The sequence below is a fragment of the Pogona vitticeps genome, chromosome 4, assembly GCF_051106095.1.
Source record: "Pogona vitticeps strain Pit_001003342236 chromosome 4, PviZW2.1, whole genome shotgun sequence".
In the NCBI taxonomy this organism is placed as follows: domain Eukaryota; kingdom Metazoa; phylum Chordata; class Lepidosauria; order Squamata; family Agamidae; genus Pogona; species Pogona vitticeps.
Genome location: NC_135786.1, coordinates 129,045,945 through 129,118,033, shown reverse-complemented (window position 1 = coordinate 129,118,033; position 72,089 = coordinate 129,045,945). Strand labels below are relative to the sequence as shown.

Sequence of the window (72,089 nt, the reverse complement as noted above, 5' to 3'; positions counted from 1 at the left end):
TCTGATAGGAGAACAGATGCAAAGCACCAACTGACATGGTCATGTTCAGGGTTAGCATGCATAAAATGTAATTTCTAGCACCGAAACCCCTTCTGTGTCTCTTAATAAGAAATTGCAAAGCAGAAATTATGATTTGAGAGAGCATTTTTTCCCCATGGTGATACAATGGGAAGGAAAAGAGCAACCCTTTTTTTTTTTTTTTTTTTTTTGCTGTGCCCCTGGTTTCTTCTAGGAACAGACTTTACAAAAACGCAAATTTCCTTATGAGTGACTTTTCAGTAAAATTTCTTCTCCCCCTCTCCTAAAATATTTTTTTTCTAAAACAAGAAAACCTAAACAAATGAAAACTGCCACTCAATCAGATGGGAAAAGCTATTTTAAATTAAAACACACCTGATGCTTAGCCATATTGTGGGTCTTTATGGTATACACAGCATACTCTGCACCATGAATTGCTTTCCCTCTATACCAGTGTGATTCATCTCCATCTACTCTACCCTGAATCTCCAGGGTGACTGAGCAGCTTTCTCCTTTTTCTACTAGATTGGGGTGGGCAACTTCCAGAGGCTTAAGGACCGAACATGTTCACTCTGAAATTTAGAGGGCTGCTCCTGTTTCCACCCATTCAGTTTTGTTGTTATTATTTTTAAACAGCCTTTCAAAAACAAGCCCTTGGCATACACTCTAGCATCCACTTCAGAAACAATCATCCTCATCCTTTTGGGAACTGCAGAGCTGAAAGGGACCCTATGGATCATACGGTCCAGCCCCTGTCAAGATGACAAAGTGGGGAATTGAACTCTCAACTTCTGGTTCTGCAGACAGATGCCTAAACCACTGAGTTATCTAGCAGTTCCTATTGTTGGTTTGGGGACAAGGAAGTAGGGTCCTCAAATCATGGCAAAGTTGCCTCACCTGCTTCCTATACAGCACAAGGGGACTTTCTGGGTTGAGGAAATTGAGATAAGGTAGATAACCTGCTGTATAGGTTATCTTGTCTATTGCTAGCCCTTTCCTTGTTCTGTAATAGCACAATGCTTTCAACTATTATAATTTTACTAGCTGCTGGTGAAATAGGTCGACAAAAATGCTGCTGCTTGGGAAAAGGACACCAGCATACTGCATATCATAGTATCCTATGTTTCATCGTGTTCAGAACCAGCTCATGTCCTTGAAGTCAGTACCTTGAGTTGCAAGAGCTAGAAATGTAGAAGGTACTGCTCTTTAGATTAGGCAAAGGGAGAAGGCCAAATTCCTTGGATTTATAAATGCATGGGAAGCTTGTTTTGGACTGCATGTGGCTCTGGACTGCAACTTTCACAATTCCCCACCATTGCTTTGCTGGCTAGGGCTGTAGACTCAAGAGTTGAAAGTCCCCAAATACCTTGAAGACCACCACTGCCCACCTTTTAAAATTTATTTCAGAGTTTATCAGTCAAGAAATGTCATCCATCACCAGTTGCAAACAGCAGTGCTGCATTCTCCTATCCCCTTTTAAAGATGAGGAGGCCTCTGAGGCTCAAGAACATGCAGTCTGTGGTACCTCATTAGGCTCAGAACCTAAGGCTGTACCAGTAAAAAGAAGCAGCTGCTGTGTTTTGTTTTTCTTCCATGGGACAAGCTCTGCTTCACTGCTCCTTTGTGCCTGCCATAGCATATGGGGCTGCCTCAAGATTGAAAGCTGATTGTCATTCCCTCCAGTTCTGCAGGTGGGCTGTTGGCTTTCTCTTTTATCCTTTCCTTCAGGTGCCTGCATGCTTATCTGTTCCAACATTTGGTGTTTTTCACATTATTTTGTTAATTACTCTAGTATGTTTACAACTATAGCCAGTTAATCTATGTTGTGTGCCATTTTGATCAGTGAATGGGAAATTATATTGTGACTGATACACAGCTGCTCAGGGCTGAGGAAATCCAACCTGCTCCACCTCTGTAGGGCTTGATCTGGGTGAAAATATAGTAAATTGGTCAGAAGTGCTGTTAGCATCTTTCCACTCTGAGCTTATAGCCGAATTTATGTATATTTGTATATACCCTAAAATCCTAGAGGTACTGACACTATTCAACAGGTACTTTTGAAACAGGTGTAGGTATACACAGGCTCTTCCTTGGAGGGCCTGTGCCCACATATGATCATGTAGAACTGTTGATTGTAGCCATAGGTTTGAATGCCACCATTTTTATGATTGGGTTTATAGCCCACCCAATAAGGAGATTCCAACAATTCACATGTTAACTGGAAATTCATGGCTGTCACATGTTGCTTCACAAGATGTTTCCTCCAAGAAACTTGGGCAATGCATAAGCCTTGGGATGTCTGCTTGTAGTAGGCTGCCACATGTTTGAACTATTACTTTATTTTACCTCGAATTCAAGGATGGTAGGAAGGAGACTTAAAATATACCAATTCCAGTGAGTATGACAGCATCTCACGGCCCTCCCAACTCTGAAATCATAAACTTGTGCCATTGTTTCTGAGAAATAATGAGTATTAGAAATCCATAGCCTTCTCATCACCTTAGAGGTCTTTGGAGAAAGCTGTGGCAGTTACTTTCCTTTATATGTGCAGCACACGCATTCCTTAAAGCGCTTCCCTCACATCTTGCTGCAGTTTCATAAAGATGGAAGAGCTAGGTCAGAATTTGGCCTCTGCAAGCCTTTTCTGATTTACTGTGAAAATTGACTAGTCTTTTTGAGAAGCAGGATTCAGAAGAGGAATGCCAAGGTCCAGAGTTTTAGGTTCATGACAGAGTCCTTGAAGTTCTTCTTGGGAACATATGAACCCTGGAGAGCAATAAACACTGAACTGGGGGGGGGCATCAAGCTGACTATCAAACAGGGGCTCTTTTCATTTAATGGACAAGTGCCTTTGCATTTTTTGCTGGCCATACCCACCATCATCCCCATGTAAAAAGAAATCTGCTGTATGTATGCACCTAATCCCCCCCTCCCAAGATTTGGCAGGCTGCTCCCACAATCCATAAAGGACAGAGTCAGGGCTGGAATGGGATGCAGTAGTTGGGCCAAGAGGCATGAGCCTAATTTCTGCCCTCTAAGCAACAGCAATCTGGTGGAGGGGGGTACCGAAAAAAAAAGACTGTTGTAGAAGCAGAGTGCTAAACTGAGAGCTGAATGGGCATTGTGGCTCTAGCCAGAATGCCTTCACGAATGTACTACAGTACTTGTGATCCCTTGTGCAATGGGGTCAGGGTGGAACAAATGGACTGCTACCTAACCTTACTGTGATGGCTTCTTCCCATGCCCATCTTGGGGAATCAAAAGGGGTAACACATAATAGTGTTCACCTCAACATAGGGCAGAAGACTTCTGTTTAGTTGTGCATGACAGACAGAGCTCAATTTGCAACCTCTAAGATTTTTCTGCAAGAAACAATGCTCTTGCACACATCATTCACAACTAATGAGAGACTTTGCACAACCTCTGTTCTGTAGAGCTCCCTGATTCTTCCACATCCTTTCCCTTCCCAAGGTGAGGATTGTTGGGGGCTAAGCAAGGGGCAGGATTGGCAGGAAAAGGGGGAGGAAGGGAACTGATAAAAAAAAATTGACTGGGCTTTCCGAGTACTCAGTGAACATGCAAAAGGTGTTTTGTGCACACCTCTTGAAAACCCTTTACATACACTTCTGCAATGATAACTCCAACATTGGACTTTGTCTCTATGGAGTTCTTTCCAAATGCCCTTATGAGTACAAGCACAACAGACTTGTTTAACCCCTCCCTCAAAAAAAGGGAAAAAAGAAAGAAAGAAAAAAGACATATTAAACTTTTCCATGAAGCAGATCTGGAGAACAAGAGGTAGACAGGAGAGGATGAAAGGGTGTGTTTGTGGGATTAAAGCAATGGCAGGGCATAAGGACAACATCCTTATGTGGCTGAAGCACAGACAAGACATGGGACTATGCTGGGCTGGACAGAGGGTGCTTACCTAGCACTTTCTCTCTGTGTGTGTGTGTGTGTGTGTGTGTGTGTGTGTGCGCGTGCGTGCGTGCGTGTGCGTGTGCAAGTGCATGCACATGGGCAAAGGTATGAATCGCTATTTAGTGGGAATAAGAGCCTTGTTAATCATTGCTCATTACCATCAGGGCAGCCGGATAAGGGGCTCATTAAGGCCTTTCTGGAAGGAACATTCACAGAGCACCTCCATAACACAGCCTGACATCTACCCAAATGAGGATGGGCCAAAGGGGGGGGGGGAAGCTGGTCAGCTCCTGCCAACACTGCCTTTTCCAACTGATTAAAATCAATTCTAAGTGGATTCCCTTGTGGCCTTTGGCGTCCGTCAGTCAGCCGGATGGCTTGTCACTCTCTGTTTCTTCTTTTTTGCTAGTGATGGGGTCTTCAACTCATTGGCCTGGGGAGGGTTTGAACTATTCTGTGAAGTGGGAGTGATGCTGCTTTCTTTCCGAGCACAGCTGGCTCCTCATGTCCGTCAACACCAGCCAAGTTGTGACAGGAAGAGGGGCTTGGCAATATTACATTAAGTCGGTTTCCTATATGTCTGCCCATGCTCTTTACCTACAACTGTTTTGGGCCTGTCTATATGGGAGTCTCTTGGGATAGGCCCACAAATCTTTGCAAAGTGGTACAAAGATTAGAAGCACTCCCAGGGAAGCAATGGGGGGGGGGGAGAGGAGAAAGCAGGTATAAGGGGTGAAAATTGGCTAGGAGGGCTCCGCAGATCTGGGGTCTGGGTAGGTAGAATCTAAGGCCTATCCCATTAGATTAAACCCTACACTATTAAATGGTCCATGTTATAGGTTGTTGTTATATCTGAGCCTCATGGCGCAGTGGTTAAACTGCTGTACTGCAGCCAAAACTGTGCTCACGACCTGGAGTTCAATCCCAGGTAGCCGGCTCAAGGTTAACTCAGCCTTCTATCCTTCTGAGGTCGGTAAAATGTGTAGCCTGCATAATTAACTTGTAAACCACCCAGAGAGTGCTTGAAGCACTATGGGGCGGTATATAAGCAGCACGCTTTGCTTTGCTTTTTGCTTTGCTTTATTTTAAAGATGATGATCCAGAGTTCATTTTGTGCATGGGCTTATTAAGGCTCAGATCTGGCATCCATTTCCAAAGCTGCAGCTCAGTCATGGACCATGCATGGTCAAGATTGGCAAAAGGCCCCTGGGCACGTACAGAGTGCATTCCCCTCATTGCTAGATGGACAGAGGTCAGTGTCCTAATGAACATCTGATAAGCAGCAGATACATCTTGTTCTGAATTCTAGAGCAAGAATACAGAATAGAGCTGCTGTATATAATTGCCACTTTCTGTTCAGCAGAAATACAGGAGAATACAAGTGTCCATACACATTAGGGATAAGAGCATGGGGTGGGGTTGCGGTTGGGGCCAGCATCCAGAGCAGAGGGTGGTTGTTGGGCCCGCACGTTGGTTGATTCCAGAGTGGCTGTGGTGTTTGGTCATACTGGGCATAATCTGCATGTGTGAAAAGCTGCATATCAGTCTGGGATGATTCAGTGCTGCCCTGATATTTTTTGCCCAAGCAGATTTGGCCTGGAGCTTCCTCCCCTTAGTATTGGACTCTGGGCACTGTTACTATGGATCAATGTGTTTTCCCCTCCCTATTTCCTTTTGCTTCATGTGGATTAGCAGCTATTGCTTGTGTGTGAGCTGAAGTAAATTCTTTAGTCCTCCAAATACGAATGGCCCAGGAAAGTGTTAGCTGGGATTTTCAAGGAGCCTCTTCTTCAGCTTGCCATTTGAGACATTAACCTGAATCTTATCTCTAAGCTCTAGGTCTTTCACAGCTCTGGATTCACAGGCATCTGCTTCCTACCTTAGCTGTCATATAAAGTTATATATTTCTGCTGCCAAAACAGGTATCTCCCAAAACCTGTTTTTTTCCTCTTGCTTCACAGCAGTATCTGAATGTTTTGGAGGTATCAGCAGGGGTTTTATTTACAGGATCTGCAAAAAAGCTGTGCACATTCCCACTGCCTTATCTTCAATTCGATGGAGCATAACAGCAATTCTAAAGTCTTCATGCAGAGAACAGGTTCGGATGGCTATTAGGTAAATCCAAAGCAAGAGCCAGAAAGCTTTTTTCTCATCAAAGGCTGCATTTCCTCACAGCAGTTCTTGCTTTCATATGTCGCTCGCAGACTTGTCCCTCTCTACTGATGGAGATGCAAAGGCCAGAGATTAGAAGAAAGGCTGGATTAATCATTATATTAAGTACACTTCATAACTGGAACCCAGCAAATAGAATATTTAGCATAGTGGAATCACCTGAGAGTTTTCCAGTTGAAAACGTATCCCAAGTCTTGCTTAGCAACACTGGGCTATCAGATTTGTTAAGGATACAAATCAACACCTGGTTCATCCTCACTTGCTAAATCAGCAATCATACAGATTCCTCTCCTGGCAGCAAGAGGGCAAGAATTATTTATTTATTTTAATGTTGGTCAAATGATGATACAGTTGCAAGATTTTTTTTTCCTGTGCAGTTGTGCAAAACTTAAAAGAACAGTAATGGTAACTTTGAATACATGGACATTGAAAAAGTAGAAGCATTAGATGGATTGCTTACATCTTTGTGTTCCACCGGACTGCCCTTTTGTATATATTAGATTGTGTATGCTTATTTACAGAAAAAGGAAAGCTACTAGATATGTTTTTTTGCAAATTGTGTGAAAATTCTACAAAAAAAAGCTGTAGGAGTACTGCTCTGGAGATGCTGTGCTTGGAGAATCCTCAACAAGCTGCTCCTTGGTGGATATTGCTTTCTTCTGCCATAAACAAGACATTGGGCAAAATCCTGTCATTTAACTACACAGGTGTAACTCAGTGTTATACTTGTGGTGGCTATGGTAGGACCAAAGCAGAAGTGCTAAACAATTTCACTGCTTCATTCTGCAATCAGTTGTGTCAGGTATACAGCACCAATTGTGCGATCTAACTGTGCAGTTCCTTGTTTCTTGATGTTACAGCCAATACATTCACCCAGTTGTAACTTTATGTGATGCTCTTATGAACAGGCTCTTGCTCACTAGCAAGAGTTTTTCATGTCCCTATGCATAGCTTTAATACAGGGGACTTACATCTCCTCCGTTAAAGACAGTAGCTAAAAAACAATGGCTGCATCTCCAGATGCAAGGATGCATAGATCTCAATAAACCATCATGACATGGAGTTGCATGTTTTGAACTGAAAAATGGCTTGGGAAGAATGTAAGAAAAGACAAAAGGGGAATGTCTGTGAATGTATTGGTAATACTGTGCATGTTTGCTGGTTAGACTTGGGATATTATTCAGTATCACTAGTGGGCTCCGGTTTTAACAGGAAACATCTGTCTGACCATAGGTCTATTTGTGGCTACTGGCCATGCTAAGAGAATGGAGTCCTGTATTCAGAGGAAGGGTTTCCTTTGAATCTTATCTTAGAGGAAGTTCAGCTACTGGTGAGTGCTTAGTTAGTGATTGATCTGGCTGCAGTTTATTACACAGCCAGAATTGCACAGGTGGCAATCCTGGCCCTGAGGAATAGCCAGAACTCAAGACAAAGGAGGGGAAAGGAAGTGGACAGGACAGACCAGCTGGTCCAGGGCAAACTGAGCCCGGCAACCAAATGACATGTCAGCCTTATCTCCTCTCCCTGGTCTCTGTAGCTGTCCCGAGCTAACTCCGTTCCCATTTCATGCAGCCTTGCTCTGCTCAAAGACACAAAGAGGAGGGCAGAAAAGAAAACAGCTTTGCACCAGCTTATCATGCCTTCACTCCCTACCTCCCCTTTCTGTTTCTCGAGCCTGGATGTTATAAAGAGGCACCCGCCCCCCTCCCTGGTGTGCCTTTGCTCTGTGTAAGGTGGCCATTCTCTTCGCTTTCACAAAGGCAGGAATGCACAGCGCAGCCAGTTCCAGCAGGACTTGGCACTGCTGGCTCACGGACGATATCTCACTGTACACATGGGCTGCTTTCATTGTTGACAACTCTGCAAAGGAATGGGATGGACATCATCAGCATGCTGCTGTAGCAAGTCTACCTCTCCCTGCCTTCAGCTGAACAACGATTCCCCCACCCCTTGATATATCCTCTCCTGCACTCCTCTGCATTTGTCTTTTTTTGCCTCTGTAAAGGGACTTGGAAGAATTAGTCGCTTATGGAATCAAGATTAATTACCACCTAGTTTTTTTTTTCCATTCCCTGCTTCCCTTCATAAACTTGCTGCGTTTGGAAGATCTGGCACCACCACGTTCTCTTTCATTCCTCATGGTGCTGGCACCCTAATGTGCAAATGTGATGGCAGACGTACGCGGAACTGTTTGAGTGATGATGGAAGAGAAATGAGAATTCCTCTGCTATAACAGCACACTCCCCCTGCCCCTCAGCCCAACATCAAGTGATGATCGCATATGCCATGTGTGATAATTGCAGATGCAAAAGCAGAGAGACCTGTAAGCCACGTTACAAAACAAAGTGGTAAACCAAAGTAACAGAGGTGCACAGCTGGAAAGAATAACAAGCCCAAGAACCATTGCTTCCTGAGCCAAACATAACTGTCTGCTCTGTGCAGACATGCACATCCATGTCCAGAGCTATACTGCAGAAAGAACAAACTCTAAGGTATGCAAGAGTATTCAAAAGTAACAGTACCATTGCTTTGTGTCCTAAGGGTTACACCTGAGCTGGGGGAACACCTCAGATGTAATTACATGTTTTATGACTGTAAGCTACAATTGGAAGGAGGGCATATCTGGAAACGTTGGAAGGCAGAGGGGAGTAGAAAGTAATTAGAATAGTATGGTCACTCAGGGCTGAATTCTGCAGCAACCAACACTCCTGACGTTACACTGGCAGAGCTAGTGTATACACTGATATACATTATTTTATTGAAGTCAGTGAAAAGTGCTAGATAATTGCTTCCTACTCTTTCCCCTCTTTGCCCCCATCATTGGAATGGCTATGTATTTAGCTAGTCATGGCACTCCTCTGGAGTGAAAAAAAGAGTCTGCTATTATTATTTTTTTTGCCATCCTGTTTGCAACAGTCATAGTTTGAGCCACTTGTGCTTGCCTGTGTGGAGCATGGTTTTCTTTGTATTGCTAGTTGGGAGGTTGGGGTGGAGCTTCCTAGGCAACGTTTCTGTTTTTAGTCCTGAGAAGAGGTACCTCCTGGAAGAGGTTTGAGACAACATATAATCTGGTCTTCTTGTACAAGCTCTGAGTCTACAAAATTTCTGTTTGTGCTGCTGTTAAGTGTACAAGGTGTCCATGTCACATACCCTCCCATCTGAAATTATGTTCTTCCCATCAGACGTATGTGTGTATACTCTGATTGGACACACTTATCCTGAGTCCTGCAGCAGAAGCAAATGAGTACAGTGGTGCCTCGCAAGACAATTGCCTCGTGGCATGAAAAATCCGCAAGACGATTGGTTTTTGCGATTGCTATGGTGCTTCGCAAGACAGTTTCTTCTATGACCATGCTTTGCAAGACATTTTCCCCCCGAGACCGATGCCTCGCAAGACAAGTAAATTCCATTCGTCTTGCAAGGTTCCCATAGGGAACCTCACAAGATTATTTTTTGCGAGACAGCGATTCTCGTGGAACAAATTGCAATCATCTTGCGAGGCACCACTGTAGTTTTTAACTCACACGACCTAAGTCAGGGTTACATTGGAATCAGCATCTGAGGGAGGGTCAGGTGTGGCAAGTCTCATCTTCCCCATTAGGCAAGCATCATCTCCTCATTTCTGCCCTGTTTTGAGCCCTCTGTTGGTGGATTTAGAACTGTGGGGTCCCTGTGTGGAATCCTGCCAGCCTATCTGTAATGATATATTGGTGGATTTTCCATAACCATATAGTCTACTGTTTTCAAATGCCCCCCCCAAAGCTGGCATATCTGGGGTGAATGGGTTGTGTTGTTGAAGAGCAACAGGAAAATGACAGCCACTCTAAAATGAGAGAGAAAGCATGACGTCTATGTGGGAAAACATACATAATAGGGATGTGAAAGAAAACCCCTGGCATACAACCACATGCAAACAATTCATTCCCACACCATGATGACACTGTGAGCAGAAAAGAGATTCAGAATCAGTTTCTTACTTGGCACCTGTTAATTTCACATAAAGAAGGACATTATTTGAGCATTTAATAAACCAGATATGCACAGATAATAGAGGCAGTTCAACAGATTATGTCTCTGTGCACGTGTGCAGCCATGGGCACATGCACAAACTCTTTAAGTGTGGGGAATCTTCCTCCTCCCCCCCCCACCAGCCTGACAGTGTTAAGATAATACCAAAATGGGCATTCCAACAATGGGTGGTACCAAAGGCCAAAAGGTTATGACTTGTGCATGTCCACTCAGAAGAAAATCTTATTTCTACCAAGGGAGCTTGTCCCCAAATACGTATACTTAGGGTTGTAGCCTACAATTACTCTTCCTCCACAAATCAAAATCCAAAACCAGCAATCAATCTGGACGTCTTCCATATAGAAATTGTCTATATATTGACATCAGCCACCCATAAGAAAGGCAGCCCCCTCCCCCTGTGGCACAAATAGCATCTTAGAAACTGTTCTAACAAACTAACCTTCATGTTCCGCACTCTTGCCCCTGGGATCAACCCACCATTCAGGCCATCAGCAGAGAAAGGTTTAACCATGACCGGTTGGGAGGAGCTTATGCATCTCAGCAGCAAAAGATCAGCAGGGAGCCCAGGAAGGCAGTGGAGGAGAATGTAGAGCCTTGAATAGCTCAGAGCTGTATGACAAGAGGGTGAGGAAGAGCCAGAAAGACCCCTGAGGAGAAAAGAGGACTGCCAGTACAGAGGACCAGGGCACAGTGGAGGAGTGTTTTCTCTGCCAGGCTTTGGGGAAAGAGATCAAGTCCTGATTCAGTGCACCAGAGCAAAGCCACACAGGGAGACCAAGAGTGGGGCTGTCAGTAAGGGAGGATGGGCCAGTGGCTACCTGAGAGTTTGGATGGCGGCTCAGGGAGACCTGACAAGCCCATAGGCTTAAGGTAATCTGCTTCCTGTGTACATGTCCTAGAGAGATAGATATCATCTGAATCTCATCCCTCCCAGATGAAGTCCAGTGCAAAAGTGCATGCTTCTCACCCTGAAATAATCCACAGACACAAACACCCTGTCGGAGTTACATATATATCATGTCCTTTGAGAGTAGAATGAGGGACCCTAAGCTGAGCTTCATGCAGAGAAGCTGTTGCAGGCAGTTGGCAACAAGCAAGTGCATCGGGGCATAACCTCTTGTGGAGCGGGGCACCTAGTTGTCTTTTCATCTGACAAAAGGGCTCCAGTCTATAAAAGATCAAGACACGATAAGGCATTGAGTGTTTAAGGTGTTACAAGAGTCAACAGGTAACTGCAATAAATTTGCTGGCTGAGAAATACAGGCTGGCTGGAATGCCAGGCTTACCTCTCTCTGCAGATTTGTTTGAGAGCACAGAGGTCATTGGGGGCAAGCGTCTTTCTAGTCCACAAGGTATTTCCCCATTTATTTCAGTGAAGGGGGCGGTTCTTCTTTGTACCTCAGAGATGAGCAACATTCTTTCTCCTGCAAGTTACTAGGGGTATCTTTGCACAAGCCCCGGCCTCTCAAAGCTCTCAGTCTGGGGAACCTAAGCAAATGCTCCAGGGTCTTGAGAACCTAGTGTGGATACGGCCACAGTTTTAGGTACATCAGGCAAAATCCAAATAAAAATAAAAATATTTCACCATATTCTGTGGGGTATGTGGAATGTAAAGAGTTTCTTACTTTAAGTCCCTTGGGGACACAGTCTTATTGTTTTCATTTGGTGAGGAACATGATGTCTGTCTGTACCTGTGCAAGTTTCTTCATGAGGTTGATAGACCTCCACTCTATTTGGCTAAACTTTCATAGTTCCCATTTTAGAGGAGATAGTTGTGTTAGTCTGTGCAGGCAAAACCTGAAGGAACCCCTCCCCCAATCTTTTGTAGGTACAGTTACTAGAGTAATGGAGGAAAAAAGATGTGTAGAATCATGCTCATAATCTCGCTGAGGTTGTAAGGCTGAAAACAGAGAGGGGTTTCTATGCTGCTACTTACTGCTTGCACTTTAGATTTTGTCTTTTATTTATTAATTCATTTATTTAATTTCTATACCATCACACTAAAAATAGGTTAAACATGCATACAAAATATAATTTTGGGCCTCACTTAGGAGACATTAACCATTTGTATCTGGCCTTATACACAAAGTGATCTGAATATACAAGCTGCTGTCTTGTGATACCAAATGCACCTTCCTCCCATCCAAATTTCATTGCTGTAACATCCACAAGAGATCCACAAGAGGTAGAAGTATAAGACACAACATGAGCCAGCAGTCCAGCCATGTCATAGTCCTCCTCCATAATTTCATAAAGCCATCCTCTGTAACTATAGAAGTAACTTTAGTGTCAAAGTTCCATTGCAAAAGGAGGAAGGTTGTCCCAAATTAAATTACAGTTTTAATGCAATGTAGTTATATCATGGTTGTTGGAGAAAAGGAACTAATTACAAACAATTATTCATTTATACTTAGTTACTTCTAAGCTGTGGATCACACATACTATTTATAACTGAACATTTAAGTCTTCTGTCATTTTTAAAAACTAAATCCCCACATTTTTTATTCCAACTTACAAGCATAATGTTTACCTTTATATACATGTGCTCCTTATTGTTCTGTCAGGTTTATCTTATTTTGCATCCACATGACCACACGGTGGGTGTTTAAAGTAATCTAATTTTAGTTCACATCTTGGACACCAACTGCTGGTCATGCAGAGATAAGTAAACATAACCAGGGGGACAAGTTCCAGCAACCAGCAAAAAGTTCCGTGATGCTCATATATCCTCCAAAAATGAAGCTGCACAGCTTTGAGATATGTTCAACTAAGCTCTGAGCATCAGATTTTCAGCTGCTCAAAGGTGCAGTGAGAAATTAAAGACAAAGATAAGTTCTGAGGACAGGAAACTGGAATGATGAACAGTTGAAAAGTAGGTATATAGTAGCTTGGTGAGTTAGGCATCTGGCTGCAGAGCCAAACGTTTATTTATTATATATACTGTGTTTCTCCTGAAGGAGCCAAAGTGGGAGTTTGATTCCTCATTGTGAATCTGAGGAAAAGAGCCAGCCTCTGCAGGCTTGGGTAAGCTATAAAGCCCCAGAGCAGCCCCAGAAGAAGGAAATTGTAAACCAGTTCTGAGTACTCTGTACCTACAAAACCTGGAAAAGGATCACTGTAAGTCAGAATTGACGTTACAGTGTTGGAATAATAAAAAAATAGAATTGACGTTACAGTGTTGGAATAATAAAAAAATAATAAAAAAATCTTGCATGGAAGGAGGAAGCTTTCACTAACAATACTGTCTTTTCCCACTAACTAATTAGCAGAGTTTCTTTTTCCAGGCTTGAGGCTTGCCCTTTCCTTCTTCCTGCTTGTTCCTGCTTCCAGCTGAGTGTTTTTACTCTCTCTTCCTACTGACTTTAGAGCACTGGTTCTTAACCTTGGGTTACTCAGATGTTTTTGGACTGCAACTCCCAGAAGCCTTCACCACCAGCTGTGCTGACTGGGGTTTCTGGGAGTTGCAGTTCAAAAGCATCTGAGTAACAAAGGTTAAGAACCACTGCTTTAGAGGAAAGCAGACATGACTTCTCTCTACTCCTGTCTTTTCACCATGTGCCCACAATGGTGAAATATGCCTCCCACAACGGTTGAGGCTGGAATTCTTTTTCCTTATTCTTCCTTACTCTTCTGATTGTAACTGAAGAATTAACTGAGAGTAAAGACTTTTTTTTCTGTCTTAAGTTAGTTGTAATGTAATTTAATATGAACAAAGGGGGCTGGGATGGAAGCTGAGTGTTTAACTATATAGTACTCTCTCCACATTTCCCTGTGCTGTAGCAGGTTGTTTATTTTGTACTTTATAGTCTACAAACAAAGGGAATCAATTAAATTCCAAAATAATGCAACAAATGGAACATAATTATCATTATTGGTAGTTGGGAAGGGGGCTACGGTTGCAAACTGCGAGGAGACCTAGATAACATTACAACAAACTATGAATTTCTAAAACAGTGATTCTGCTAATGATGGACTATAACTCCCAGAATTCATTACTTATTGGCCCTACTGGCTGAGGTTTTTGCAACCTGAAGTCTCTCAATTTCTGGGGATCCAGGGATGTTTTGACCTCAGTGTGCATTTGGGAGAAATCTGCTGAACTGTAGAAATTAAAGTCAATGCAGGCAAAAAGGCAATTTGAATGAGTTCACTGGTTGCTAATATTTGTCAGACGTGGCAAAAGTAAATCTGGAACTAATTAACAAGGATACCTCCCTTCCTTTGTGGGGGCTGGTCTTTCTGATGTTCAGCAATTCCCAAAGGTAAACAGTTTGCTTGGTTCTGGCTTCTCAATCTCAGTACAGTATATCCCTTAAGGGCTGAGCCCTTAGATTTATTTCTCTAAAACATGTTAATGTACTGATACCCACAACCCACCCCCACCTTGCCAACACTAGTGTTTTCCTGTTAGTTTCTATTGGGCTGATTTACATTTTTGTAAGCTAATTAGCTTACATCTTCTATCCTGGCTGTTTAAATTCCTCCTGAGAGACAAATCATTTTGGTGTTAGCGAAACATTTTGGTAAAGCCAAGGTAGAGGGAGGCTGGTGGGGAAGCAGGCAGGGGATGTTCCAGACATTGAGGAAGAGGGAGGAACAGATTCCAGCTTACCATTTTTCTTTTGTGGAAGTGGGGCTTTGAAAGGCAACAGACTTATCCTGATTTCCAGACATAGGTTTTTGTCACCACACAGGATGACAAAAAGACTTTGAAGCAAATGCAGGCTACAGAAAGGAAATAAATAAGAAGCAATTCTCATGTTCCCTTCAGAAAACAATTGCACTGTCAGGCGATGCCAAGCAGCAGCAGAAGGATAACGGGGAATCTGAGAGACGGTGCTAGTGCTCAGAAATCATCGTAAAAAGAAATAGATTTACAAACCTCAGACAGCAAGCAGAGTACTTTGTTGTATTTTCTTTCTCACCGGGCCTTAAATGCACGAGACCCTTTGGCCAATTTCCCATAATGTGTAAAGCCACCCTTAGACTGACACATAGGCACAAGAGGTATTGACATGATATAGCTATACATGCACGTGGAGGCACACATAAAGTACTAATTCCCACTTCTCAGTTCTTTAGTTGTTTTTCTCAGTGTTCCTGGATTATGTTTGTTAGTTACATGTATTGAGCCCCCCCTTTCCACCACAGTTCAAGGTGGTATGTGTACATGTCTTCCCCTCCCACTCCCTGTATTCTGCCAACAATTCTAGACCAGGCTGAAAGACAGTAACTGGGCCAGGATTACCTGCTGAGTTTTACTGATGACTACAACCAGACTCTCTCACGTCCAAGGGCAAAAGTTTAGCTGCTATATTCACATAATTCTGGTTTCCTTTCCTCTGTAGATTAACATGTTGAAAGTGAGGGGGAAAAACATAGTACCACCAACAAAAGAGTTTTGTGGCACCTAAAAACCTAAGGAGATTGTTTCCATATGAACCTTCATGTGTTACAGTCCTTCTCAGATATATGGAATACAATATTTAGCCTCAGGTAAACAAGGGACGTGGTGGCACTGCGGGCTAAACCACAGAAGCCTTTGTGTGTGCTGCAGGGTCAGAAGACCAGCAGTCGTAAGATCGACTCCATGCGACAGAGTGAGCTCCCATCACTTTGTCCCAGCTCCTCGCCAACCTAGCAGTTCAAAAGCATGTAAAGCAAGTAAATAAATAGGTACCACCTCGGTGGGAAGGTAAATAGCATTCCGTGTATAGCCGCGCTGGCCACGTGACAACAGAAACTGTCTTTGGACAAATGCTGGCTCTACAGCTTGGAAACGGGGATGATCACCATCCCCTAGAATCGAACATGACTGACTAAAAAATGTCAATGGGAAACTTTACCTAAACAAGCATATTGTTCACGGTTGTGGGATCAAAGAGTGGCATGGAATATGAAAACGAAATATAAGTTGCATTAACTTATAATAGATCTTGGTCAATAGACCAGACAAGACATCTGTTTCTCAAGAAATGCAGGGGGTAATACCAGGTAGCTTGTGAGGGATATTTGATAGATCAGGGTGGAGCCTGGTGGTATAAGAAAGTTGTGTGGTATAGCAAAAAGTGGCATTTTTTTTTCCAAAGGGCTTATTCTGCCTAGTGCTGCAGGGTAGAGTCTGGTGGGACTGAATGTGAGGAATGAATATTTTTTAACACTTAAATATAAGCAATAACAAATAGGAAGCAAAACCAAACAAAATTCAGAGCAAAGCAATAAAATTGCTGCTTAGTTTCCTAGCCATCAATGCAAATCAGTAGACATGAAAGTAACATATATTCTGTTCCAAAACAACAGAACATAAAAATTCAATAGGTGTAACAAATTTCTTCCTAAGCATAAATTCGCATATGTATTTTTCATATATATCTTTATAAATAAGACATTGAACAACATGATGAGCAATATCTTCTATTATGGCTCTACAAAACATAGAGTAGCGATGCTTTGACAGTAATTTCATATAATATCCCTCTAAGAAAGCAGAGGGAATAACACTGAATCTTAATTTTATAAAAGCATTTAAACCTGAAATAATAAAAGCAACATAATTGCCTTTCTGATTATCCAAGTGAATACACAGATACAATCAAGTATCTACAAGTATGAATAATTAGCAAATGAGTTTGAACCCCCCCCCCAATATGAGATGCTTTGACTGAAATTTAGACATTAAGTTATCTTGATTAGATGGCAATCAAATAAAACCAATACTTTACATTATATATATAATTTTAGGGATATGTGAATGAGCATAACTGAAGCTCATAAACTGATGTTTGATGTGGACATTCTTTGCAACCAGCCCCTCTTGGAATACCTGGGGTGTGTGTATGTGTGTGCCATTCTCAATAAAATATGATGAATTGTAGAAACCAGTCTTAAGGTTTTTACAGCAAATGTAGACTATGGATTGCCCAGGCTTTGAATTTTACAGCATATTCTGTTATGGTCGTGGCCTAATGATTAACTAAGTCCCATAGGACTGCACCATACACCATAGGAGGCCCAGCCCAAAACAAAACAAAACTTATGCTGGTTCACACATCCTTAGAACCAAATAACATGTTTTGTGAACTTGGGAGAGTTAGGAATTATATGAATATGGCATGCATTAAAAAGGAATTCTCAGACACTTTGTTGCTGATTAGGAGGTAGAAGCAACTAGCAAATGGCTGTCTGGCTGAGCATCAAAATCTGTCTTGTAACATCTGTGAATAAAAATGCTAGCAATAGTTACTGTTGTAGAAGTATTATAACATACTAAAAATTATTCAGAAAAGTCACTGGTTTATATGATATGAACAAATATGGCAAGCCTAGTCCAACAACACACCCGTGCACACATACTTCAGTATGAAGACACATCTAGAGAAATATATATATATTTATATATAGTAGAGTGCAATCAAGATGCGCAGTGCTGAAGATCAAATAGTATACACTCGCTCAATGCATCATGCAAAAAAGGCTACACAAAAGGACACAGTGTTACACAACTAAACCACAAACAGTAATAATACAAATTACTTTGAGTAGTGATGAAATGAGCAGGATGTAGACTTGAGCGATGATGGCAGAAAACTCGGAGTGGAGCTGACTGACCATGGGCTGGGGCCCATTGGAAGGCCTGTTCTGTGGCAATGGCAGTGGCAAAGGAGTCATTCCTCTCTGTCACTATGGCAGCTGGACAGAGTCGTCCAGTGGAGCTCTTTCAAGTGGTCAAGGACCTATTAAACCGTGGGTCAAAAGGAAGAGAATGCAGACCACACTGTAGCCCACTGTGAAGAATCTACAAGACACTTTGCAGACAAAATTGCTCAGATCCTCTCTGACTTGGGTGTTGTAGTTGATACAGGCCCTATGAATGTAATTATGACCTCTGCTTGCCCTGTGTTAATAGCTGAGTTTCAGTTTCTGCAGCCTGATGATGTGGACAGGACCCTTGGGGAGGTGATGGCTACCACTTGTCTACTGGACTCCTGTCCTTATTTGGCTTATAAAAGCTGCCAAAAAGGGACTGGTAAAGTGGTAGGAAGAGTGGTGAATGCCTCCTTGCAACAGGCTGGGATCCTAGCATGCTTAAAGGAGGCAATAGTAAGAACATTGTTGAAAAAGCCCTCCTTGGATCCCACAACACTAAATAATTACTGACCAGTCTCTAATATCCCATTCATGGGCAAGGTGCTGGCATGGGTTGTGGCTTCTTGGCTTTAGGGGTTTCTGGATGGGCTGTATTGCCTAGATGAGTAATTCCCAACCTGAGGCACATATACCTCCAAGGGCATGAACCATTAAATTTAGGGGTATGTGAAAAGATATTGAATAATGGCAGAAAAAGGCACATGCATCAACAGTGTAAGACAAGATACAAGTCAAAAGTTGTGAAATTATCTGAACATTATGACAAGTGGCGGAGTGGGTTTTCTTCAGTAATTGACCTCAAGAAAATCCCCATTGCCTCACTGTACTTCTGGTGAATCATGGGGAGTCTCTCCCTAAACGATGTGTTGTGAACATGCTACTATGGTGTGCAAGCTGGGTACCACACCCCTCATAGGCTCAGCTTTCACCCTCCTCCACTTCACGAACATTTGAGTGCTGTTTAATATTTAATTACAAACATTTTGCTAATATGAAGGGTGCAATTTATGGAAATGGGCTGCCAAAGTGTACACCAGTGAAAAAAGGTTCGGAACCACTGATTTAGATCCATTTCAATCTGGCTTCAGGCCTGGTTATGAGATAGAGACTGCTTTGTTGCCTTGGTGCATGACCCATTCCGGGAACTGGACAGGGGGAGTATGTCCCTGTTGGTTCTGCTGGACCTCTCAGCAGCTTTCAGTACTATCATCCATGGTATCCCTCTGTGATGGGACTTGGATGCACTATTTTATGGTGGCTGCAGTCTTTCTTGGAGGAGAGAACAGAGAAGGTGCTGTTGAGGGACTCCCATTCAACACCCTGGCTGCTGACCTGCAGGATTACTCAGGGTTCTGCTTTGTCCTCTAAGCTTTATTTATTTATTTATTTATTTATTTATTTATTTATTTATTTATTTATTTATTTATTTATTTATTTATTTATTGGACTTATATACCGCCCCATAGCGCTACAAGCACTCTCCGGGCAGTTTATAATTTAATTATACAGGCTGCATGAAACCGCTGAGAGAGGTTGTGTGGATTTTTGGAATTCAGTATCCCCAGTATAAAAATGACACCCAACTCTGTCTCCCCTTGATATTTAAATTCAGGGAACATGTTTCAACTCTAGATCAGTGAGTTTCTTGTGTCAGTAATGGACTGGATGAGGGTAAATAAACTGAAACTTAATACAGACAAGACAATCCTGATCAATTCAAAGGCTAAAATTATATCAAGGAATATGGACGCAGTTTGTGCTGGATGGGACTGCATTTTCTCTACAAACACAGGTGTGCTTCTTGGGTGTACTCCTGGATTAGTCTCTGAGTCTGGATGCCTAGGTTTAGGCAGTGATCTGGAGTGCCTTTGCACAATTAAAACTCGTGTGCCAGCTGTGCCCATTTCTGGAGAGGTCTGATCTGGCCACAATGACACATAAATTAGTTACATCCCAGCTAGATTACTGTAGCATGCTCTACATGGGGATCTTCTGGAATGTGTCTGGAAACTTCAAAAATGTGGGAGCCAGATTGCTAACTGGGGCTGGTCACAGGGATCAAATATTGCCCCCCCCCCCCATTACGACAGCTCTACTGGCTGCTGATTCATTTCTGGGCACAATTCAAAGTGCTGGTTAACCTATAAAGCCCTCACTAGCTTGGATCCAAGCTTGCTCAGGTGTTAAGATAATCAGGAGAGGCTTTTCTCTCACTCCCACCACCTTCACAGGTGCATTTGGTAGTGACACGGGAGATAGCCTTCTCTGTTGTTGCTCCTAGACTTTGGAATTCCCTTCCATATAAGGCCAGACTGACCCTGTCTTTGCTGGCCTTCCACAGGCAGGCAAAGACCTTTGTCTTCACACAAGCTTTCCCTTAATGACTGCCTGCCTGAGTGGAATTTTTAAATGGATTGTTGTGCCTTACTGCTTTAAATGTGTTTTCAGTGTTGCCTTTGTTTACCATCTTTTAATGTGGTATTTGTTGGTCCTTTTTAGTATTTGTATTCTTACTCTTTTTAGCTTTAAATATTGTCTTAATGAAGGAAGTCGCCTTGGGTACTTCTTGAGGAGAAAGGCAGGGTATCTATCCGTCCGTCCGTCTGTCCGTCCGTCCGTCCATCCGTCTGTCCGTCCATCCATCCATCCATCCATGGGCATAAGTATGTACTTGCACAACAGGAATCCAGGTAATACCCTGTTTTATCTTTCTGAGGTCCATGACTGCTGAAAGAGAGAGGAAGCACTGTGTACATCATTGGCTCAAATAAACCCACAAATACACCCCCGTCGCACAGAAATTCTGTCAGTGAAAGGGAAGATAAGGCTCTGCTGAGTGCAGAAACAGCTGCCCTGAGCTTCCCACTGTTCAACTTCATTGTGACCTAGCTTCTAATAATTGCATCTAATAAGGGGAAATTCAGCCTCAGTTGGGCAAAAATGGTTGCTGGGAGAAAGCCCATCATCCCCCAAGGGTCTGCAGAGATATTAATGCAATTGGCTTTGGTTTTTGTCTCTATATGGTTCCTATCCACCTCTGTTTGACTTGTTGGCTCTATGGAGGATGGTCCTCATGGAGACCCATAGAAGTAGGCATGTACACCAGATTTCCCCACAATAGCATAATGGAGGAAGCTGTCCCATTCATTTGTACAGGGACGGAAAAGTGACAGGGCTCATTTACATACAGTGTGTGGTTTGGATTGATGTAGGTTGGAACTATGATTCCTTTCCCCCATAGATACAAAATGATTCATTCTCAGCTTCCATACTTTTTAAAATATTTCCTTGAATGTCATCCAAGTTGAGTTTCCACCTGTAACACAGGCAAAACTGGGTAGTATGGTAGGGTAATTGTTATGCAAAAGACTCATGGGGACAGGCTTTTCTAGCTGACACCGAACATTGTTTGTCTTGTGGCCCTTCTTGCATTTTCAGATTTGTGCTTGGGTATGACGTCAGTGTAGTGGATAAACTGATGGACTAGGGCTTAGAGGAGACCTGAGTTCAAATCTCCATTTAGCCATGGAAACTCAAGGGGAATGGTGGAATGGGTAAAATCACACTTTAAATATTTCACTTACCTTAAAAGCTCCATTAGGGCCGCATCAGAATCTAAGGTTAGTGCAACTCCTGCTCGTGGTTCTCAAATATTCAGAATCCATTGGTTCTCGTAGAATCTAGAGCAGAAGGAGACATTTAGGTCACTCTTATTTTTTTCTTCATGTTCTGCTCTAATCAGAAAGTAGTTTTGCTGGTGGATCCTGGGGCAGGTGGCAGGGCAGAACCCCAATCCTTGTTCCACCAGGGGACCTGCACACCCTGCCACTACGAACACCGCCCACCAACTCACATCTTTTTTTGCGTCTTTCTTGACTAACGTGGATCAGCCAGAAGGTCTCAAGTCCCCAGATCTGGCCCTTAGCACAAATCACCATGATGCAATTTGCCGTGTCTTACCCTTTGGGCTATGAAATTCTATTTGCAGTGGCGGGGAAGCAGCAGTGAATGCATGAAATTCCCTATGGACCTTGTTTTTGAAATGCAGCGCCACCGTTTTTCCCCTTCAGTGGGAGCTAACATTTTCCTCTTTTAAATGTCAAGACTAGTTCTGTTGCTGACTTGAGCTGACATAATGCTGTCAGATAATTGTGACTACGGATGAAAGCATATGCCTTGCATCACTACGGCAATGGGTTCCAGTCTTGCTACAGTTTGCTCTCTCGGCTTCAGCACGCATACGCCTCCCTTGCTTTGATAAAGTACAAACGAACGAGGGCTGAGTCAGAATCATCTTTCAAATGGAAAATGCCTCATTAAGAGGAAGCCGACTGGCTCCATGAAGCTGCGGAGCAAGGCCCACCAGAGCCCCTTTGATAGCAGCAGATCTGCACCTGCTCCCAGCTGGCAGCATCTGGGATAGGATGCATCCAGTACAGTCACCGCGAAAGAACGAGATTACACAGGAACATGGATGAAAGTGAACCATATGCTCAGAAACGAAAAAGTGATTAGTTTTTCACATGGGCAAGGAAGGGAGCTCACTGTACGGTTTAAGGGGCTGATGGGGGGAAAGGGGAGAGTTTTAGCTCAGCTGGAGGCTGCATCTCCTGTATGTTCAAGTCCCAGTTTTAATGCCTGGTGTCTCCAGTCAGGGGTTCAAGAAACAGGGTGGGGAAACACCTTTTCTTGCATCCTGAGTGGAGCTCCAGTCAGCCAGCACTGGAGTCAATGAAAATAAAAGCAGTTCCCCTGTCCATACCTTTATGTACATCTGCGCACATGCTTAACAACAACAACAACGACGACGACAATGATGATGATGGGCTCCCTTTGTCCTGCCTTGCGCTCCTGAATTTTCCTTTAACTTGGAGAATTTCTAAAGTAATTCTGGAATTGAAGTGTACCATTTGGAAAAAAAAAACTTTAAATTAATCTGCAGCTCCAGTTCCTGACATCCACCAAAAGCATGCCTTCCTAATTAGACATGAGTAGCTCCATCAGGGGACGAGCAGAATTAAATCCCCTCTCTCCAGCCCACTTCCTCATCATGTCCCTGGTGGGGCATCTTCTACAGTTTGAGGAGTGATGTGGGGGGCGGTCAGGGGGATTAAACTGGTAAACAGTAGCAGTTTCCTGGTGTGCCTGAAAAGCACGGGCACTTTGAGGGGTGTTGCTGCTGCCTGCATGTGGCAGTGTGGGCATCTTTAGCCTCTGTCATGTCACCAGACTCTAAGTGCCAGGCTTAGAATTCTTTATGCCACCAATTGCTTCTGCTGCTGACTCAGCAGAGATGGAGGCTACCTAAACTTGGTCAGGTGGACTAGACAGATGGACGCTGGGTGGTCTTACCAGACTGTCATTTCTGCTCTGCTTTGGACACTACTACTAGAACATCCCCTCCCCCCAAACAGAAACCTCCTCTTCACTGTCATGCTGCAAGTAGGTTAACACTCAGATTCAGGAAACATACTGCTGTTATGCAGGTATTATACAGCTGTTAGCCTAAACATGCGAACAGCAAATCATGTTAGCTCCACTTTGTTCCTCTGTCTCCTTCCTTTTGTCAAAAGGGCAACACTCTCTATGACGGTTCCCCAGGTCAGTTCCAAAAACAGGAAGGGTCCCAAAGTGTATGGAAAGCATCCACGGACATAAGAAATAAGATTCATCTTTCAAAATAAATCTCCTTCTACAGAATGAGAGAAGCAGAAGCAGTGGCAAGTAAGGGGGCATTCAGATTGGCATGTTTCATTTGTTTTTGGTGTGGTTTCAGTTTGAATCAAATTACGGAGAATGTGTGTGTTTTGAATAAGAATGATCCATCCTGTCCCTTTTAAGAGCTGTCCTGATCCTTTCTGGCACATCACTTGGGCTACAGCTTATTTGGTGCAATTTGGAGCGCTCTTGATTATCCGGTTCTGTAGCTCATGGTCCTTCCACTCCCAAATAGAGTTGTGGACAGTGCTCTCTGTGGTGCATACAACACGTTATATGACATTCTCTGTTTTTGTCTTTGCTAACTTAAAAGCACATTCTCTTACTGATGCAGCACAATCCTAAATACACTGGAGGTGCCCTTTGGTACTTGTATCTGATGGTGTTGACTCGTCCAGAGGAAAAATTTGCAAAAGGGGGGAGGTTGCTATGGCTGGTGCACAACAAAAGGTAGGGAAGGGGCAGGAAAGATGTGTGAATCAGTTAATCGAAAAGGGGAAAAATTGGAGGCATCCAAAGACCTGTCTGGGCTCTTCTTATGGGAGAAGAAATGTCTCGAGTGCAAATGGAAGGAGCACGAGATAAAATAGGTTGCACTAAGGATGAAAGCCTTTATGCATGAACTCCAGCTCCTCCCCTCTGTATGTGCCCTGTAGCAAGGCTAACATGCCCCCACTTTGTATGTGCCCAGGTTACTGGTATTTATAATGACTAAATATAGCAACTGTGAAATTGTGCCCCCAAAGCAGAAACTGAGAGAGAAAGAGAGAAAGAGAGAGGGGGAGGGGAAGACTTTCAAATCAGATCATTTCTGGTATGAACGTAGGATAGTGCAAGAGCAAAAGAAAGCAGAAATGTGGCTTGACTGCACTGCTCTTGAAACATTGGGCCAGTCAATTAAGTCATTGTTTCTCCTATTGAAATGGGTAGCTTTTTATGTAGTGCCCTAATACATATTGTTGCTGACTTCCAAGACTGAACACGTGGCTTAAAATTATTTCTCTCTTGGATATTTCACTTTTTTGGGGACAGAAGAGGGAGAAGACAAAAGAGAGACATGGCTCCAGTCATTCTAAATTGAATCTTCTGAATTGCAGCCTCCTGCCAAAAATAAACAAATAAATAAGGCAAGAATGAATCTCACATCATTGCAGGGACAAACATGATTGTAAACAAGGCAGTGTGGTGTGGATATGGTGGGTGGGGCAGACAGGCAAATGGTCTATATTTCAAATAGCAAATAGAATGCACAGACATTCAAAGAATAAAGATGAGATTATATTATAATTCTTGTTAACTGCTGAGTGTAAATGTAACTGTGTTTTAGATACAAAAGAATGCATTGAATCACTGTCTCATATACTCTCTCCATCTCTCTTTCATTCTCCAAAAATCTACCCACAAAGAACAACAAACTGCAGCTCGCCTATATGTTTCTACAAATCCCTCCTCTAGTCACTGTGTGATTGGAGTGTTTTTTTCGTGGAGCCAGGAAAGACCTATCAGAAAGACCATAGGATGGATAGCTTGGCTAGGATGTGTCTCAGTTAAAGACTGGAGAGCTACAATGTCAATCAATTTTCCTCCCCCTTTTCCTCCCACCCTCCCATCAAACCTAGCTATTCAAAGGGCGGACTGAAATTCAAAAAAGGACAGAAGCATGAAATATGGCTAAATGCACAGCTTTTCATTTTTGAGCCATTTTTGCATTTTGTGTTCAGCATGTGGCAAATGATGAATGGAGCAAAAGGGGCTCATTCATGCCATTTTCCAAATTATCCCAAAAGCCAGTCTTCAGATCCAAGGAGCTGATCAAGGGAGAGAGAAAGAGGGGAACTTTCTGGGGAGGGGAAACCAGGTAGGCTTTGTGATAACAAGGAGAAAGCTTTGATGAGCATTAACGTGGCAGGATGGCACTTAAAGGATTGTTGGCAGAAGTTGGCTTGCTGTGTCTCAGTGGATGCAGTATTGTGTGCAAATGGTTCCTTGATATTTTCCACCCCATATCTGGCAGAGATGTTGAGAGGGCCCTTTTCACTGAATTTTTCCTTGGAAAGGAGAAACAGTCCAATTTTCTCAATGGTGGGGCTCACCATCAGCCAGAGGTAGTTTGACAGCTTGTTTGCTTTTCCACTAAGGATAGTTTGTTTATTTATTTTTGCTACCACTACAAGTAACATCAATAGAAAATGCAGTGGCAGCCTGGCAGTCATCGTGCATCTTAAGCAATGCCCAGGACTTGGAATCTTTCCATGGCATAAGTTGGACAAAAAAGCAAACTCTGGAAAAATACAACAGATGAAGTTTATAGAAAATTCTACAGAGTGACCTTCAGAGAACAAATGGGAAGAGAAAATGGGACATCTTAACTTTTTCTCTCTCAGGGGAATGTATTGTGCAAACTTCCAGCTCTGTTGTACACTGTATGTTCCAGAAGTCATAGGATTTTTGACTTTGAGGGGTATAAAGGCTCTACCAACTCAAATCCCATCTTCAACTTTGTTCATTTATCTTCCCTTCAAATAGCGAAAGTACAGGTTACTAGAGAGTTAGCTGCATTCCTACTAGCCTCAGAAAATATCTAGTGGTGGTTGACTTCAAAATTATGTGAAATACTAATTGAATCCCACTATGGCTGTAAGTAGGTCCCAAAATGTTTTGGGAAAGGAATTTGGGGATGGCCATATATGAAATAAAATGGCAGGCTTGATGGAACCACCTCCTTTCAGATTAATTTCCTCCAAATTTAAAGAGCATTCTATTCACAGATGGTATTTTACACCATTTTATATCAGTAGAGGAGTAATTTTGACCTTTTGGAGGAAAAGTCAATACATTTTAAATTGTTTTATTTTACTTGCTGTAAAATGCAATGCATACGGGACTTCCTCTTCGCAGATGATGCAGCCATTGTTGCCCACTCTGCTGAAGACCTCCAACAACTCATGAATTGTTTTACCAAGGCCTGCCAAGACTTTGGACTAACAATCAGCCTGAAGAAAACACAAGTCATGGGCCAGGGTGTGGACTGACCTCCCTCTATTACCATCTCCACACAAGAATTGGAGGTTGTTCATGACTTTGTGTACTTTGGCTCAACAATCTCTGACACTCTCTCCCTAGACATCGAGCTGGATAAACACATTGGCAAAGCAGCTACCATGTTCTCTAGACTCACAAAGAGAGTATGGCTCAATAAGAAGCTGACAACATATACCAAGATCCAGGTCTATGGAGCCTGTGTCCTGAGCACACTCCTGTAATGCAGTGAGCCCTGGACCCTTTGTGCACGACAGAAGAGGAAGCTGAACACCTTCCATATGCGTTGCCTCTGATGCATTTTTGGTATCACCTGGCAGGACAAAGTTCCAAACAGAGTAGTCCGAGAATGAGCTGGAATGTTTAGCATGTATACAGTACTGAAACAGCCATGTCTACGTTGGCTTGGGCATGTTGTGAGAATGGCTGATGGTTGGATTCCAAAAGATCTACTGTATGGAGAATTAGTGCAGGGAAATCACCCCAGAGGGAGACCACAGCTGCGATACAGGGACATTTGCAAGCGGGATCTGAAGGCCTTAGGAATGGACCTCAACAGATGGGAAAGCCTGACATCTGAGCGTTCAGCCTGGAGGCAGACGGTGCATCACGGCCTCTCCCAATTTGAAGAGACCCTTGTCCAGCAGGCCGAGGCAAAGAGGAAGTCACAAAAGCAGCAAAATCAGGGAGCTGGACAGGGGACAGATTGTATTTGTCTTCAGTGTGGAAGGGATTGTCACTCTTGAATTGGCGTTCTCAGCCACACTAGACGCTGTTCCAAGTCTTCCATACAGAACACGTTACCATAGTCTTTCGAAACTGAAGGATGCCTAACTAACTAACTTGTTGTTAGCTGCCCAGAGTAGTCAATGACTAGATGAGTGGGAAATAAATAAATAAATAAATAAATAAATAAATAAATAAATAAATAAATAAATAAATAAATAAATAAATAAAGTGGGAATATCAGTATGTACTTTTGTATGTGGTGGACACGCCCTCCAGACCAGTTGTTCTTATCCAGAGTATTTACAGAAACAGAATCTATCATAGGGCAAAAATGTATAAGGACACCAGATTGAACTCTTCTGTCCTTATTTTCAGGCAATAATGAACAGCTACTTCATAAACAGTTGATTATCTTTTTTTTTTCTGTATGGCAGCACATTTGGAAATTGCCATGAAATGGAAGCAGACTTGTAATTTATTGTTACATGCGTGGAGAAACAGAATATGGTATATTGCCCTAATGGAAAAATTAACACACCAGTCCAAATTACTTAAACAACCTCATTCTCAATATGACTTTTTAAACACATGGTTTCCTTAAAATTTTTATGTTAATAAGAGTAACCGGACTTATTTTCTACCACCCTCCCATGTCAGTCTTTGGTACAATATTTTAATCTGATACAGATTACAATAGTGTGAAGGAGCCATATCAGATTATACATTTCCAGTGAGAGACCTATACTATTATTTTGTTATTGTTGCTTCCATATTCATTGAATAAAGCTCTTTAAAACAAAAAGGAATGTTTATGGGTTTGACCCACAATATTCAATGGGTGGGGGGCCTCAAGGGCCACACCATTCATGACCTATGGCATGTGTGTCCAGTAAAGTTCCCCTTGACATTTTTAATCCAGTCATGTCCGACTCTAGGGGGTTGGTGCTCATCCTGTTTTTCAAGCCATAGAGCCAGCGCTTGTCCGAAGACAGATTCCATTGTCACGTGGCCAGTGTGACTAGGGAACGCCATTTTACTTTCCCACCGAGATGGTACCTATTTATCTACTCACATTTACATGCTTTCGAACTGCTAGGTTGGCAAGGAGCTGGGACAAACGACAGGAGCTCACTCCGTCACGTGGATTCAATCTTACGACTGCTGGTCTTCTGACCCTGCAGCACAGGCTTCTGTGGTTTAGCCCGCAGCGCTGGTTAGTGCTAAATTAACCATGTTTGCCTGTGCTAAACTCCTTGCATTGTGCAACTATGACAGCAGCAAGCACATGAGCAGCCTGTGCCCAAATCACCTGCTGTGCAATGGTCTAGCTGGGCATAGACTTTATGACTGGGACTGTGGTGGTGGTGGGAGCTGCTAGACTCATTCCTTAACTGTTTTGCCTCCTCCTTACCCCTCTCCCTCTGCACCTTCAGCACACTTGTCCTTCCCTTGCACAAGCAATTGCACTGAAATACCACCTGCCTCCTCAGCTCTGAATCACATGTGGTTCACTAGCAAGTGCACATTCTTCTCTTGTCAGACATTGCTGCCACCCTTTTGATCCTATATAAACTGACCTTTCTCATTGGTCTCCTCCAGAACACTGAAAAGTGCCCACACTTCTGAACTTTGAAAGAATATGCCCCAAGCCTGTGGAGGAAATTGAACAGTATAATAGGAATGATACAATAAATATAATATTTACATGACATTGAGAATATTTTTCTTTTTCCCCCTTTTTATTATTAAACTTTATTTTAAATTTATGACATTAAGACTAGTATCCTGTAGACAGAATGTGCTATGGAATAATATGTTTTGCACACAGTTCTTCCCTGGCCCCTCTTTGTATAAGAGAAAATCCAGAAAACCCTTCTGGGAGTAAAAAGTCCCTTTTAAAACAATGGTGTGGCCTTTACTGTAAGTTGGGGATTGGTATTGTTGTGGCAGGAAAGGAAAAGGATGCTGGCCTAAGGGCTTGTTTATACTGACTGTTTTGGAGTGGGATGAGGTGGGCTAAATAAGGTTACATGGAGGTGTGATGTGACATCTGATGTGATCCTCACATCCAAATAGCATATTGGAGTGCAAGTGACCTTATTTAGTCTGGCTCCTTCTAATATCATGAAGAGGCTTAATAAGCAAGCCACTTCAGGATATCAGCAAACTGAACTCTCCTTGGCAGAGGGTTGGGGAAGTGAAATTTATTTTAAGACTCTGGTAGACTATTGCTGAAGGGCTGCATCACTTAAACAACATAAAATTAATATTTGATTTGTCTTAAAGGACCAGATTCAGCTGTAGGCAGTTTCTCAACTGTCCTTTGTGAGAAAGAAGTAGAGAAAGGAGGTGTGCCATTTCCTCCCAAGAAAATAACTGACATTATTGTGGCCAAAATAAAAGAAATTATGATGAGAATGGTGGACAGTTGTGATTTGAACCTGAAGGAGTTAGCAAACCCAGGAAATAAACAGCCTGAAGAGAGAGTCATTTTGGCAGGAGAAGGAAGAGATACAAAAGGAAGAGGAGGAAGGGGCAGTAGTGGAGGCAGAGGAGTGTTGGGTGAATGCAGAGGGGAAGGAGGAAGACGAGACTTAGGTAGAAATTGTGGAAGGAGAAGGCCCATGGTCCAGCGAGTAGATGACTCTTGAGGTATCCAGAGAGGAGGTCCAAAGAGAGTGGAGAGAGGAGCTAGTTAGAAAACCCCCATACTGGGGAGAAACGGAGGAGCGAGAAGCAAAAAGGAAGGAGAGGGAAAGAATTGCCAGAGAAACTGATAATAGAGAGAAAGGAAGAAACCTAATTTCCTCTAGGAACAGAGTCAGGAAGGACCTGGGCCAGAAGGTTTGGGAACCCAACGTGGCATTTGTGAGTATGGATATGACTTCTATTAATATGGCTGAAGACGTCTTGTTAACTGTTGTTTGTTTGTTAAAGAATCATGCCTTGGGCTTGCAAAGTGTTATAAAAGAGACCTGGAACCCAAAAGGGGAAGATTTAAGTTCTCCTTTTATTAAGGATGATATATATATATATATGTGTGTGTGTGTGTGTGTGTGTGTGTGTGTGCGTGTGTGTGCGCGCGCGCGTGCGTGCGTGCGCGTGCGTGTGCGTGTGCGTGTGCGTGCGCGCCTGTTAATTCAGATAAACTGTTTGGTATCAAGCTAGAGTCCGTGTCTGATGTTGTTCAAAAAAAGGAGAAACCTAATGAGGTAGAGGTCTTGCCCGAACCCCATAGCCCCTCAGACAAACCAAAGAAAATATTTTTTCTTCTCTTAAAAATTGATGCAGTGATAATCTACTACAGTTTAAAACGAAATTTCACTTTTCAAATGTTGAAGTGGCTTATTTTTAAAGCCACTTCACAATATCAGAAATTCCAATTGGAATTTGCTTTGACAGTTGAAGAAGGCTTGACCGATCACCGATGCAGAAAACAGGCCAAAACAGAGGAATCCAACCTGCACAAAAAAGAGTAGAAGCCCCTGTCAGGGGCTCTGAAAGGTGTGGTAGGACCATGGTGGCGACAGGTTGGTCTGTGTCAGCAGTTACATTGTGTGGCCACTGGAAAAAAGAACAAGCCAACCCATCACCACAGCAGACCAAACAGCAGGACACCCATCTCATCGAGCCTTCAGTGTGATTGATCTTCTCTGCTCGATATTTTCATTCAAACACATATAGACTGTTGGGCTATTTAAAAGCATCCTTTTATAAGACGCATGCACAGTTCTGCAGCACTGAATTTTTTTTTCAACGAAATATTTCACGTTTTCTTTCCTGAAGATTTTCCAGTCCAGAAAGCCCACATCATTAGCAGGGGCCAAAACAGAAATTCTCCCCTTGACCCTCCAATGTGGTCTTACCAGTAATGACATGAGAAAAATCTTCTGAAATGAGGAAGAAGGAGAGGCAACGACAGCAGCCTCCTCTGCTTGAGAAGAGGTCGCACGACTGCTGCTCCCTGCAAAGTGACTGTGAGCACTTTCTACCAGCAGGTTCAGTGCCCTTTCTGCCATCTCTTTTCAGCTTTCTGGCACAGGGTGTGCCAACCTTGGAGCTTAATCGTGGCTGACAAGAGTGATGCTAATTTCATCTTTCCCTCTGCCTCTCCCATGATCCCCATGACCAGTCTGTTACTCATAGTAATTACTGACTGCAAACAGACAGGCTTTGAATTCTCACTTGCATTCTAGTGTATTTGTGTGATGCAGACAAATGCTAGTAGCACAGAGATGCATGAGTTATGATGAAGGATTTAAATAGTCAGATGGAAACACCCCCACCCAACAATCCTTGAGAAACAAAGAGGATGGGATTTCAAATGCTAAGCAGAACTGAAAGGAATTATTTGGGACTTGCTTTTGCACACGAGTAAGAGACAGTTGCTCCTGCCAACCTAGCAGTTTGAAAGCATGTAAAAATGCAAGTAGATAAATAGGTACCACCACGGTGGGAAGGTAACAGCGTTCCATGTCTAGTCGTGCTGGCCGCGTGACCACAGAAAACTGTCTTCAGACAAAACGCTGGCTCTACAGCTTGGAGACGGGGATGAGCACCACGCCCTAGAGTCGAACACGACTGGACTAAATGTCAAGGGGAACCTTTATCTTTAAGAGACAGGAACCTGCAGATATCTCGGAGGAGCGAAGAACTACTACAAAAGTAGAGCAAGGCTTTGCTCCCTGTCATTTCTTCACAACACCCTCCCTTTGCCAGTATGATTAAAGGTTTGTGTGTGTAAACAACCCATCATTTTATTGAGCATTTCAATGAAAATATATTAGAATGCATCTGAGCTGATGATGCCTGGAGAGTTAATGTGCTGAGTTCCTCCTCGTCTGCTTGCTTTTGCTTTTCCGTGTAACCTCTGTTGGACCTCTCTGCTGCTGGAGAGAAAATGAGAAAAGAAGGTGGCTATAAGAAAGGGAATAATATATAGACTGTTTAGTTTAAATGCTGTTAATGTTATGACAGATGAAATGAAAGAGTCTGATTTCATTGCACTTTCTCATCCGATAGGGAATGAATGCACACCTCCGGTTTTTACCCAGTCCTCTACAAATCTACTTCTGTTTGCAAGGGGGTGTGCTAGACTTTAATCCTAGTGAGAATTGCTGTCTCTCTGTCTGTCTTTGGCAGAAGGAGGGCTGTGAATGGACATTTGCAGTGCTCACAAATCTGCCCAGTCAGTTGAGGCCAACCTAGATGTGACAGTGATGTGTGAACACAGTTACCAAGTCTCTGCAGGAGCAGTCTCTCAACTGTGGATGAAGATAGGAAGCTTAACTCTGAGCTTAACTCTGTCACCATCTTTTCTCTGCAACTCTTATTTGTGTTTTGTAAGACGCCTCCATTAGTCTCCATGTAGTCACATAATTGATATAATGTGTACTTTGGCACTACCTGGCTTAAGTAGATCCACAAGTGTTCAGAATATTCTAGGAGAAAAAGATGTCAGGATGTTCCTAGTCCAATGTCTATAAAAGAAGGAAAAGCGGCAAGTTTGACCAGGATTAAAACTTCACTCATGACTTTTGGATAGGAGCAGGCTTGTAATGGACTCACAGAGTCAACCCTCCTGTGGGCATTTTGCAAAGTGCTTTCCATATAAAATAGGGGAATGAAATCCTCTGCTCTGTATTATGAAAACAGAGGAAGGATTTTCTGCATCCTGTTTGGGTGGGGATGGGAATGTTCACCAGCCTTCTATTCAAGGAAAGTTTTGGTTTAGTTTATTTACATACCAAAATATGAAAACCCTTCAGTTCCAAGCAAAATGTTAGGACTGGAGATGTACCCCCGAAAAGTAAATAAACTAGGATCACGTAACATGGTCTCATCAACCATTGCTATATGGTAGCCTGAGCCATCATAGTATAACAAGTTGCTTAAGATATCCTCCTTGCAATGTTTAACAAGACTATTATGCTTTTAAAAAATTATTTATTATTAAGCACTTCAGATTGATTTACAAGAGTTTGATTTAAAGAGTTGAAGTTTAAGTAAAAGTTTTACTAAAATAAATTTCGATAAAATAAATTGTGAAATTTCAAGAGGAGTACATAGGTATCACCTTCTTAGATGTACATTTTAACACATACAAACTGAAATCCTAACAAGAATATGTCAACAAATATGGAAAATGAATCAATGGCCCATATATATTCCAAGAGTGCAGTAACTGTAGGATCATTGCTGTGATTTCCTACGCAAGCAAAGTGATACTCAAGGTGTTGCAACAAAGGTCTTTACCTTATGTGGACAAGAAATGCCAGTTGTTCAAGCTGGATTCAAAAAGAGGCACTCAAGATCTTATTGTGAATATCTGCTGGCTATGGGAGACCACCAAAGAATTTCAGAAAAAGATTTGTCTATGCTTGATAGTCTACAGCAACATCTCTAACTGTGTGGATCATGAGAAACTCTGGATTGTTCTGAAAGAAATGGGTGTGCCTTAGCATTTGATTGTCTTGATGAGTAACCAGTGTTGTGGACAAGAAACTACTGTCAGGACAGAATAGAGAGATACAGAATTTTTTTAATAGGCCAGTGGTTCCCAATCTTGGGTCCCCATATGCTTTTGGACTACAACTCTCAGAAATTCTGGTCAGCACAGCTAGTGGTGAAGGCTTCTGGGAGTTTTAGTCCAAAAACATCTTCACCTATAGCAGTGATTCCCAAGGTCGGGAATCACTGCTATAGGCAAAGATATCAGACAAAGGTGTATTTTATCTCAGTCTACAGTATATGCAGAACATATCATATGGCAAGCCAGACTAGATTCAAATAAGGTAGAAGTGAAAATTGATGGAAGAAATATAAATAATTTAAGATATGTAGATGACACTATCTTATTGGCAGAAATCAACAATGACTTGAAATGACTTTTTGTGAAATTGAAAGAAAAAAGTGCCAAAGCAGGACTGCAGTTGAATGTTAAGAAGACAAAATTATGATTCTAATAGAATTATACAGCTCCAAGAAAACTCCCCAACTCAAACTTATTCCCCCAAGAGGGAGTTCAACCTGCTCTAGGGCTGGCTGCTAGCCTCCATTCAGACCAATCAGCTTCTATATCCCCAATACTTCTAGATTAAGTTTCACCCTCATCCGTCCCCCCAAGCATTCTAAACACGTTCAGCAATTCTTCTGCCACCCAGGGAGGAGTAGCTGGAAATGACAAGAAAAAGTTACATTCATCCACATGTTGATTAATTTAGGCCTCAATATAATGTTTCCCAGTAGAGATGGGCATGAATTAGAAAAATGACAAATTGGAGTGGTTCGTGATTCATCAGTAGCCGAACTTTGGAAAAATGAAGCAGTTCACGGTTTGTTTTTCCAGTTCATACTTGTGGGGGGGAGAACCTAATGACTCTGCTACCCCATCCCCTTCCCATTGCCTCCCCACCTGGGCTTGCCACCTCCTCCATTGCCTCCTCCATCGCCACCATCTTCCGAGGCAGGAGCCTGGCTTCCCTACCGGCGACCGGCCAGCTATCTCTGGATATGTGCCCACTTACCAGCTGGGAAAGGAAGCTGAGGTGCTGTTTCTGAAGATGGTGGTGGTGGTGGCAGCAGGATCAGGTAGGGAGGTGACTGGGGTAGCGGGAAAGGGGCAGGGGGTGCAAAACTAAGGGCTGGGCAGGAAAAAGTTCATTTTCTCCCCAACAAAATGACTTGCATGAACCAGACCATGAACTGAACCATGAACCAGTTTGCTTTGCGGGGTTCTTTTAGCTGAGTTCATGCCCATCCTAATTTCCTAGCTGCATCATGTTGATACTGAAAAACATAGGAAAGATGCTGTAAGGAAAATGGAGATGGAGGAGCTTACTTTTATGTCACCTTGAATTAGTAGCTATAACTCTCCCATCCCCTCCATCTGCCTGAAGTAAAAGAAGCCCCTGTTTATCCAACAGATGGGAGGATTTCTGGTGCAGGGTCTGTCCCCTTACCTGAGTTTGGGAAGTACAATAAAGAAAGGAAAACCAAAATAAATTCAAAGCTGCAAGGCTGACTTTCCCCTTTCTTAAGTGGGGAATCTTCTGGTATGTCAAGCAAGCAGATGGGCAGTGGGCTAAACTTCAGGGGAAGGAAGTAAGCTTTACTGTGTCCTGAAAGTAGAGTTACAACACTTTCAAAGCAAAAAGTTAATGGAAGGAGACACAAAACTTGGGCACAAAATTTGAACAACATAAAAATGGTACAAGAAACAAGAAAACACATGCAGGCAATTTTGAATAACTAGCACAGCTAAACAGAATCCTAATCCCTGATGCAAACTAGCTCATTATAGCCCTGATTCTACTCACAGCCATCTAGTTGTTTCTCGTCTCCTATTGTCTTGGGATCAGCTCTCCCACATGGCTGGCCAGCCAAAGGGAGAGGAAGGAACAAGAAAGACAAAGGAAGCTCTTCTTGATCATTTTAAAATCCCTCAGTGAACCTGATCAGCTGGTACTTCTGAGACATCAGCAGATACCTTTCGAAGATGTTACTCCTTTCAACCTTTTCAGACGTGACTATTGGTTCCTAATGACACTAATGGGAACTTACACGTTTCACAGAACCTGCAGTAAGCTTTTTATTGTGGGTTCTCTGCAAAAAGGCGCAAAACTGCCTGTTTTACACCTCTTGTTTCACTGCAGTTCCTCACATTAAATCGGGATATGGAGCAGCTGCCAGCCCATGGGCTGGCCAGTGCGAGGAGGATTCCCACTGCGAGTGACATGGTTGGGGTTGGGGAAGCAGCTTTTCTGCTTGACAAGCAGTGAAAATAGAGCCCCTGGAGCTTCTGCCCCCATCAAGAACTATGTTGTCATGCAGCAACACTATTCTTGCCTGAGGGGCATCTCTAGTGGCTGTTTTTGCCAAGTGTTGAGTGGGCAAGGACTCTGCTGCCATGACTGTCCATAGCCAGGAAAATGCCCAGCACTGGCTAGCCAGCAACAGAAGCCCTGGTGTGGTTTTAAACAGGGTGCATTGGCACCATTTCCAAACTGCACCAGGGTCTGCATCTGAAGTCACTGCAAATTCACTTTGGGTTTTCCACTGTGTGTAGTTATGGCCACAGATGCATCCCACGTCAAGACAGATGCTTAAATACTGTAAGTGTGGTAAGGGAATGAGCTAATCAACCTCCAAGATCCTTTCCAGTTCTTTATTGTTTTATGGGATGGTACCAGTTGTCAACCCTGAGTGCTCACTGGGAGGACAGATCCTGAAGCTGAGACTCCAATACTTTAGCCACCTCATGAGAAGAGAAGACTCCCTGGAAAAGACTCTGATGTTGGGAAAGTGTGAAGGCAAGAGGAGAAGGGGACGACAGAGGATGAGATGGCTGGACAGTGTCAACATGAACTTGACCCAAATCTGGGAGGCAGTGGAAGACAGGAGGGCCTGGTGTGCTTTGGTCCATGGGGTCACGAAGAGTTGGACATGACTTAATGACTAAACAACAACAGTAACAACAACCAGTTGTGAGCTGGGTGCTTGGATCATAGAAATTGTAGCTTTAGTTCCACAATGGCTTCAGCTGCATAGACTCCATGGGCCAGCAAGCAGATGAATCTGGGACTTACACATAGTCATTCAACTCCAAAGTAGCGCTGAACCTAGAAGAAACTGCCTTATAAGTAACAAAGCCATGTCCGTATTGCTGAGGCAATGAATCTGTTGATCAACAGTGCGGCAGTTTCCCAAGATTTGGGTTCTCAGGTGAGTATAAGCAGCACTTAATACAACATGTTAATGTGTAAAGGTTGGTTTTTGTTTTTGTTTTGTTTACTGAATTCTATTCTCTTTTGGGAAGGCTCAGCTTAACAATGCCTGTTCGGCTTACAACCAGGCAAACTTTCTATGGAAAATGAAAAACTTCATGTGGAAAAGAAAGGAAGAAGTAAAATAATTAATTTTTAAAACTCATAGACCAGTTAGGAAGGTAAGGTTTTGCATATAATGCAACTCTTCCCTACAAGGAAATCATTAAAGCAAAGAATCTAGCAACTTTTGGAGAGGAAGTCTATATCAATAAAATATTGCATCGCAATTGCTGTCTGCACTTCGTCTGCTGCCCTTTTGTGACCAGCTGCCCTGCTGCACTCCCATTTTGTGCCTGAGGGATCCCAGTAATGGGTTTCAGCTCTCTCTCAATTAATGCTTGGCATCTCTAACAGAATCCACACCTTTTTCAACAAGCTTCAGGTCTCTTGTCACGATTGTTGACCTGACAGAAAACAACCCTGACTGCAGTCCTGGTTGTCTGCTTTCCCCAAGATGTGAAATTGTGCCTGACCACCCCCACCCCCACATGCTTAAAGCACTCTTGAGCGTTTCCCTAAGAATAAAATTTAGCGTGAGCCATTGTGGTGTCGTAGATGGACTAATGATGGACTAGGACTCAGGAGTTGAACTCCCAGCTCAGCCATGGAAACTCACTTGGGGTTGGCAATGGTAAAACTACTCCTTAAGTATCTCACATACCTTGAAAACCTTATCAGGGCTGGCATAACAGTGTAACACACAAGGATGAGAATATGAATAACTGCTAGCAGTAGTGAAATCATCTAGGGTCACATGGAAAGAACAATCGTAATGTTCGGGCCTCTGATCTGACATACCCCCCTCGCCCTTAAAACATGAACAGCGTGTGTCAGCTATGCTGTTCCCGTAAGATAAGAATCAAACCCAGGTGACATGAGGGAAACCTCCTTTTCCTTTTTCAACGGACAAATCTTTTTGCTTCACTGGGCTTATTACTGCAATGATTGCCACCATCATCAACTGTCACCCCCATTCCTTCAGCACTGAATGATGTTCTGGATTCAGAGGCCTCAAGATAATACAACCCCCCCCCCTTGGCTTGCTGCCAGGTTTTATAAGTGCCTAGGACTCCGTGCTGGCCTGCCTGGTTCAGGTCAGCCTCCTTGGCAGGGAAGAACATCTGCCGAGGTCCACCCCAATACACCTTGGGGCTGAGATCATGGCTCCTGCATGGCACACTGAAGATATAGTTACCATCCCGCCCTAGACTTGTTTATCTTTTTTATTTGCTTGGTTTTTGGATGCCTCTCCTTCAGGAATTGATCCAGCAGCCTCTGCTTTGCTTGCTTGTCAGATTCAATGGAATCAACCACAAGTGAGAACCCCATGGCTGCAGGCCAGCCTGTCCCATTTAGCTGCATCAAATCACCTCCATGGCCAAGAGCGGGCTAGCATTAACAGTTTCAAGCCTGCCCTGCCCTATGAGCTAAATGTGAGCCATTTAGGGCTTCCGGTGTACCAAAATCACTGCTCTCACACTTAACTAATTTAGCCCTATTAGAATGGCCAAAAAAAAAAAAAAAAAAAAAAAAAAAAAGTGGAACCATGATAGAGCAATGCATGTGGGAACATGTTTGTCTGACCTCAGATCCCGGCCATCTTCAGACTACATTCCCCTATTCCCACCTTGAGGAACAGGGAAGGAGGAGGACTGTGGGAGAGAAAGCCAGGAAACAATGGAAGGAACCAAGCAGCAGCTAAACTATGCATACAACAGAACTGTGCTGGGCAATGGCACTAACCAGCCGGAAAGTAGCACACAAGGCCAACAGTCCAGTTTATGTATCCCATCTTTTCTTGGCTTTCATGCACAGGAGTTGACAACTGATTGTTTTCCAGATTAGAACACCTCTATGATGGCATGTCCAATGGTCATTAATGATGGGGGTTGTAGACTAGATCTGGAGGGCAGCAGGTTGCCTGCTGTCATCTAAGAGGAAGGTAGTAAGTGTTGTGGCTGAGTACCGTTGTCCTGCAAAGTAGGAAGGGAAAAGGAAGTCCATGTTGAAAGGTTTTCATGCTCAACGTTAGTTGTTACCCATGGCCTTGATGAATGAACTTGTTCTAGGGTGGAATGAAGATTAGTTCCACGGCAGTCATGCCTTCAGGTCCATCCTTGCTCAGTTTTGTTTTCTTATAGCTATTAGTCCCTTCGGGGGGGGGGGGGACAGTTAGTAAAAATTGCCTTCCATGCCTGACACTATGTGTTCTGACAGGAATGCCCCGAAGGAGAGTAATGCCTCTCCCCACGAAGAAGGTTTCAGGGCTTCACGGGAGACAACGATGTGTTTCTAAAGCCTTACTTCCCCCAGGCTGGGCTGAGGAGCAGTGGAAGTTGAGAAGACTACTATCTCTCTCCACATCCAGTGGTCAGCTTCCAAGAATCTCCTTCTCAGGGATGTTCCAGGTTTTGGAAGAAGCAGAATTACTGGGTGCATTGGTCAGTGCATGTGCTGCCCCAAAGACACGATTGCTGCTGTTGTGTCAATCTTATACTTTGGGCAGAAAAAGAGACATGCGAAGCAGACCTTTGGTCTGCTCATCCCAGCACCTTGTGCAAAACAGGCCTCTGTCCACACACATGTGCTCAGGACCAGTCTTTGATCTAAATGTCATGCTCTGGGAAATGGTGAGACCCCCTGGCAGTGTGACTAAGCACGAGGCAGCCCACTGCATTGGGAAGAAACATTGTGGTACCTACGGTAATTTCCAGAAAGCAGCCATTGATTTGATATACCTGCATTCGTAACAGCAAGAATTACAAACGTTTTGATTTTTCCAAGTAGGACAACAGCACGCTGTAACGGTTTTGCACCTGCAAAACATGCCACATTTCCTTGCCTTGCTGACATCTGCTTAAAGTGGAACAAAAAAGATATATAGCAAGGGAGATGTTATCACATTTTGACAAGCTCTCCCCCCCTCACCCCCACCCTGTCTTTGCAGCTGTCATCTCCTAGCTAAATTTCACTTTGTTGTTTTAAGTGCCTTGGCAACTTGGCCAAGAGGGATGGTCCCTCATCAGGTTTTTGCAGTAATAAGTGGAAATGAAGCCTGAACCATCACTGCATGAGAAGCACTGGCATCAAACGCAATTCTAACTCAATCTCTTTAGTGCGAGAAGTATCAAATTCCTCTCCTGGGAGGCAGGAGGGGGGGCCATGCAGGCAGTGCAGAGAGCAGGGAGGGAGGAAGAGCGGGTGTGATGGAAACTTGCAATATAACGCGGAAGAGCCTGGTGCTCATTTAAAGTGGTTGTAATCAGATGGAAATATCCCCAGGGGGGAAGCAGAGAGGAGTCTGTGAAAAAAAAATATTCTGGGAAAGCGCGCGCGGGGGGGGGGGGGACAAGAGAGAAGCAGAATTAATTTTTCATTCTCTGGTGTGAAAGATGCTTCCACTTTTATTAGCGCAGTTGTTCTCAAATCTGCAGGAAAAAAATGCACTCACATCCGGCTTCATAGGAGAAGCCAGCTGTCAGGCTGAAATGGAAAGGAAGGTGCTTACATCAGTGGTGTAATTAACAATTGCTGCCTCTTACTGTGGCGCTCAAATGCTTTCCCTGGCACAGGGGCTCCATTGGATTTATATTTATTACCCGGGGTTTCTGCTTCCAGCAACAGCCATTTACACACGAGCGCTCCAGCTACAGGCTTGCCTCATGGGCATTTCCCCTTGCTGGAGTCTCTTTCTGGAGACTCTAACTATGACCACACCAACAAAATCTGGTGGCCTGGGGGTGATTTCTGCAAGGCTCAGCTCAGGTCTGGGAAGCCACTCTCGATTCCCCTCCTGTTGCCTTATCTTCTTCCACCGTCATCAGAGCATTACACTGCCGGCCACAGAAATGAATGGCCTGATCAAATCAGGTCACTGCACCGTGTGTCACACAAGCAAATGATTTCTAGACTCCACATCAGGTTATGGTGCTGGTGAGAACCGAGTCAAAACATGGATTCTGGCTCATCTCTTCTTTGTGTATCTGTTTAACTGGAGACCCTGAGGGCAGGGACCGGGTCCCTATAACCCTGTTGCAGGACAACTAGAATGAGGTCGTTTGGGGCGGAGCATTAGAGTGGCACATCACTTTGCTGAAAGGTACAGATGTTGGCTGGTACGTGAGCATGAGGGGCCCACAACTAGTTCATATACAGAAGTCATTAAAGATGGGCTTAAACCATGACTACTATGGACCAGTCCAGATAGCAGTTTCCCATTTGAGCACATTTTGCATCACAGTGTTCACCTGGTGTGGCGTGTGGGGAAGATACTGCAAGAAATAGGAAGCCAGAGGTTTCTAGAGCTTCTCATTTGTAGTTTTGGAAGAGGTAGCCATGTTTGTGTTAGTTTGTGTCTACGAAAGCTGACATTAAAATATAACAGGCAGTCTTTAAGGTGCTATATATTTTTTTGTCTTGTCTTGTTTTGTTTCATTGGATTTTGCCTGATAGGGCTTCTCAGGATTCCCCTGCAAATACCAGCCACAAAAGAGCTCATTTTAGTTTTATCAAGCTGAGTTAAAAGTGCCCACATGTGCACCGTGTCTTCCCTGAGTTGTACAAAAGGTCAGCATACTATTGCTTAGCCCCACGGGTTTTTCATTACTGGATGATATGACCCAGAGTCACTAGTGGATTATGGCCCTCATGCAAGCTTCAGCAGTGGCAGCATCATTTTTTCAGGCCCCAGCTGCTCCAAATGCAAGCATAGCAGAACAATGATCACATAATCAACACAGATGGAAGAATCTCAGTGTGAGATCCTGTGATTGCTCCCAAGCATCTCTGCCTCCAGCCAAGACTCGTGCAGCTGCTTCTTGGTGAGAGGAAGAATATGAAAATGGTAGTCATGGTGAGTTGAGAGTTAATGTGTGTGGGAAGAACCATTAGCCTCCTAGAGCACTGTGGAAAGAATAAGCCTTGGTTTTTGTGTGTGTGTGTGTGTGTGTGTGTGTGTGTGTGTGTGTGTGTGTGTGTGTGTGTGTAAAGAATAAGCCTTGGTTTGTGTGTGTGTGTGTGTGTGTGTGTGTGTGTACAATTACTGTTTCCTGAGAGTAGGGCACCAAGTGGTAAGTATTGTTTGTCACATCTCCCCAGAATAGGAACAGACTGCCTTTCTCTGCTTTTTCTTTTCTCCTTGCCCTTTCCCATCAAGCTAATGAGCTCATAGTGCTGCCTGCTGTGAGTTTACTGTTGTAGCTTCTGTTCTGTTCGTCTGAACCCCCTCCCCCTACTTCTTGTGATTTTCCTCCCCTAGAGAGACTGTGATATAAATGTGTTGTGTGTGTTATGGACATTTCCTGCATGGGATTTTTTTTTTCCCTACAGGAAGACTTGAACTCTTCTCCTAGGAAGCATCTGTGTTCTCTGTGGAGGTCTCTTCAGCCCCAAGAGTCTGCTACAAGGATCATGTAGTCTCTCAGTGAGTGCCTGATTGTGAGCTACAGTATAAGGGAGGGGAGGGGATATATTCCAAGCTGCATAGTATCTTGGAGTCACCTGGTCATACTGTGCACTGGCTGATGTCTTCTGTGCATTGGTAACATAACAGTAACATTCAAGTACTGTACAACATCATAAACAAGTGATGGTGATGGTATTGTCAGGGATGGTGTGGGTGTACCTATCACAGCCATTACGTTAGCTTTTGTTTCTCCGATGATGTTAGTGCTGTGACCTTGCACTTGAGTGCAAGCTGTTTAACACATTGACAGTAGTCCTGCTGTGACAGCAAGTCAGCACACAGGGAGAATAGGATCCCTCCACCTCCTTGCCAGTAAAGGCTCCTATGGAGAGATGGTGATCAGTTGGACAAGAGATCAAGTTTCCTTGTATGGAGCAGCTGCTTAAAAACAAGTAGCATGGAATAAGAGTAAATTGATCATTCTCATAGTCAAGGGATGTGCACCGCGAGGTTCCTCTCTCTCTGTCTCTCTCTCTCTGTAGCATTTAATGCTCGTATAATTTGTTTGTAAATGACCTGGAGTGAGAAATAAGAAGTCAGGTTTGTGGATGGCATCAGATTATTGAGAATGGTGAAATATCAGGCTGTGGAAAGATCCCAGAGAACCTCTCCAGCTTTGGTGGATGGTCACCACAGTAGCAGATGAGATTCAGTGCAAAAAAAAAAGTGTCACATTGGTATACTCTTCAGTTCCTTGATGCAAAAAGAAAGGAAGGAAGAAAAAGGAAAAGGAAAAGAGCGAAGAGAGATACAAAGCAGAAAACTCCTTTATTCTTCTGGTACTGGGCCAGTTGGCTGTAAGATCTCAGATCGTAGCAGAAATGTGTAGAAAAATGTCAACTCACTGTGCTGTAACACTGAAGGAAGGAAAATTCTATAATAGGGATTATTAAAAAAGAGATTATTGTTATCATAAGAAAGCAGTTAGGATAATGCCACTGTATGAAGATTCCAGGGCACCAAGATTTAGAATACCGTGCACATTCCTGTGTGCTCTGTCTTAAAAATTAGATGTAGCATAGTAACCAAAGAAACCACAGAAAGCATCTCATGCAAAACAACCCTGCACTCTCACTACATGGCAACTATCCTCACTGGCAGAATGGCTCCCTCCCTCCTGGATGCACATCTGAATGTGGTGAGGAGGTCTGAGTGTGTCAGGGAAAATAACAGCAATGATGTCAGGAGGCTAGACTCTGTTATTAGTCTGGACTCCTCGTGAGTCCAGTCGTCCAAGGGGGAGCGGTCAAAGCGGAGACACTATATTTTTTATTTATTTATTTTTTCGATTTACATCCTGCCCATCTGGTATATTCTACCAATCTGTAGTTTCTCACTCTGCGTGAGATGCAAGCACCCTCTGCAGCATTAATGGCCATTGTGGCAGAAGAGAATGGATAGTTCCAAGAGCAATTGAAGCAGAGAAACTCCTGAAAAGCAGCTACTGAGCAGCAATAGTAGTAGTGGAATGTGACAGTGGCAGACGATCTTTCACAGACAGTGGCAGTGATACTAAGACAAACTTTCATTAGCACTGCACAGAAGAAGGCAATGATAAACCACTTCTGGATATTTTATGCCTTGGAAATGTTGAGATAATAACAATCTTGCATGCTTTGTAGCACTAGGTATCAGTGGGAGGGCAGCCTTTAGGATTTAAAGGGATTATCTTCTTTCGAACTAACATATTGCTAAAGTTCTTTTTTCCGTCTCTGGCTTGCCCCACCTTTCTTCCTTCTTGCTTGCTTCACTTCCCTTTGCTTTCTTAGTCTCTCCCCAGTCCTGATATCTGACAATGTGGCCAGCATGGGGGTTCTATCTCCCACATGGTTGAGACTCACCTTTCCTTTTTTTTTTTTTTTGTCTTTCTGACTGTAACAACTGATTGTAACTGTAAGTAAGTAAACCTTTTTAATACTTTAAATGCTTCTAGAATGATAATATATAAAGTGCTAGTTATTGTGAGAAGGGAATAATGATGAAACTGGGCTGATCTCTACACATTTCTTTTTTAAAAAATTTTATACGTTTTTCAATCTATCTACATTGTTTTGTGCTTGTCAAACATCGTGTTACATGCTTTGCTTACAATTATTTGTTTTTTTACATCTCAGTGTCTTCCTGGTTATCCCCCCAAATTCCAAACATCTTTCAAACATTCAAACCATTCATATACAAATTTTAGTATATAATATGACTACTATCATAATATTACTCTCATATTATGCAATATTCTCAAGGTCTTCTAATAACATTCTTATTGAAAGTGGTTCCAGATCCATGACCCAGCTTTATATCTAGTTTAGTTTACCTAAAATAAAAAAAAACACCATATTACATCTTTACCCTGATTAGGGCTCCCTTATTTCAATTTAATTCTCTTTTTTAATATACAGAACATACCCTTTTACAGTTCCAGATGTTAAATATATACATGTTTTCAATATTAAGGGGCCCTTCCTTGTTTTCCCTTTTTTCATCTTTCTAGGTAATTCCCTCTCTAATTTTCTCATCTCTACACATTTCTTACTCTGTTAACTAAAAGGGAATAATTGTAATTCCACAACAGGTTATGGGCCCAGACTAAATAGCTTGGTTCAGACATATAGCTAACCTGTAATTTGGTTTTTTATTATTGTTTTCTAAGTATTGCATTTATTTTCTCTCTCTCGCCAACTAAATTACATACAAGCTGAAGAGAAAAAGAGTTGTTTTCTGCTCATTTTTAAACTCCTTTTTAAAAGATAAATAACCAAACTCACCGAGAAAGTCAAGGATGGATTTTGTTCAAACTAAGAGTTTTTCTGGAAAACTTCCAAAACATACTTCTGTTAACTCTTCTCAGTGGGAGACCAGGCTGAAGATTAATATAATGGCCTCCTAAGTGCATCCAGAACCTAAGATTATCTGGAAAAATAAAGACTCTGTAGTGAAGGCATTGATTTGTGAAAGCCTGTCAGGTGAGCAGTTGGTGTATTTAAATGAATGTAAAACTGCTAAAAAGATGCTAGATGTTTTACAACAATGGTTTCCAACCTTGGGTAACCCAGGTGTTCTTGAACTGCAACTCCCAAAAACCACAGCTGGTGGGGATGTTTCTGGGCATTGCAGTTCAAGAACACCTGGGTCATCCAAGGTTGGGAACCACTGCTCTAGAGAAATCCTACAGCATTTATGTCAGTCATTTGGATCAGGGAGCTGGTAAGACTGAGGCTTAATTCCAAGAGAGACTGTGAAAAGCATATCTGCTTTTCCAACTATATTTAATTACTTGGTCCTGACTAGATTTAGCTTAGATGATAAACAAAATACATACTTTCTCTCAGCAACACTGGGGGGTGGATTCAATGCATTTATATCTGTTCTAAATGGCAAACAAACTTTGAAGAAGCTGCCAATTGCCTCGGGGAGGAATATGTAGAACAGAAGAGCTCTCCTAAGGCAATTTCAGACAAGAATGGCTCAAATTACCTAGTGAATGGGAAGGACAATAGAAAGGCCACATTCTGTAGCCAATCATATAGCTGCTGGAATTGTTGTAGGAAGGGCTATCTGGCCAAGGAATGTCCATTCCACAGAGACTTTTCAGCCAATGTTAACAGAATTAGTTCTGAGAAAAAAGAACAAAAGAAGCAAGTGAAACCTGATTCTGTGTGTGAGAGGAAAGAAAAAGTCAGCAGGGGTTTTAAACAGAATGTGCATGGCTTATTATTCTGAATAAAAATCAAATGATTGGATCATTGATTCAGGATAAATCAGCCACTACACACACACACACACAAATGAGAATTCTTTATTACCCTAGATGGAAATGCTAGGGGGAAATATTCAAATAGCCAACGGTTATTCCATGTGTATAGAAGGAATAGTAAGTGGTGTTTTACAGATTGAACTATCTAATGAAATCAATGTGAATACTCTAACTAATGCTTGTTCTTGATTTGCATGCAACATAGTAAGTGCCTTACCCTAGATGACAAAGGATTTTCAGTACATCTAGAAAATAGAGAATGCATAGTAAAGAAAAATTGTGAAGTATATTTTTGAGCTTTTAACTCTAATGGTGTCTACAAACTGAGTCTTTCAGACCAGCAAGCGGCCCTTATTCCTACCAAGGACTGAAGAGAAGAGCATCAAAGTGCTGGATCTAATACACAAGGACCTGCGCACACCACTCAATATGCCATCAGTAGGACACAATAGATATGTTTTAATATTTGTGGATGATTTTTTGAGGTACTGCATCACTTACCTACTTAAGGTGAAACGTGAGATGCTCAAGAAGTATGTGGCCATGGCGAGCAACATGTTTGAGGGAAAACTCAAGGCATTTCAAACAGACAGTGGTGACAAGTGCCTGTTACACCACATGCAAACCTTCTTGGAAGAGGCATTTTGCACAGGAGGAGTGTTGCACATAAACGTACAGCAGGATGGAATAGCTGAAAGAAAACTGATATCTCTTTTGGAGGAGACAAGGTGCATGCTTGCAGATGCAGAGTTGCCCGCCAAATTTTGGAGTGATGCAATAAAGACTCCAGTCTATCTCCAGAACAGATCACCAACCAAAGGCAACACAAAAGTATCATTTGAATTATGGCATGGCAGGGTGCCAAGTGTGGAACACCTTAGAATCTTTGGAAGCCTGGCATTATGCCTACATATAAAAAGAGAAAAGTCACAAACTGGACTTTAGAGCTGAACAGACTGTTTTGCTTGGTTTGCTCCTGGCAGCACAGATTATAAAGTAATGAATTGAAAGACAGCTGAAGTGAGTGTAAGACAAGTGGTTAAAGTTGATGAACAAAAGAGAGTTGAAAAAAGGGATTGTGTTAGATACCTCTGAAGGACAAGACCAATATGTTAGACCTTTATTAGGTACAACTGTGTCAGTAGTTTCACAACTTGAGTCAAACAGAGTGCAGGAAGATGATGACACATAAGATGAGAGCAGTGCACCAAGAGAAGAGGACAGAGATGGAGATGTGGAGGTTATTAAACTGGCAGACACACCGATGCCACAAAATGCTCCAGAGTCAGCCATCAGACACTGGTTGCAACCCAACAAAGGTGTACCGCCTCCTCCCCTGACCTGCCATGCAAACTCATTGCTGATGGAGCCAGCAACCTGGGAAGAAACTGAAATGATGCCAGCAGCTGAAGTCGCCACATGGAGAGAAGCAGCAAGAGAAGAGACAGGAGCACTACACAAGAACGAGATGTGGACCCTACCATTAGGCAAGAAAGTAATCAGGTGTAAGTGGGTCTTCAAGGTGAAGTAGGGAGCTGAAGAAGTGGAACACTACAAGGAGAGACTGGTTGCAAAGGGATTCCTACAGAAATAAGGAGAAGATCTCGATGAAACCTTTGGTCCTGTTGTCAAGCACAGCACTCCAAACAGATGCAAGTCAAGCACTTAGATGTCAAGATTGGATTCCTACATGAAGAGACTGCAGAGGAACTGTATAAGGAACAGTCACTCAGCTGCATCAACTAGAAGCATCTTGATTTTCTCTGCAAACTGAAGAAAGGCCTTTATGGATTGAAACAAACAGCTTAGACCTGGAGAGAGCAATTGAAGAAGATGTTGCTGCAACAAGGTTTCAAGCAACAGATGCAGATCAGTGCTTGTATACTGGAAGCAGAAATGGACATTTAATTGGTATCTACTCAAAAGGGACAGAAATACAAGGAGATTGCACACCATATTAACACAGAGGTAGAAAGCAAAGAGTTAGGGGATGTAATGTATTATTTGGCCATTAAAACTGATAGGAAGGCAGAAGGGTCATATTTGTTGAACCAGAAACAAAAGGTGGTTGAATTTGTGGAGATGCCAGGCCTCCAAGATTCCCACAATTTTGCAGTGCCTACGCCAACAGAACTTCTGGATGGTAGAAAGGAGAGTGAATCTCTACCAGTTACTAGCTAGTACAGAACAGGGTTAGGTAGGCTTTTGTACTTAACAACCACTATTAGGCCAGACATAGCTATTGCTGGAAAGTTAGTTCACCAATACAGAGTGATTTGACAGCTGTCAAAAGAGTAGCTAGATATTTGAAAGGAACTGTGGATTTTAAGCTAAGTAGCCAGCAGTAACAGAGATGCAGTCTGTGCAGAGGATAGCACAAACCATGAGTCCACCACTGGGTTCCTGTTTTCATATGGTGATGGGCCAGTGGGGTCTTGACTTGAGAACTTAATCCGTATTGGAAGGCGGTTCTCAAGTCAAAAAGTCTGTAAGTCAAGTCTCCATTGACCTACAGTGCATTGAAAACCCATTAATCCCGTAACAGGTCATTTTTGTTCCATTTTGGGTTTTTTCTGGTCTGTAAGTCAAATCTCAGTCTGCAAGTCAAACCTAAATTTTGCGGCCAGAGAAGTCTGTAACTCAGAAAGTCTGTAAGTCAAGCCGTCTGTAAGTCAAGGGTCCACTGTATTTCATGAGCTAATTATAAACTTGCCGAGTGAGGAGTCTGACAGCAATGACATTGAGATTGCACCCACATGCGGAGAGAGCCAATGAAGTCACAAAAAAGAAGGTACATGTCCCCTGCAGGACAGCCCCCTGCATGAGCATATCTACAATGTACAACAGAGGGAGGAAATGTGTGGCCCTCTGTCTCTTGTTGGATTGCACCTCCTCTCAGCCCTAGCTAGCATAACCTAAGCCTAGTGAACAACAGTTGAAGTTGCAATCCAACATCTGAAAGGTCAAAGGTTGCCCATGCCTGAGATACAAGATTGTGCCACAACGCCCTTAATCCATCCACTCTGGAAAGCAGGAGAAAATTATCTTGATCCTGCTAGCCTGAAGACATTCTGAAGACCCACTTACACCTGATTACTTTCTTGCCTAATGGTAGAGTCCACATTTCATTCTTGTGTAGTGCTCCTGTCTCTTCTCTTGCTGCTTCTCTCCATGTGGTGACTTCAGCTGCTGGCATCATTTCAATTTCTTCCCAGGTTGCTGGCTCCATCAGCAATGAGTTTGCATGGCAGGTCAGGTGAGGAGGCAGTACACCTTTGTTGGGTTGCAATCAGTGTCTGATGGCTAACTCTGGAGCATTTTGTGGCATCGGCGTGTCTGCCAGTTTAATAACCTCCACATCTCCATCTCTGTCCTCTTCTCTTGGTGCATTGCTCTCATCTTATGCGTCATCATCTTCCTGCACTCTGTTTGACTCACGTTGTGAAGCTACTGACACAGTTGTACCTAATAAAGGTCTAACATATTGGTCTTGTCCTTCAGAGGTATCTAACACAATCCCTCTTTTTTCAACTCTCTTTTGTTCATCAACTTTAACCACTTGTCTTACACTCACTTCAGCTGTCTTTCAATTCATTACTTTATAATCTGTGCTGCCAGGAGCAAACCAAGCAAAACAGTCTGTTCAGCTCTAAAGTCCAGTTTGTGACTTTTCTCTTTTTGTATGTAGGCATAATGCCAGGCTTCCAAAGCAGAGTTTTGAATCCATTTATGCCCTTCACATTATTAGTGCACACATCTAAGAGCCCACTGGGCATGACAGGGAGCATATATAGCATTCCTGGGACAAGGCTTGAAGTCTCTTTCAGGGAGTTAAAAAATATTTCAGCAAGCAGCTAAAGGAAGAGAGCAGGACTTGCAATGGAACGGAAATAAAATTCTGTTTGTGTTTTAATATACAAATCAATATACAAATTGGAAAACATAAGCTTGTTTTTTATGCTGCTTAAAATTTTGCAGTGTTCCATCTTCATAAACTCTGGGTACCTGGTTAAGATTACAACAGGCTTAGATGTTCCTTCCCTCTCCCTTAATTTCTTCCTCCCCTTCATCTTTTGCCAGTAGGTGGCTGATCAGTGGAATACACAGGAAAAAAAATAAGGAAGCTGAAGCATCTCTATATGAATAAACAAGATGAGCTTGAACTCCTAATACTAGAAAGCAAAGTTGGCAGGAAGAGACTCATAAATGCAATGTAGTTGAGCTGTATAATTTATTTTAAACGAATGAACTAAAATGGAAGGGAGGCCGAATAGAGCTTTCTCTTTTGGTATTTTCAAACTATTGAAGAAAATACAGTGGTGCCTCGCAAGATGATGTTAATTTGTTCCATGAAATTCGCTGTGTTGCGAAAACATCGTCTTGCGAAACGCGGTTCCCCATTGGAATGCACTGAAATCATTTTAATGCATTCCAATGGGGAAAAATCGTTGTCTTGTGAAAATTGTCCATAGGAAACCATCATCTTGCAAAGCACAACAGCGATCGCAAAAAACTAATTAGCTTGCAGGTTAATCATCCCGCGAGGCAATAGTCTTGTGAGGCACCACTGTAGTCCCTATGGCAGAAATTATCAGCATTGCATTCTTACACTCTCACTTTTTGAGGACCGATTCTCTAGGTGAAAAGCCATATGCAGTCCCTCCAAACCACCCCAGATATGGATTGATATGGGCTGCACATGTCTGTTTCATCAACTGGTCAACTGTAGGCATTTGAATGTTACAAATATGATCTGCTTTTCAGTGAAGATATTCCATTTGGCTTCTGAGTCTTTGACGTTTACACAGATAAGTGAATGAACCATTACACTCAAAGAAGCTAGGCTTTGTTTGTATTCATGGCGTTCATTTTCCTTCCATACAGACACCAAAATTTGGACACAGAGAAAGCATTTTTAAAAAGTAGCTAAATGCAACAATTGGTTCAATTTAAACAAGGAACCAGAGATTATATATAAATTGTTTTCTGCTATAGTTCTGCCATAATCTCTACCTTTCCTACCTTTTTAAAGACATGTCAATGTCAGCTCCTCCTCCTAACTCTTCTTTTTATCCTTTCCTTTTGGACCTCTATTTCTTTCCACATTCCCAGTTGCTACCTCTCCCCATCTCTTCCTGTCAGCCTGTCTCTCCTTCCCCCACATTCACCTCTTTCTTTATCTCCTCCACACACATGCTTTCTCCAGCATCCTTACCTCTTTTATCCCACTCCTCTTTTGATTGGTCTTCCCCCTCCCTTGCCTGGCAGACCTGCATCAGCTTCCCAGGCTTGCCTCACATTACACACCTGTGTCTTGCACATTCATTTTTTTCAACAGCCTTTCAGTAAGCCTTGTTTTCCTCATAATGCCTTTTGTTTTCCATCCTTATATGCATAATTATTGCTCATTCTCTCTGGTTTTCTCCAATGCAGAGACATAGTTACAACCACGAACATATGTGCACACACAGAAACACAGACAATCATATGCACACACATACATACAGAGTGAAATTTCCTTCTCACTTCTTGAGTTTCACATAAACATACAAATATATACACACTGATTCTTTGGATTTTTCCAGCCATCCTCTGCAATTCAGATATATTTGCCTTCTGTTCACCTTTTTCAGGACATACTAACAGGGACCATAGAGAGTAGCCATTTGAATGCACTAATCTTCTGAATGGTCATAGGAACATCCTGAAGTTCTCTATGAATAAATTACTTACACAGTGGATTTTATGGATCATCCTTAAGAGAGAAAAGTATTGTCCCTAAAATGGTCATTGCAGTATACTAGCATAGGTAGCATTCTGTTAAATTGCCCTGTACAATCTTACATCTTTACCCTAAATCAGTGCTGCACAACTTTTTTAACACTAGGGACTGGTTTAGCTGAAGACCATTCTCCCAAGGACCGGGGTGGGTGGGATACTTGTTATGCAGTAGGTTGTTGGAGGATAGGTTTGAATTGAGCTCATTATATATATTGTGCCAAGTCAGATGAGTGATGAGAAGGAGGTGAGCTGCAATTGAAGCTCCGCCTCCTGACAGATCAGCATTAGAACCTAATAGGAGCGTGCTGACAGGGGGTGGGGCTTCACTTGCCACTTACATCCTGCTTGCCGCTCATATGTCCCTGTGGCCCAGTCCTTCCAAGGCCATGGACTGGGACTGGCCTGTGGCCCGGAAGTTGGGAACCCCTGCCCTAAATGACATAAAAATCAAGTGAGCTACACGCAGAGACCCTCCTGTGAGACTCTGGGATGCTTGTAATCACACCCTTCCTTAGTAACTTCATTTTGAGTAACATCATTTTGATCTTATTTACTCAGCCTATATTATCTCAAGATCTTACCTATGAGGTAGGCAAGTGTTGTTGTTATGTGCTATCAAGTCACCTCCAACTTATGGTGATTAGAGATGGGAAGAAATCAGAAAAATTGTGATTCATTTTGATTCATGATTTGTCAAGGTCAATCACAAATATGGAATCACAAATACTGAATTTACAATTTTTTTCTGATGAATCGATGAATCAATTCATCAGTTCATTTTTAAATTTTTAACCCTATAAAAAGGCCTCCCAAACCCCTAGAGACACCCCACCAGATATGAATCAATAGGTTTTTTTAGCAATTTTTGATTTGTTGATTCATTTGGCTATAAAATGGCCCCCAAGGCACCTAGAGACACCCAAATTGTGGGGAAGCTTCCTGTGAGTCTTCTCTGCAATCCCTCCATGTTTGGTGAAGTTTGGGTTTCAGATGTTTGTGTTATATATCCACAAGTGAGGCTCCACAGGAATGTTTCCCCCAGGTACCTAAAGAGACCAAAATCACCGGAATCCTCTACAATCCTTTCAAGACTGGTGAAGACTGGGTTTCCCCAAGCCAGATACTAAAGGGCACTTTTCTAGAGGGACCTACTTTGTGAGTATATAACTTAGATGTCTGAAACCCAGTCTTCACCAATCATGGAAAGATTGTAGGAGAGAGTCATGAAAAGCTTCCCTATGATTTTGGGCTCTCTAGGTGCCAGGGGAAAATTTTCCTGGGGGTCCCTCTTTGTGAGTGTATAACTCAGACATTTGAAACCCAATCTTCACCAAACATGGAGGGATTGTAGAAGCTTCTCTTCAATTTTTGTGTCTCTAGGTGTCTTGGGGGGCATTTTATAGCCAAATGAATTGACAAATCAAAAATTACTAAAATTGATTAGTATTCGTTTGAGACATTGATTTATACAAATACAAATTGACAAATTAGCAATTTTTTGCACAAATTTGGTGATTCAATTTTGAATTCGTGCCCATCTCTAATGGCAATCCTATGAATAAGAGATCTCCAAAGTGTCTTCTCCTCAACTGCCCTGTTCAGCTCTTGTAAACTTGAGCCTGTAGCTTCCTTTAGGAAGTCAGTCATCTCATATTTGACCTCCCTCTTTTCCTGCTGCCTTCCACCTTTCCCAGCCTTATTGTCTTTCCCAGAGAATCTTGTCTTCTCATGATGTGCCAAATGCAGGACAGTCTCAGTTTCAACATTTTTGCCTCTAGAGACAGTTCTGGCTTGATTTGCTCTAAGAGTTACTTGTTTGGCTTTCTCGGCAGTCCAGGATATCTGCAAAAATCTCTTCTAGCACCACATTTCAAATGAATTTTTTTTCCCTGTAAGTTTTCTTTACATTCAAGGTTTCATAGCCATAAATGGTGATTATGTATGGCCAGTATTATTCTAGCTATATTACAATCTCAGAATCAATCTAGACATTTATACTTTCAGAGGCTGTAATACATTGGCAAAGACTGGATCCTACTACATTGACACACATCACTTGTGCCCAATATCCATTACTTGTGTCCTAACTCTTGTAAGAAACAGGCTTATAAAAGCCCAGGGAGATTCAGATTGCTTGGGTTAATCTAGGTTGTTATCCTGCACATTGTATTGATCTCATTTGGTTTAATTTGTTAACCTGTGCACGTGTGTGTGTGTGTGTGTGTGTGTGCGTGTGTGTATGTGTGTGTGTGTGTGTGTGCGCGCGCGTGTGTGCATGCATGTGCATGCACTTGTGCTGGATCACACCAAAAACATTCTGTCCACTGAGTGACCAACCAGATGCCTATAAGAAACCCACAGAGAAGTCAGGAAGACAATGTGTCCCCTTCCCCACTTGTAATAATGGAAAGGATCTATAGCCCTCATGACTAGTAGCCCCTGATGGTCCCATTCTGTATGGATTTGTCCATCCACATTTTAAAGCCATCACTTTTTTTTTATGGTAGCAAATTCCACAGTTGAAGTGGGCTTCCTTTCATCCACAGTTCTGCTTCACTGAGTGACCCACATTTCTAGTATTCTAAAGAAAAAGAAAAAAGCATTTCCCTCTCCACTTCAATTGTACTATGCATAATTTCCTACATTCCTATTATGTGCCCCCTTCTGTGTCCTTTCTCTCAACAAAATCCCCCCAAATGCTGTAACCTTTCCCTAATGGAACTTTGTTTCAGTTTCATGCCCATTTCCATCTTTACAGTATTCTTTTCCTGCACCTTTTTCCAGCTCTGCAATATTCTTTTCCAGTTGTTGGTGATATTTATGTTATTACAAACACATTCACAACATATTATGCTCAATGAGCCAGGCCTTTGGTCTAATCCACCAGGGCCTTTCTGATCTGGATTCTGACCACTCTCTCTTCCACATTCCCATCCTTTGTGCTACTCCATACGCCTTTCCCCTTCTTCCTTCCTGTTTCTCATTCTCTCTCTCTCTCTCTTTCTCGCTCGCTCGTACCACCTAGGCACACTGTCACCAGCACACAGATCCTGCTGTATAGGTGAGTGCTGCTCCTCTTTTATCTTGCCAGCACTGGAGCTGACACCCCTGTTTTTTCCTTTCATGTTTCCATCATCGTCTTGTTTGTACTGTACGCCAGGAGCTGCTTCCCCACCCTGCCAAATCTGCCTGCCATCCCAGCTTCCCTTGCTTATGAATTTTACATTATTATCCACTTTAAAGTATATAAAATAACTCATCATCAATTATTGAGTGGAAATTTAAAATACTACAAATGTTTATAAATGTTTATCAAGAGGGCTTCAGAAGCGAGCTGGAAACAGCTTAAGTGGCAGGAGCACTCCCTGCCTGGGCCCAATTCACCGACAATAATCTTCATGGGACTAGCAAAAAGAAATTAGTGTGGGCTTCCCAGCACTGTAAAGCACCTGGCTCCTGAGAATATTGGGAGGGGAGCACCTACTGTCTCTGTTCCCCAGTTTTATCTTATACCTGCACCAATGAATATTCTTCCAGACACTTCTCTATTTCCAGAAAAGGACCAGACTGACAGATATTCCACATCTTCCCTTCGTGAAGTAGTGAACTATGCACAAGAGAGCATTCAGAGGAAGGATGTAAAGAATGCCCACGGCTGTTCAGAAATATATACTGTACAGGGCTACCTTAACACAATTCTCAGCCTAGGGCATGACCACACAGAAGGTTTGTCTTGGGTTGATGTGAACTTCACAGCCTGGCATTTAAATTGCTGTTGTCATTCAAACAGAAATGTTTAATTACAGTGGTACCTCGCTAAATGATGACCCCGCTAAATGATGAATCCGCATGACCATGACTTTTTGCGATTGCTATAGCAATTCGCAAAACAGTCATTCCTATGGGCGATTTTCACTTAACGACGATTAGGTCCGTGCTTCGTGAACCATTTGTTCGCAAGACGACGATTTTTTCAGTTCTGCAAAATGGCTGCCCTGTGTTTTCCGGACCCATGCTTCGCAGGGCAGCCATTTTTACAGCTGATTGGTGCTCGCAAAATGGCTTCCCTATGGGCGATCTTCGCTGGACAATGAGGTATTTTCCCCATTGGAACGCATTCCAATGGGGAAAGGGTTTTTGCATGATGACGATTTTGCTAAACAGCAATTTTCCCAGGATGGATTATTGTCATCATGTGGGGCACCACTGCATTCTGCAAAGGTGTGTTTCAAATGTCCAAACATCACACATCCCCCCTTCTCCTACACTCTCCTTTGCCATTATCACCATCTTCTTACGCACCCCATTTGCCAGCATTCAAATCCCTTTTAAAAATATTTCACAAGTGAAATAGCACTGGTCTGACAAGGAAAGGTAAGCATTTGAATTTGTGCAGTATCAGTTCATGCTATAGCACCAGGTTTAATGCTACATGGATAAATCAGGAGGATATTTCTTTTTAAAAAAATACAATTTACAAATTCCATTGCAGTTCTAGTCCTTAGTGGTGCAAGCTGAAGATGGGCAAAAAGAGTAGAGCTCATTCCTACACCATGCCCCAATCTGTACATCATGACACGCCCTACAATGACTGTCAAGGACTCATGTAGGTGATCATACAAGTCAAAAGCAAAACAAAATAATGCTCATGGAAATTCTACCAACCCACTTACTGCCCCACAAAACAACAACAACCAACAACCAAAACAAAACCCAAACCAAACCCAGCAGCTGAAGAAAATATACCTCATGCTCATGCCAAAAGATGAGATCCACTCACAATTAGCACCCATGTAGTTAACATGATAAACATCAAAAGAACCATGAAAAATGTCACAAAGAGCAGGCAAATACTCCAGACCTCCATTGATTGTGCCTTTCGACAGAGTTGATTCAATAATTTTTTTGCTGCCAGAGGCAGAGCGGGAAAGGGCACCCCTTCTCCACCCTGGAATAGAGCAGCGTAGTCCCCAAAGCCAAACATGTTATTTCAGCCCTTGAGGCAAAAAGCTCCTATCAGTAAAAATACAATCGTATAAAAATAACTAGGCATTTGCTCCCCTTACATGATGCTCAGTATCTGCTGTCTGAAGGAGTGTAATGGCTTTATATGGATGGCCATCTGCCTATAGATGCAATGGGGTGTCACTTTGTCGCCCTGTGAAGCACTGTAAAGAATAATGCCTTTAAGCACGTGCAAAATGCTTTCCTTCACAATGTAACCATCATGGGCTCAAGCAGATCTGTGTTTAACAGTTATGATACAGAAGGAATGGAATTTTGCTTCTCAGGAGAATTGAGCTCCACCACTTCTCAATGTAGAAAATAAACACTGTCATATCCTCCTTCCCAAGTCATGACAACCAGTTCAGCTTAATACTGGATGTGCCGATAAAGGCTTAGTTGGGAGTGGGACCCTTTTTCTCTAACAGCTGTGTCACTGAAGTACAATTCCCAGGATTCATGGTGGAAGCTACAGCAGTTAAACTGATATAACACCACTGTAAGCATGTAGTGTCGATATTATGTTCTCCAAACAAATGCACCCCTTGAGACAGCCAGCACTCTTCTCTTGGAAAACATCTTTGGGAAAAGATCTGAACTGCCTTGAGGATTCAGTAGTCATTCCTTCTTCTAAAGACAACTACTGTAGACTGGGGGGGTGTAGACTGGAGATGCAGCAGAAATGCTTAAAACAGTTTTTGTGTGGTGTTTCCTTTCTATGAGGGGGTGCTGATAGGTATTGAGCCTTTCCCAGAAAAAAATGAGCTAGGAAGCTATAAATTGCAGAGTGTATTGGCCAATTTGTATGTATTCAAAGGTGCAAAAATCAACTACCTGTGATTTTAACTTATCTTTCATGTTCAGGTCCAAAGTGAACATGGCAGCACCTCCAGAAAAGTGCAGTGTGGAAGAGCATAGGACCATAATCAAGTTCCTGTTTCTCCAAGGGAAAGGTGCAGAGCAGATCCATGATGAAATGTCACACACTATGGGTGACAGTGGCCCTTCATATGCAACAGTTAAACGTCGGGTTGTCAATTTTGAAACTGGCCATTTCAGTGTTGAAAGTGAGAAACCCAGTGAAAGGCCTGTTTCTGTCTCTGTGCCTGCAAATGTGAAAGTCATCCATGACATGATCATGGAGGACCACCGAATATCAGCCAAAAGTATTGCTATATATCTGAGAATATCACGTGAGAGAGTTAGTGCCATTATCCACAACGACTTGGAAATGAGAAAGCTGGCAGCAAAGTGGATCCCCAAACTTTTGACAACCGAACAAAAGAGGAAATGTGTGGAGTCATCGGTGGTTGTTTTGGAACATATTGCAAGAAATGAGTCATATTTCCTGGGCAAACTGGTAACTGGTGATGAGACATGGATCTACTGCTTTGATCCTGAGACAAAGGAACAGTCTAGGAATGGAGGCAGTGGTTCCCCCAGGCCAAAGAGGTTCCGAGTGCAAAGGTTGGTGCAGAAGCAAATGGCGAAAGATTTTTTGGGATAAGAAGGGAGTTCTGCTGGTGGACTACCTCCAACAGGGTTCAACCATCAATGCAAAATATTACTGTGCTTTATTGACGAAGTTGAGGCAAAACATCAAGGAAAAACGTTGAGGAAAACTCTCCAAAGGTGTCATCCTGTTGCATGACAACGCCTCATCGCACACTGCAGGTGAAACAATGGCAAAACTGATGCCCTTAGGCTTCCAAGTGATGCCCCATCCACCCTATTCTCCTGACCTGGCTCCTTCTGACTATTATCTTTTCCCCAAACTCACCTAAAGGGACAATGATTTGGGAGTGTTTTGGAGGCAACTAATGCTGCAAATGAGTGGATACACCAGCAGTCGGAAGAATTTTATTTGCAGGGACTTAAGAAGCTGCAAGACAGGTGTCGCAAGTGCATTGACTTCCTGGGGGAATGTGTAGAATAGTGTGGCAGTTACAGCTTCCTAGCTCAATTTTTTTTTTCTGGGAAAGGCTCAATACTTATCAGCACCCCCTCGTATTCTGGCTTTGGTTTATGTGCCATTTGCCCTCACATTTAGCAATGTTAGAAAGCAACCTTTCTAAAAAGTTAGAAGACCTGTGGTTTCTCTTAATTTATTGCATGCCCCATGCTTGGAAGCTTTTGTCATGTAACTTTTTGGAAACTATGGAAGGACCTCTAGTTAGGGAAAGCCAAGTACGTCATTACACCTCCCATGATGTTCAGTAACAAGTGTGCTGATTTCTTCCTCAGCAGTTGAGGACAAATAAATAATGTAAAGGTAGGGGATTCTCAAACTATGCACTACAATGCAGTATCTACAATGCAATATAAGCAGCTTGAGAGCTCTCTTCCAGAGCTATTGCTACTATAGCAATATACATCCCATGGAATGGAAGAGTAGAAAAAGAGGAGGCTCATCAGATACACCAACCCACTACTGTACTCGGTATGATAGACCACATAATTGCAGTTTCTACCTGAACACTGTTCTGGCTCTGATATAGGGTTGCCAGATACATTGGTACCAAAAGGAGGACATAGAAAGACAAAAAGGAGGACAAAGGAGGACATATTGAATGTTTCATTTGAATCCACATTAAACCCGCAATCAATACAATTTTATTACAATTCCTGCCAATAAACGTCTCTTAGTGAACTGTCCAAGAAACAGTCATGTTAAAAAATAAAAATAAATTCAATGGAGGCTTTTTTCAAAATACCAAAGAATATTATCTAAACAGCTAATTGTACAACTACTACCTTGAAATACTTGCTGTTCTCAGCAGAGTTAAATGCAATGGAGATTAAATTTTGCAATGTTCCTTTTTCCATGGTTTTATGAAAAAGTCAAGTCTCTCTCTCTCTGTGTGTATGTCTCTCCCTCTCCCTCTCCCTCCATCTGACACACAAACCCTTCCTCAATGTTCAAACAATCAGTTGCTTCAGTTCACTATGTCCATTTCCTCTCATGTCCATTTCTACCCATCCCTCCCTCGCACCTTTGAGCCATCTCTCCCTTGCAGTCACAACCTTTTTTCATGATTTTATAAAACTAAGTCTCTTTCTCACTCACATACATCCTCCCTCCCTCCCTAAATTTTCCCCAATCTTACTTTTAAACAAGCCTCTGTCAAGCTCTCTCGCACCTTTCTTCCCTCCTTGATTGAAGTTTCCCTCGTGCTCTCAGTCACCTCCCCCGGAAGCAGTCACTGATTGCCCCGGCTCTGTTGCACAAGCGGGGGACCAATTAAACTGGCTTATCTCCGATCAGAACCATCAGAACGGAGGATTTACAAGCAGCTGTGGGAGGATTTACAAATGCCTTACAACCAAGGAGGGAGGGAGAGGTAATTTACATTTTCAGGTAGAAATGCCGGACATTTTAAAGCTTTTTAGCTTTGCCTGCCGGACGCAGGATTTTCGCTTAAAAAGCAGGACATGTCCTCCCTTTTCCGGACATCTGGCAACCCTACTCTGATATGACTGCCATCCCAGGCTGGCCATTGGCTCTTCCCGAGTAGGGAAGAAGATAAGACTTCCTGTTTAGTTATGTACATTTATTTACTTATTTATTTAATCTGAGCACTGCTCAGATTATTTTATGACTGAATTTAAGGACATGGGAATGCTCTTGATATCATTCTACCATTGTGCCATGCTATGGCTGCTGAATTATGGATGGCTTCAACATCTTTACACTCATTATTTGCAAAAGTAACTTTCCAAGCTCTGTTCTCTTAGGTTTCCCTCTAATCATTATTGTTTTTCAGTCCTTTCTTTCTTTCTTGGTCGTTATCCTGCCTTCTAAATTGCCCTCTGGCCCTGGTTGTTCTGTGACCTAGATTTTAGCCTCTGGCTTCTGCTCATTCCAGGCTGTGCGCTGCAGCCCAAAGCTGACATGAAAACGTTCTCATGCTTGTGTTCTCCTGGGTCTCTGAAGATGTTGGAAACTGCATTTCCAGTAATGTATCTGCCAGAACAAAAATGTGGGATAGTTTACCTTTTGAGATATTTGAAACCTTTGTCCGTAAAGGATTTTGTGATCAGGAAAAAAAAATGCAAAACAGGGGTTCTAAATAACCCCTTTTGGGAGAAAAGTCCCAACAAAAGGGAAGAAAGAGTCTTATTGGAATTGTTGTGGAATAAGGGACAACTAAGATGGAAAAGAATCCCTCCACCCCATTCAATCCTTTCATAATGCCTTAGTGGATATCTCAAATTTCCCATGAACTGCATAGTCTTCAGTACAGAAGAGAAGAGAAAACTCTTCACTACAGGTTTTGTAGCATCGGCAGCCTGTGCTACAAGTGTGGGGGGTCTCTCTACCCATTTGGGGATAAATCCCCTCCATACAATAGGCTGCCCTTGCTTCCTAGAAAATCAACCAGTGGGGTAGCCCCAGACGAAGAAATATTATCTGCCCTAGCCTAATCTCCAATCACATAGGACAGTACCATGTTAAGTATTCACATGTGCACAGAACTCCAACTAGAGGAGCTGCTGTGATGATTTGACAACAGGCTCACAACTCGCAGTTTGTCAGATCACCACAGCAGCTCATGTGGTTGGTGTTCTGTGCATGTAAATATTGAAGAGCATACTGGCCATAATGATTAAAAACAGGCACCAACCAGCAGGTCCAGTGGTTTCTGAAAGTGCATGTAAACTAACAGCATTAGGAGGTAGAGAGGGCCAAATCCAAAACCCATAAATATTGAATAGTTACTTTCCAAAAAAAAAAGCTCCCTTCAGTTTTTTCTGTTTCTGAAAAAAAAAGTCTGATGGAGGCTAGAAGCTCCAATATGGATTGGCCACGAGTAGAAGTGAAATATAATCCATCTACCAAGGATTCTGAGACTTGCTAGGAAATGTGTGGGTGGAAGTGTGCCATCTAGCAAAGCAAACTATTTGTGTGTGCTCATTTCAGGTAAATAATTTTTCTCTAATAATTTCATTCCTAACTCCTTCTGGCTCTACCTGAAGAACACAAGAGAGAGATAAGCTGTGCCTTGTGAATCACTAAGGGTGCAATTACACAGCAAGGAAAATGTGAAGTGATCCGCTGTGAATTTGCACCCTGGAAGTTGGTTTTCCTTGGGTGAATTCACTCTAGCAGATCATACAGGAGTCAACAGAAAGAGTAGAGAACGTTGTCAATTCATACTTGTTAGCACCTTGTTAAGGCAGCTCTACTACAGTTGCCCAAATTTTCAGGAGGCTTGGCTATATTACAGCTACCATAACAGGCTGCAAACAAGGTCTGGCCACTCATTTCCTCCTCTCTGCTGATTTCCTCCTCTCTCTCTCTCTCTCTCTCTCTCTCTCCTCTCACAGCTGCTCTAGTACACCAGCGCTGGCACAAAACCTTATAAAAACTTGAGACAAACCGAGCTTGGTTGAGGGGAACTGACACCCCATGAATGCTTCTTTGTATCCTCTCTCCTCTTCTTGAACTAGGAAGCTAAAAGCTGATTGCATCAGCTTATGTGATCAAACTGCCTACACTAATGTGAAGGTATTCAAATAAAAGTAGATTACCCCACCACCTCACCTCAAGGTAGAGAAAAACGTACAAGTGGGTTAGGGCAGGAACTCTGGGCTTAATCACATTGAGTTACACATTGTGTAGTCAACAAAAAATAATATGGCTCTGACCATCCTGATCCTGGAGCATTTCCTACATTATTTGTTTTCGTAGTCTCTTCCTAACTGTCATCACTGGGCTCCAGCTATACATTTTAGGCTCTCCCATAGGAATTTGCCCAGGCTCCTCCCCTTGTGTTTTGGGACCTTGGACTCTGGATGCCTGGCAACTTTAACTGGTAGGCGGTATCAAGCCTCTGGCTTGTTATGAATATTGTTATGAATATTAGGACGGAGTTTGCTTTTAGTCCTTCCTCAGTTGGCAGAACAATACCTTCAGCTTTCTGTGCTTCACACTCCAATCTAGACCACTGACCTTTAAGAAGCTGATCTGGTATATTCAGATTTGGGGATAGTGTGTGGCCCCAGACTGACTTTGACAAGGTCTTGTTTCCATTCTAACCCACCTCCACCCCCTCCCAGTGAATCGTTTTGCAATTCAGCTGTTTAATTTAGCAGCAACGTGTGCTGTGGGGCTGAAAGGAGTAACCAAGCTTTTGTGTGCACTTTTTATACAAGAGAAATATATTGATCAAAGCTATAGACAGAATTTCGGGAGACCAACATGCACCGGGAAAAGCCAGGTGGTGCTGTTCTATTGCTGGAGCAGAGCAGGCTGTAGAGACTAAGGTGTTGGCAAAGGCTATGGCAGACAGGGGGCGCCAGTGCTTTACATGCTCCAGACTCAGCAGGAAGCTGTAGATCTATGCCAAGAAGCCACAAATCTTCTGAATCCCACCAGTGAGCGAGTGACAGGTTTTTTTTAGCAGTTAATAAAGAAAACATCTTTAGCTAGAGAGTGGGGGGAAGGCATGATTTCTCTCTGATAGTTGCTTCTTTTCTGCATGCTAATTTGAGCTGAATATGGAACAGCATGTAATTACTGTAGAGTGACTGCTTGGCTGCTGCAGCCTACATGCCTGCAGGAGTCACAGCCTTAACTCATGCTGAAATAAGAAAGTGTTGCTGCAAATGGGCTGTGGTGCAAAAGCAGGCGCCAAAATGGGAGTGTCTGGGCACCTACAAACTCAGCCAAGCAAAGGTTCCCAGCTTCTACTCTCCCTCTAGCAACTGGGCCAGTGAAGCTTGGCATTGAAGAGGCTCAAAGCTTTGGCTTGGTGGTGATTCAGAGGAACAATTTCTACCAACAGCACCCAGTTTTGTCTGCCTGCAGAACAAGTGGCAGAGATTCAATGGGAAAGAGATTGCTTCCTGTCTCTGGCTCCTGCCTAGAAGGCATCATCCTCACACTCTCTGGCTCCTTCACCTTCTCCTCCCCTCTAGCTCAGAGGTCCATCAACTCCTCATGAAAGTAAAAAACACCACAGCCGAGGGCACAGCTTAGGCACTCTGCATGATGCACAAGGATGACTGTGAAATTGCTTCAGGTGAGCTGATAAAGGAGTGACTGTGATGGAGCAGATAGAATGAGAGTGGATCCCCTTTTCCGAACAGGACCTTTCCAGAGAATTAGATACTGCGATATCAGGATGCAATCCTGCTACCAGTTCATCCAGGAGCCCAAATGCCTGGATGTTATTCATTTGTTGTAGGAGACCCAGTTTTCTTTCCTCTCATAGCTTTTTCATTGCAGGGCTATGGCATCTATTTCTGGCTCTCTGCAATTTCTTCTCACTGAGGGCCAGACTAGATGATACCTTGGGGTATTACAAGAAGGGGTGCTTCCTCAATTAATGAAAGACATCAACCAGGGGCATGCAATTTTCTGCACCTGCTGTCTTGCATTTACTTTGCTTTGTTTCAGTCCTGTGATCTGGATAAAATAATCATCTGCCATCAAGTCACTTATGGTGAACCTTTTCAGGGTTTTTCTAGCACTCAGAAGTTGTTGACCATTCTCTGCTTCCGGGGGTGTCCCGCGCAGCATGCCCAAGGCCACCCAGGCTGGCTCTACTTTCAGGAGCACAGTGGGGAATGGGACTCCCAACTTCTGGCTCCACAGTCAGATACCTAAGCCGCTGAGCTCTCCAACCAGCTGTTATCAGGATAGTCACTGGAAAAATAAGCAGGAGTTCTACTTTTCAAGTTTGATCACTGAGACATGTATCTCTGAAGAAATCCCACCATCAGAAGCAGAATCATAGGAAATATACAAACCACTTAAGGTCTAGTTTGCCCCAAGAATAGGTATTCCTCCACCCACCCACCATGTTGTTCTCTCTCCCATCAGATCACTTCCAACATGGCAACCCTATGCAATAATGGCTTCCAGAAGATACTATCATGACTCGTTCAGGTCTTACAACATTAAAGCCACAGCGTCCATGCTTATGCTAATTCATCTCATGTTTGGGCTTGTACCTTTCCTGCCATCTTCCATTTTTCCTAACACCATTGTCTTTTCCAGTGAATCTTGTTTCCTCATAGTATGCCCAAAGTATGATAGGCTTAGTTTAAGCATTTTGGCTTCTAGTGAGAGGTCAGGTTTGATTTGTTCTAAAGCCTGCTTAATTGTTTTTTTTCTGTGTCCCACAGTATTTATACAGGTCTCCTCCTCCACCAAGTTTCAGATGGATGAGAATTTTCCCTGTCAGCTCACTGTCCAGCTTTCAGATCTGTTCTTAGTAACTGAGAACATCATAGTATGCTTGATCGTGGCCCTGGTCTCTGGCGAGACATCCTTATACTTAAGGATCTTTTATAGTTCCTTCATAATTGTTGCAGTCTCCATTTTGATTGATGTTTGAACCTAGATGTAGGAAATATTTGACCATTTCAGTTTCTTCACTGTCAGTATTAAAGTTACACATTTCTTCTGAAGTCATGGTTTTGTTTTCTTAATGTACAGCTGTTATCCTGCTTTCACACCTTCTTTACCTTCCTTGTTAGTTGTTTCAAGTCATTGCTGTTTTCTGCCAGTGATACGGTGCAATCTGTATATCTTAAATTGATTGTTCCATCATTTTTCACTCCTCATTCAGCTGAATCTGATCCAGCTTTCCATATGATACATTACCCATACAAACTCAGCAGATACAGGGATAAAATACACCTTCATTTGACACTTTCGTCTGTGGGATACCCTTCTGTCTTCATACTATGTTCCCCTCTCCCAGCTGTGTCCGCCTGGGTACTCTGTCCAGCACCAAGGTCGCTCGGAGGGTCGGGGAGGGGGAGTTGCTATAGTCTATAGGAGTTCTATCTCCTTGACCAGGCTTCCTATCCCTTTGAGAGGAGGTCTCGAGGGCCTGTATTGTGTGTTGGGCTCGCGAGACAGGTTAGGGATTCTGTTGGTGTACCGCCCACCCTGCTGCGTACCAACAGTCTCCCTGCCTGAGCTGACAGAGGTAGTCTCGGACCTGGTGTTGAGGACTCCCAGGCTGTTGGTGCTGGGGGACCTCAACATTCACGCCGAGGCTCCCTTGACTGGAGCGGCTCAGGACTTCATGGCCACCATGACAACCATGGGGCTGTCTCAATGTGTCATCAGCCCAACGCATGAGAAGGGCCATACCTTGGACCTGGTTTTCTCAACGGGACTGGAAGATGGTGGTTTGGATGTGGAGGGGTTGGTTGTGACCCCATTGTCATGGTCAGACCACTTCCTGGTCAAGTTTAGTCTATTAGCTTCTTCTTCCCTCTGCAAGGGTGGGGGATCTATTAAGATGATCCGCCCTCGGAGACTAATGGATCCAGATGGATTCCTGAATGCTCTGGGGGATTATCCGTCTGATATGGTCGGCGCTCCTGTCGAAGCTCAGGTCACCCTATGGAATAAGGAGATGACCCGGGCTGTTGACATGATTGCGCCTAAGCGCCCTCTCCCTGCTCGCCGAGCCCAGACAGCCCCTTGGTATACTTCTGAACTGCGGGCGATGAAGCGAGAGGGGAGACGGCTGGAGCGCAGGTGGAGGAAATCCCGCTGGGAGTCCGACCGAACACGACTTAGAGCCCATTATCGGGCCTATTTCGTGGCAATACGGCTGGCGAAACGGCAATATTTCTCCAGCCGTATTGCTTCCTCAGAATGTCGCCCAGCCGAGCTGTTTCGGGTGGTCCAGGATCTTCTTCAACCGGGAAATCCGGTGGAGGTCCTGGACTGCTCATCAGCTCGCTGTGATGAGTTTGCCATCCATTTTGAGGAAAAAATCGCTCAGATTCGCAGTGGGTTGGACTCCACATTTACTGCAGAATCAGAGGATGTGTCCAGCGCACCGTGCTTTGGTCAGGTATTAATGGATGAGTTTCAATTATTGAGACCTAAGGATGTGGACAGGGTGCTTGGATCTGTCCGTTCTACCACAACTCCGCTCGACCCTTGCCCATCCTGGCTAATTAGAAGATCAGCCAGGGGGGTTCGCACCTGGGTCCAGGAGGCCGTGAACGCCTCTTTGAGAGAGGGAGTGGTCCCTACCACCTTGAAAGAGGCGGTAATTCGACCACTCCTTAAAAAGCCAAACCTGGACCCAAGGCTGGTGGCTAACTACCGACCAGTAGCGAACCTCCCTTATTTGGGCAAAGTGTTGGAGCGGGTTGTGGCTGGGCAACTCCAGGCGCTGCTGGATGAAACGGATTTTCTGGATCCATTTCAATCGGGTTTCAGGCCGGGTTTTGGTACAGAGACTGCCTTGGTCGCCCTGTATGATGACCTTTGCCGGGAGAGAGACAGGGGGAGTGTGACCCTGTTGATACTCCTGGACCTCTCAGCGGCTTTCGACACCATCGACCATGGTGTCCTTCTGGATAGGATGGCTGGGTTGGGAGTTGGGGGCACTGTTTTACGGTGGTTCCGCTCCTTCCTGGCTGACCGTGTCCAGAGGGTGGTGCTGGGGGACAGTTGCTCTGCCCCATGGCATTCATGTCATGGGGTTCCTCAGGGCTCGATACTGTCCCCCATGCTGTTTAACATCTACATGAAACCGCTGGGAGAGGTCATCAGGAGGTTTGGGCTGAGGAGTCAGCAATATGCTGACGACACTCAGCTCTACCTCTCGTTTTCCACCAATCCAGGTGAGGCGGTTTCTGTCCTGAACTCGTGTCTGGACCTGATAATGGACTGGATGAGGGTCAATAAATTGAAACTCAATCCAGACAAGACGGAAGTGCTGTTAGTGGGTGCTTCGCCAGACAGGCTGGAGGGCCATCTCCCTGCCCTGAATGGGGTTACACTCCCCCTAAGGGACAGGGTCCGCAGCTTGGGGGTGCTTCTGGACCCCAGTCTAACACTGGAAGCCCAGGTGGACTCGGTGGCCAGGGGCGCCTTCCTCCAGCTGCGGAAACTATACCAGCTACGGCCCTACCTGGACGAGCGGAGTCTCATGACAGTTACACATGCACTGGTAATATCCCGTATAGATTACTGCAATGCGCTTTACGTGGGGCTGCCTTTGAAGACGGTCCGGCGACTGCAACTGGTCCAGAATCGAGCGGCACGGCTGGTGAGTGGTGTGGCCGCCAGGGAACATATCAAGCCGATTCTGTACAAGTTACATTGGCTACCAGTTGCTGCCCGGGCCCAATTCAAAGTGCTTGTTTTGACATATAAAGCCCTAAACGGCTTGGGCCCTGGATACCTGAAGGACCGCCTCCTTCCATATGAGCCTACCCGGCAGTTAAGATCTAGCCAGGGGGCCCTTTTGAAAGAGCCATCCCTCAAGGAGGTAAGAGGGATGGCTTGTAGACAAAGGGCCTTCTCGGCAGCTGCCCCCAGACTATGGAATGCCCTCCCGACTGAGATTCGTCTGGCGCCGACACTGATGACATTTCGGCGCCAGGTCAAAACCTTCCTGTTCCAGAAGGCTTTTAACTGAAATAATATTAACTGTGGGTCTGATGGCAATTTTATATATATTTTAATTGTATTTTAATTGTACATATCTCTATTGTATTTTAAATGCTGTAAGCCGCCCAGAGACCTTTGGGTAGTGTGGGCGGCATATAAATTAAATAAATAATAAAAATAATAATAATAAAAATTACCCTTTATCCAGAGTACAGGTTACACATCATCAGAACAATCAAATGTTTGGTACACCCATTTCTTCTGTAATCCATGGAGTCTAGAATAACCCACAAACAAAAACTTTTTTGTGATCTGTAAAGTACCAACTGCTTTCCTTCTTTTCTTACTGTGTCGATGTTGGATTGAATTCTGAGTAATAAGTGATCACGAGCACATCACAGCCTCCTATTGCCTCTAGCCTGTTGAATCAGCATTAGTGGAACTAAAGTGAAAAGAAAGAAAAACACAGGAATCATAGAATTGTAGACCTGGAAAGGCCCCTTGCTAGTGCAGGGAATTTATAGCTAACATATCCACAACTGATGTTCATCCAACCTCTGCTTAAAATCCCAGTGAAGTCCACCCCTTCTTGAGGCAGTCAATCCTATTGTTGAATGGCTCTCATTTTGAATAAGAGATCTGAGAGAAGCAGCTATTAAAATAACCAGCAGGATCCAGAAAATTCATTTGCATTACAGTAGGACCTCTGTTTCTGTTCATGGAATTTTCTTGGCAAAGATACTGGAGTGGCTTGCCAGTTCCTGCTCCAGGTGGATCGTGTTTAGTCAGAACTCTCTACTATGACCTGTCCGTCTTGGGTGTCCCTACACGGCATAGGCGATAGCTTCTCTGAATTACTCAAGCCCCTTCGCCATGACAAGGCACCAATCCCGAAGAACGGCAGTGCCAAAGAATGCTCCAAGTACTGTACAATGTCACTTATTTCACACGCTAGCAAGTTCATGCTCAAAATCCTACAAGACAGGCTTCAGCAGTATGTGGACCGAGAACTCCCAGACGTACAACCTAGATTTCGAAGGAGCAGAGGAACTAGAGACCAATTTGCTAACATGAGCTGGATTATGGAGAAAGCCAGAGAGTTCCAGAAAAAAACATGTACTTCTGCTTCATTGACTATGCAAAAGGCTTTGACAGTGTGGACCCCAGCAAACGATGGCAAGTTCTTAAAGAAATGGGAGTGCCTGATCACCTTATCTATCTCCTGAGAAATCTATATGTGGGACAGGAAGCAAGAGTTAGAACTGGATACAGAACAACTGACTGGTTCAAAATTGGGAAAGGAGTATGACATGGCTGTATATTGTCTCCCTGCTTATTTAACCTATAATGCAGAATACATCATGCGAAAGGCTGGACTGGAGGAATCCCAAAATGGAATTAAGATTGCCGGAAGAAATATCAACAACCTCCGATATGATGATACCACTCTGATGGCAGAAAGTGAAGAGATATTAAGGAACCTCTATAACTATTATTGTTTATTAACTTTCAATTAATTATTGTTTATTGATAGTTGCTTACTTTAATAGCATTTTTACGCTAAAATTTTTGTTATCACTATATAACTTAATTGTATTAATTTGGGGTTTTCTCTGAGTATCTTCTCTTTCTGTTATGGAGTGGAAGGCTTGCCCTCCCAGTGAGGGGCCATTGAACATCCCAGTGACTATGGGTAGAGGGAGATATGGCATTGGCACAGCCCCTACTCATGTTAGAAGAACAGTGAACAACTGTTTGAAGGCTGTTCACTGTTCTAGGTCTGTGACCAACCATCAGCATTGAGGTAGCCAGATCAGCCAACGCTCCACTCTAAAAGTGGTGTTGTTGAATGCCAGGTCTGTATCTAATAAATTCCAGATTATTTATGATCTCATTCTGGAGGAGGATGCAGACCTGGCGTGCATAACCAAAACATGTATAGGTGGGGAGGGGGCCCCACACTGACACTTGCCTGTCCACCTGGTTATGCTTTCGAGCATGGCAGACTGGAGGGGTGGTGGTGGGAAGAAGCCATTGTATATAAAAATACCTTGGAGGTTACTAGGCACTCCACGGTGGTGAAGCCGGGTCTGGAGGTCCTCCACGTCTCAATAGGGGCCACGGATGATATTGGGATCTTGCTGGGTTAGCGCGCTCCCCACGACCCAGCCATTTTCTTACCAGAGCTGGCAGACTTTGTCTCCGTGGCACTGTTGGAATCCCCAATGCTTTTGGTCTTGGGTGATTTCAGCATCCATGCAGAGGCAGACACTTCTGGCCCAGCTCTTGAGTTCTTGGAAACCATGGCTTCCTTGAACATGTCTCAACATGTTAACGGTCCCACCCACGTGGGGATTCATATGCTAGACCTGGTTTTCTCCACCAATTGGCGCGAGTGTGGTCTGATGGTGACTGACCTTGTGTTGGTTCCCTTGTCATGGTCCGATCACCACCTAATAAAATGTAACCTCTCAATGGCTCTCCCTCCTCACAGGGAGCATGGACCTACTTTAATGGTCCACCCTCAAAGGCTACTGGATTCCATAGGATTCCAGGAGTCCATGAGAGGTATTCTGGCTGACCTGACTGGTGCTCCTGTCAAGGTTTTGGTCAATGCCTGGTTTACCGCCGCCTCCAGGGCTGTAGACACGATCGCTCCCAAACGCCCTTTCGAGCCCAGAGCTCAGCCTGCGTCCTGGTTTAACCAGGACCTATGAGCAATGAAGCAAACTAGGAGAAGGCTACAGTGCAAGTGGAGATGAAACCTAATGGTTCATAATCGAGAAGCTGTTAGGGTCGAGACTAACCCTTACCTTGCTAAGTTAAGGGCTGCTAGCCAAGCACACCTCGCTGACTGGATAAGCGAAGCTTCAAATCAGCAGGCAGAACTTTTCCATATAGTTTGAGACCTATCCGGAATTGGTCTAGATGATGGGCCTCCTTCTAGTATCTCACCAGACCAATCTGCAGCATTTTTTAAAACTAAAGTGGGGGCCATCCGCTGGGAACTCTCTCCTTTTTTGGACACAGTGGATCGAGCAGAGATGTCCAGTGCTCCGCCTTGCCTGGTGAGTCTTGATCTCTTTCAGCCTGTGACGTCAGATATTGTGGACAAAGCACCTGATCACTGTTGGGCCACCACCTCATCCCTTGACCCTTGTCCAGCCTGGCTAATCAAAGCGGCCAGGCCTATAACAACTGAATGGGCCACAGCAATAATTAATGGGTCTTTCCTGGAGGACAGGGTTCCTCTTGCCCTCAAGGAGACACTCATTAGGCCCATTAGGAAGAAACTGAATTTGGTGGCGGACGATATTGGCAACTATAAGCCCATCGCCAATGTTTTTTTCATTAGCAAAGTGGTGGAGAGGGTGATGGCCGATCAGCTTTAGGTTCATTTGTATGAAACAAATGCCCTGGATCCGTTCCAGACAGGTTTTAGGCCACACCATGGTACAAAAATGGCATTGGTCGCCCTGTTGGATGACCTATTGAGGGAGGCCGACAGGACCAAAACTATGTTGGTCCTCCTCGATATCTCAGCTGCCTTTGATACTGTCGACCATGGTATCCTCCTAAGGAGGCTCTCCGAGTTGGGAATTGGTGGCC

At 43.4% G+C, this 72,089-nt stretch overlaps 1 long non-coding RNA gene across 1 annotated transcript; it reads left to right on the top strand.

Annotated features, from left to right (window-relative positions):
* Positions 1 to 41,612: 41,612 nt before the first annotated feature.
* Positions 41,613 to 65,518, top strand: LOC140706360 (uncharacterized). Its single transcript, XR_012086000.2, has 3 exons — positions 41,613 to 41,952; positions 42,429 to 42,522; positions 65,234 to 65,518. It is a non-coding gene; the product is annotated as an uncharacterized LOC140706360 (long non-coding RNA).
* Positions 65,519 to 72,089: the final 6,571 nt, after the last annotated feature.